The following is a 51,168-nucleotide window of genomic DNA, read 5'->3' as shown; positions in this document are numbered from 1 at the left end:
CTGTCAGAATCTGGTTTTGAGACCTGAACTGTTGATTTGATGCTCATCTGTCGTAAAGTTGAGTTTTATTAAAATCAGAAAACCTCAGTGAGGTTGTTGTTCTGTCTATCAATACATCTGACAGGTATTTTTAATAATATAAAATATAAAATGTCTAAACCTCAGACGCTGAGTTTAGTGTAAGAGAAAATATTCACACGTGAGAAAAAACTCTGTCAATCGACTAATCAATCAATCAGCTAATCATCTCAGATTGTGGTGAACCTGGTGTGTGTGTAGGGGAGTCAACTACAGATTACTGGATCCACAGATGTGGTTCGACTCAGCCTGTGGGGGACTCAGGTTCTGCTGCTGACCCTGTGATGTGTGAGGCAAACAGTCAGACGACCACAGATCAGGGACAACAAACGCTTTTAGTTAGAAAGAAAAATAAAAACAGGTAAAAACTAGTTTGTCTACAGCGACAGTGTATTGGAGTTTCCACTGATCCAACCAGAGTAAAAGCAGAATATTCATCCTCAATATTAGCAACTATGAAGTCACCACACACATCACTACTAAGTCTAGAAACACAACATGGCTTGGCTGACATGGTGGCTTCTGGCAAGACGCACAATATTATAGGCACTAAACTCTGGAACATGCAATATGGAGGCTGGTTACTGTAGTTTGTGCCGGGTCAAGTCCTGTGGAGTGAGTTCGTTCACAGAGGGACGTTTGATTTCCGCAGCTGCGTGAGAGACAGCATGCTAACAGGTTCACTGCTCTGAGCAGACTGGGCGGCAGGTGGAGCGCCACGTACGCAGAGGGGAGGAGCGTCAGGTGGATCCGGACAGCATCACCACGGTAACAAGGTGACCAGACGAGGACTTTAAAGAACGAGGCACATGTATTTGATCCAGGATGAAGACATTCACTTTGTTTTGTCCGGTTCAGGATGAAAAGCAAAATTTTCCAACGTCATTGCTAAAGTGCTAGAGGCGTCTCCACAGAGACACGAGGACACTAAGGTGCTAAAGTTAACATTCAGACAGGAGCTGCAGGTTCAGATCTGAGACAGATTCAGACGAGCAGGACAGGTTGGACTCTGAAAGGTGGAGCTAACAGACAGGTGTTCACAGACAGGAGTATAAAACCTCAGAGTTACAGAAGCTGTGGAGAAGTCAAATACGACTCCCAGGGTGCATTTCACCAACAAAAAGCCAATTACAGAGCTTCATATTAATGTGACGATTACACTGTGAAGGAAACTGACTCATGGATGAACTCAGTAACCATGGTGATGTGTGTGTTTATAACCTTACAGCACAGTTTATTCTTTAATGTAATTTATTTTAATTCTTCAGTTTCATTTTATCTGCAGTGTTTAGATTTTATTTATTTCTTTGTGGGTGTGCTACCTGGTCTTTGCCACCTGGTGGAGCCTTTGAGTCACCTGAGCAGGTTTTGTAGTAGAAGCAGATGAAGAAGAACTAAAGTAAATTTCTCTGGCTGTTTTGTTTTTGTTGTGTTGTGTTGAGTTGAATCATACTCTGGTTCCTAGTTTGTTTCAGTTGATCAGAACAAAGAATCATTCTTGGACCAAGACAACCTTACCAAAACCCTCTTGAGGAAGTGGTCTCAGTTCCAAATTAATTTTGGAGTTGGTGGGAACATTGTCTGACCTCAATCTGTCCCCACTACAAGGTGGACTCTGCAGGTTTAAGCTAAATGTCATCTGTGCTCTACATGATAGGATGAACCAGATCATCAGTTGCTAGCAGCTAACATTAGCAGGAGAATGAATGGAGGTCTGACCTGGATTTGCTTCTTCATATTAAAGCTGATGATATTCTTGCTCCTAACTACATGTCTGTGTGGACATCAGGGCTACCTGGATGTCCTGCACTCCCTGGGAGCGTTGGTTTTTCACATCCTGAGAAATTAACACTACGTTTCCATGAAATGAAGTTTAACACATGACAAGTGGGGGTAGCATCAGAAAGTTTGGAAGAGAAACTCAGAGTTTGTCTGTCTGATAAACCACATACAATGTCACCACGACCGTTTTCTCAACAACACTGTAACATGTAGTTTTGCCATGGTTTTTGTTTATTTCTGTTTACGTTGAGCCAAAGAAGTTCTCAATGAAGATGTTCTGTTTTCAGTGATGATGACCAGGCCCTAATCTGCCCCCTAGTGGAGGGACTTTTTAATCCCGCAGATACACAATCATGTGAACAATGGCTCTGACATACATGTCAGTAAATCACTAGTATAACAGTGCGCTACGGCAGACTAGACCTGCTTCCTGTGTTTACTTTGTCACTCAGACACATCTGACCAATGAGAGATGAAAACATTCTCACCTGAATTTACTGATGCACATTGGTTAAATTTTTTTCCGTGTGAAAAGAAACTGAAGTGAAGTTTATCAACTCATCCACTGGTTCAGACTAAAACAAACAAACTCAGGGATGTGACGCTGCACTGTCAGTCAGTGGTCACTCACTCTGACCTCTGTGGGTGCAGCCAATCACTGTTGACCTCTGTGGGTGCAGCCAATCACTGTCGACTCAGTCAACACTACTGACATGTGTTTCTGAATTTCCACAGCTGTACAATAACAAACTGATCTCATGTTAGACAGAAAGTCTTCACTTGGTGAAATATCAGCTGCAGATGCAGCGTTGTTACTAAAATAATCTACTGTAAGCATGTCTGCATCGTAGCTATAGTGGTATCATTTAGTAACATTACAGCAGAAGACTCTTGTTTTTCTGCTCCATGAGAAAATGAAATAAGGTGTCATGACTCTGTCAGTACCTCTGAAACTGTGACTCCTAACTGTGGCCAAGTTGTTGTACCATGTTACGTTTTGTGACACTAACTAGTATTTTATTCCAATGACACCTGCTCAGTATTTTCCTGCTGAAAGTGAATTTGAAAGTGAGAGCAGTTAAGAAGAAGGACACAGTCCTGCACTCAGGGATCAGGATCAGGTTCTGTCCTCGTTGTCGTAACTTGTCCTGTGCTCATGAATCTATCCTTCATGCTCTCAGATCTGGACTTACAGACTCAAAGTTAGTTTTCGGCTCAATGAATCGTTTTCTGTTGCTGTCTCCAACACATCTGACTCCACATGAAGCTGAACCAGACCTCGTTCAGGGTTTTACTTCTGCCGAACACCAACATGGCCAACAGTAAAACCTCTGAAAGGTCGACCTCTGCGTATGTGCGTCTCTGGTTGAAGGCCTGCAGGGTCTCTGAGCGACATGCAGGCGGTTGATTGTACAAACTGGAGGAGTGCAAACTGTTCCAGACATTCAACACGAAGAAACAATAAACAATGAGTCCATTTCCCACATTAAACTAACATAAAGCTACTGTAAAGTGGGTTTGGTTGATATTCAAAGCGCTTCCTTTGGAAACAAAAAGACTAATAGATTCAATGAAGAAGAGTATGGAAGAATCTCTAAACTGGAAGAACCATTCACTTGAAATACTTGAAAAATAAATGAGGAGTGGTCGAGGTTTTCTCATCAAACAGCTGACTCAAATGTCTCCGTTTCAGTGTCTGACAGGAGGAATCAAGAACTCCTCAAACTGATCAAATATTTCAAACGATAATAACAATGGGTTTCAAAGACTCAGCTCAGAATGAGGTCTGAGTAGGGTCTTAAATTCAATGTACTCGTACTTCAGATTGGCTACCTGTAGGGGGCATTCTGGAAGTGGATGGAAAACGTTACTGACCCCTGTTTATTGTGGGTTTAATGGAAAATGGGGAGGAAAACAAATGTGAGGTTTTTAAGAAACCAGTTTAAGGTGCAAACCGCCGCCCCACATCACCTCTGAGGCTTTCAGTCAAGGACTAGTTTCAGAAAGGGACTGTCAGTCAATAGGAGGACTTTTAGTGAAAGACAATCAGTTAAGAGCAGGACTTTAAATAAGGGACTGTCAGTCAGCAGCAAGGCGATGAGCGAGGGACCGTCAGTCAATAATATCAGAGTTTAAAGCTGTATAACAGAGACAAAACAATAAACTATCAAAATACGAAATAAAAAAAACAGGTTATATTCCGGAAGCAACGTTTCGTTTAGAGTAATGTGTTGTTAAGCGTTGGTTTTTAGTTCCAAACTACTTCCCCCCTCCCCACGGAGACTAGCGGGACACAACAGCTGCCTTTTGATTATATATACACACACACTTTTTTATCGGTTTTTCCTTTTCATTAGTTTTTCCTATAAAAAGACACTATGCGTTCTCCTCTCCAGCTGTCCAGGTTGGTTCTCTGATCCAGAACTTTACAGAGTCTCCAGACAGAATCAGACGACAGTCCTTACCAGCTCTGTGTGACACGATCCTTCTATCTGAAAACAGTGTAAAAACATGAAACCTCCATGAACAGCCCAGTCACACTCCTCTTCCACCTGGTACTGACTCAGTCCGTCAGTCTATTGATCAGTCAGCCTGTTCATCGGTCCGCCCAATCAGCTGACTCTTTCGCTGACGGCAGTCCGTGACTCTACGGTTTCTTCTCGGCTGGGGCATGGGACGGCGGACTGGGGGACGATGTCTCTGAGCTCCCTGCCCTCACCTGCTGCCTCTGGCTCTGCCCGAAGCCTGGCCCTACCATCTGCCCCAGGGACAAGACCAACCCCGGGCCCGGCTACTCCAGGAGGTCCAGTGGGCATGGAGCTGGGAGGTCTTGAGGTGCTGTTTGACCCTCTTTCTCCTCCTAAAACCTCTCTGCTTTCTGATGTCATGGCCGGTTCCCCTCTCCCCTCCACCCTGACGTCTTCCATGCTCACCTCTCGGCTTGGTGGCAGGCTTCCTCGGCCAGCCCGTGGAGTGCTCAGATCTTGGGGCTGTTCACTCTGGTTCTGCTGAGCAGGGACCAGGTTGGTCCTGGTTAGGCTGGGAGATGGCCTGTGGGATGAGTGCTGCACATGGGGCCTGGTTAGCTGAGAGTGGGGCTGGGGGCGCATCTGTGTTTGAATCCGCTGAAAGTGTGGTTGTGCTTGGGACTGGGATTGGGACTGGGCTGGCCTAGGCTGGGAGAGAGACTGTCTGGGTTGCGGTCTGTATTGAGTCTGGAGTTGGTGTTGCGTAGGGTGCCTCGTCTGCAGTTGGGTCTGCGCTTGATGCCTCGGTTGCAGGTGAGGTTGAGGTTGGGCTGGGGTTCTGGACTGGTGTTGAGGCTGAGTTTGGGCTGGGGTCCTGGACTGGTGTTGAGGCTGCATTTGGGCTGCGGTCCTGGACTGGGGTTGAGGCTGCGTTTGGGCTGGAGTTCTGGGCTGGATTTGAGGCTGCAATTGGGCAGGGGTTCTGGACTGGGATTGAGTCTGAAGTTGGGTTGGCGTCCTGGTCTGGGGTTGGGGCTGAGGCTGCAGTGTGTGCCGTGGCTGGGATTGAGATTGTTGTTTGGGCTGGCTCTGGGGTTGAGACGGGTGTCTGGGCAGGGTTTGAGGTTGGACTGCTGTGGGGGACTGGGTTTGTGGATGTGAATGCCTCGTTTGGGGCGGATGAACATGCAGAATGGATGGGGACTGAGGAGGGTGTGACTGAGGTGGAGCATGCTGAGCCTGAAGTGGGGTTCGGTGCTGGGCTGGGGAATGGACAAGCTGTGGCTGGGCTTTTTGGGGGGATGCCTGAACCTGACTGTGAGTTTGGGGCACGAGTTGTTGCGGCCGTGGCTGGGGCAGGACATGCCTGGTCGGAGAGGACTGGGGTGCTGGGTATCGAGGCTGGGCTGGGGGCTGACTGGGAGACTGGGTCTGGGGATGTTGTTGAGGACGGGGTTGGGCCTGGTGGTGTGGTTGAGGGCCAGGATGCCGAGGTTCAGGCAGGGACTGAGGCACAGACTTGGACTGCGGTCTGGAAGGAACTTGCTGGCTGTGCTGCGATTGTTGGGTGGTGATCATAGGCACGGTCTGGGACTCAATTTCAGGCCTCGACTGGCTGGAGGGTGTCGGGTGTCCAGAGGCTGGAGGAGGAGGAGGAGGAAGAGGAGGAGGCTGATCCAATGTGGAGGCAGAGGACTGTTGGTGGCGATGATGATGGTGGTGGTGGTGGTGATGATGGTGGTGTTTGTGAGGTGGCCTGTCCTTCCTTTTGTGGCTTTTTGATGGACTAATGCTACTGCTGCTGCTGCTACTCCTTCCTCCCTCTCCTCCCTTGTCACCTGAATCCTCACCCATTTCCTCTCCTCTGGTTCCTCCATCTCCTGTTGCTATTCCCATTTTCTCCTTGTGCTTCCTCCCTTTATGAGTCTTGTGTCCATGTGATTGGCTTTCATCTGAAGCAGTGGGCTGCTTCTGTGATTGTGACTGGCTCTGCTCAGAGGGGGCGGGCTGAGGCTCTGAGCTTGGAGCCCTCTCCCCTATACTTCCCTCCCCCTCTGTAGTAGCCCTCCTTTCAGTCTCTGTTGTCGTGGCCGCTGGAGTCTGAACACTCTCCCGCTCCTCCACTGTTTCTCTCGTTTTGCGTTTTTTGATTGGCAGAGCTGTTTCCTGGACAACAGGTTTGGTGGAAGACTCCTTGGCTGCTCTCCTTTTGGCCTCAGCAGCTAAGATGGCAGCTGCAGCGTAGCTCCCAGCTGTTGAGCTACCAGAGGTTGATGCCGCGGAGGTGGATGCTGTTGCACCTGATGATGCTGCTGAAGCCGAGGCTGGTTTCCTGCCCCGTTTCTTGGGGGCAGTCTGTGGTGGGGGTGGAAGTTCCTGTTCTGATTTCCTTTTTCTCCCAGGACGGGACTTGGGCACCAGGGCAGGAGATACCACCTGCAGGCAAATTAACACATCACCATCAACATTACTAATGCTATTTAAATGTATAATAAAACACACTGCATAATGAAAGGCCCTAAGGCACTACACCTTCTGCATCCCCATCAAGGCCATGTCAATGCACACTTCCACCTGAGTTTGTTAGGATCCACTCTAGACAGTGCTTTGACATCCTCACCATGAAAATCACAAACATAACTGCACAGCCTTGGCAAAGTCCACAGCACCTTTTACAAGACAAACACAAAGCCATGCGTCCTCTCCAAGTACATTTACATACATTTCCATTCACTCATCTGTCAGGCTCTTTCATCCAGAGTGACTTACTGTGAGGGACATCACTAAAGCTTCAGTGCAGTAGGAGACCTTGGTGTAGGTACTAAGTACTACATCTATTTAATAAGTGAAGGAGATCAGTTAAAGAAGTGCAGTGAAAGTTAATAGTAAGAGCTAGTTGGACATGTTAGGGTGTTAGAAGAGGTGGTGCTCTCTGAAGAGATGAGTCTTCAACAGATTTTGATAGATAGAGAGGCGTCACACAAAGCACATCTGGATTATCCGTCACTCAACGGTATCCCCAGTCAAGGTGAGCAGTTTCTCTCAAGCTTGGGCAAAGTCTCTCTCTCGTTCCTGAGACATGGCTGGAACCTTTCTGAGGCCTACTGAAAGTCCTTCCTCACTGCCTCCCCACTAAGGTTTCTACATTTCTGACCACAGTAACTACGGTCCTCCGTCTACCTTTCTGCTGATTCATGAGTTCCTTGAGCTTAAGGCCACTAAATGTCTTTTCCTGATGCTTTGTCTGGGGTATGCACTAGCTTGTTCTTCTGCTGCCACCACAATAGGCATCAATGAACCTTTAGGCCACAACTCTAAGCAGACACCTGAATGCTTTGTACAAGACTCTCATGAAATCCACACCCACATCCGCCCATGAGAAAGGTGGAAGTTAAAGACCTTGCACGGAGGGTTCTCAGAGAGATGTTCCCAGTTCACCAATACTACGAGTTTGGCTTAACCAGGTATGTCTGGTAGCCGCCCCTGCCATCTGATATACTGACCACCAGGTGGCATCAGTTAGCAACGCTGCTACAATCTCGCTCAACACGGCAAGGTTGCTCTTTCTTGTCTTGGCTAGTTCATAAGGGTTTATGAATGTGTAGCTCACCTGGGACCAATTTGCCTTTACCAAGGCCCTACCATGAGCTGCTGAAGGATTGCTCTGATGGTGATGGGAAACACAAGGCCCTCCACCGCAACAAGGTGGAGGGCTTAGAACATGATATTAGAACATATTTCGATATTATCAAGTATTGAGGTGTATGTGAAAAAATATGCAAAAGCATGTCAAAGGTCAGTCTTCAAAGGTCCGCATCTTTTCACATCAGGTTTAGTTTTTCTGCTTGAAAACAAAGTTCTCCAAAAATCCCCGGATGGAAGAATTGGGAAAAGTATGTTTTGGCTGGTTAGTTTATAGTTGTGATCCTTACACTGAATGACAGACCAGCCATACCTTTGAGGCAGTGGAGGTGGTGCCAGTGGAGGACTCTGCCTTGCTGAAGGGCATCTTGACCAGCAGTTTGCCTGGAGTTTTCTCAACCACGCGCTTCATGGCCACACCCTCTGTAGCTTGCCGCATCTTTCCACTGCCTACACAAACAAAACATAAGATAAACACACAAAAACCTGAGGAAATGTTGTGGTTGAAATGACTGTTGAGTTCAATAAAATGACTAAAGGTTAACTTTTGGGGTCAGGGCCTGAGTACCTTTGGGCCGCCCACGGCCTCGCCCCGACGGTTTCACCACCTTTGGTTTTTTGGGGGGACGTTTCTCGCGGCGGGATGGGCTTCCACGTCCAGTGACAGTGAAATCAAAATCGTTGGGGTCAGTGGTTGTGTCACCAACCTTCTGGAAGTAAGCGATAAGTTCCACCTTGGAACGAAATGCCTTCCCCTCTGAGCTAAATAGTAAGACAAAAAAAAAAAAAAATATTACTAAAACTGTGCGAATACTCCATCTCATCATGAAGAACTGACTCAGCATCATGAGTGGGTGTAGATTACTTGATCAGGTAGACATCAAACTTCCCCGCAGAGCGTCCGGACTTCCTCTGTTTGAGTTTGCGAGTCCAACCTTCAGGCAGTGATGGGTCATCGTACAGCGGCCCGCGGTCCCGGATGATGGAGCGCCGCTGCCTTGGAGAACCTGCAGACTCACTCCCAGCTGCAGATTCTGACCCTGGTGCTGACACCGGCTCTGAGGGGCCCGCCACCGGATCCAACACCTGCAGGTAGAAAGTAACATGAAGCCATCTTTTCATCAAGGATATATTTGTATCATATAGGATTACGTCATATTGTTTGGAAGGTGTTAAAACCCAGTCCCTTCAGGACTCCACCTGCTCTGGCTAACACCTGTCTTTACCTGGGTCTGTGGCTCCACCCCTGTCTTTGGCTGCAGGCCAGTTGTTGCGGGCATGGCTGATGATGTGGTCTCAGCCCGCCGTTCAGCATGGCGACGCTCCCTGCGGGCCTTCTTGGTCTTACTGTGGGACCTGTCTCTCTCTCTAATGGGGGGCTGAGGGTCGACAGGTCCCTCCTCACCCTCTTGACCCTCCTCCCTATAGAAAACAGATGACATCAAGCCTGTTGACATTACATCACTCATGACATCATATGGTTAAAACGGCACAGTATTTTGTTTAATTTGTCAGTCCGGCCTCCTTTCTAATGGGGTGGGGGGGGTTGGGTGGTAGCGTCTGTCTGGCTGTCTCTCTCTCTCTACGTATTGATCTATTCCCAAAAGCAGCTGCTCTATTCTTGTAACAACATTCTGTCTCAAACTTCTCAAACTTACAGCAGATCTCACACAGAGATGATAAATTAGTGTAACCTGCTTGTTTACTTGCTACTGCTGTCTCTTAGTCTCTAAGTTTAGTTTCCACACACGTCTGTGCATCTGTATAATAATGCTGCAATATCATAACTGTTCTCAGAATGGTAGAAACAGAGCCTGGGACAGTTTGATACACACTTCAGCTATAGCTAGTCACTCGTCAAAGATCCAGGATTATCGTAATGCGAAAACCTCCAAGAAAGGCTGCTGTCCTTGTCTTTGTCAACGCGACACGGTCACACCCACGAAAATGACAGAAACTATAGCTACAACTGTAGTCAAGCTAGCTTCAGAGACAGTATCTTGCTGCCACCACAAGAGGGCAGTAAATTACACGATGAATGCAAACAGGCATTAGATCCTTTATGGGACAGAACACTGTTCTGAGATCAGATGTGATAAGAGATGTCACTTCACTTCAGTATTGTTCTAACTGGTGAATATTTTTACCTTTTAGCTTTAGCGATTGAAGCAGAATGAGGCTTTCATTGTGAAGCAACTAAAGGAAGAATTAAAGTTACAGCCGATGGCTGTGTCCCCGAACACACACACACAGGAAGTTCTCAAATCAGCCTCTGAACCTTTAAGAAGACTTTGACTGATGATCCCTGTGGTGGATTTCCTCAGCAGTGTTCAGGTCTGTGGTCTGAGACAGAATCAAACCGAAGGCTGTAAAACCAGATCTATACAGTCATCACATGTCTGAACGGCTCATCCAGGTGCAAACAGGAAGTGATGTTTACAACTCTATCAGCTGATGTCCGACCTCTGTTGATCTTCATGCTTTTACATTTCACTCATCAACAAACATTCATCACTGTATTCAGATCAACAACAGTTTTACAGTGTTTCACTATAATGTTTTTCACTGATGTGTCCACTTTTTAGAGACTTTACTTCAGGGCAGAAACTAGTAATCCATCAATTATTATTAATTCTCCACATTAACTAATGTCTTTAGATAATAAAGGTTTCCAGTGTGATGTGGTCAGATGTCGTTTTGTGTGACCAGCTGAGTTTACCAGCTAATGATTTATTGGTTGATCTGACAGGGACAGAGCATATGATTAAGTCTGTGGAAACACATCAGTTATCCAGAGACTGTTTGTCACAAAGTCACTAAAAACTAATATAAGATATACTTTCAAAAAAGACGCAAGTCACTTCAGATAGGGGCTACAGGCCCCGGGGCCCGCAGGGTCCATTCGGTCACACTATAATTGAACATATCAGATTAAATAGTTATTCTTGTCAGGTTAAATGAGACTCATCACTTCTGCCTTCAAACAAATGGACTCACTCATCTGTGGATAAACACATTTGTTCTGCAACAGGTGTTTGTCAAGCACAAACATCTGCAGGTGCATGTGTTTTGTTTAAGTGCAGGTGGAAAAAACATGTCCAGATTTAAACCAGCTTCATGTGGATGTTTTTTCCGATATGTTTGGTAACTCTTGAATACATGAGCCGCGATTTCACACGGAAATATAATCACTTAATGTTCTGATTTAACGAGCTGCACTTGAAGGTAAAGAGACTGTTTAAATGAATCTAATTATTTAAATTAATTAAGGTTATTTTGTATTTAAAATTTAAAATAAATAAAGGATCATAAAGCTGCTGCCCAGATGGCACATAAGTCCCCATAATGATCATGTTGATGATGCTGGTAGTAGAGCTGAAAAGGTTAGTCAATATATTGAACAAATATTGATAAATTACTTGTGATAATAAGAGGTGGTTACAACTTCAGACCTGAACCTCCTGCTTCTGTTTACACATGGCCTGCAAAAATATGAGGAAAATTTGTGATGTGCGATGACACTGTTCAATATTGCGATGACAATATTACTTGCGATAAATAAGCAAATATTGAAGTGTACATATACAGTTTTGCTGAGTGAAGCTGAATGAAGAACACAGACAAAGGTCACTATCGGTCATCTCCTCCGTCCTCCTCCCTCTACTGCAGGTAACGTGGCTGAGGGGGGGCCAATCTCAACCTGTAGCTATAAGTTTACAAAGGTTGGTGTCAAATGAAGCTGCAGTCTACACACAGAAAGTTTTCTCTTTAGCTTATTCAAAACAGTTCACTATTAGCTTAAAACAAACCGCGGTGGATGGGAGAAGTTGAAAATATAGCTTTTCTTCGTTTAAATCTTGCCGAACTGGTGGTGTCATGAAGGACGCTAATAGCTTTTTTACTCGCAAACTTTATGATGACACTCACAGAGCTACGACCGTAGTTATTGTCAGCTCTGGTACAAAGTTAACTCCTCACTGGTCTCGACCGCTGCCTCTGTGTGTGTGTGTGTGTGTGTGTGTGTGTGTGTGTGTGTGTGTGTGTGGGTTGTGTGGTGTGGTGTGTGGTGTGAAGTGTGAGAGAGAGAGAGAGAGAGAGACGCTGCAGCCCAACACAAAAACGCGGTAGTTTTTTTCAGGCTCAAGCGCTGCGTCCTGAAAACCTGACTGCATGGCGTGTGTAAATAAAATATTTTGTTCTAATTCATGGCATTTCAATCCGTTTTTTGCGATGTGATTATTGCATATGTTCATATTGCGATGACGATGAAAACAAGATTAATCGGTCAGCACTAGTTTACACATGCACACACTGATCCAGAAGAACCTGCAGCAAAGGTGTGTTGCTCTCCAACCTGAACACGATGAGGTCTACAGACCTCACGAGTACAGCACAAGACCCCTCCCCCAGAAATGTTGGACTAGATAACAGAAGTTCAATATACACACCAAAGGTCCTCTTACTAGTTTTCAGAAATTTCACCCACATGTCACACTTTTCCTTCAGTGAATGGAGCTGGCTCATTGAATACAGGTGTGACCGTTACACAGGTGCATCTTTCTGATGGGAATAATAAAATAATAAAATAACAACTGCCTCAATCTCATTTTAATTAAATGTTTTTATACCAGAGAAGAGACCAATGAAACTGATCTGTGACAGACACATTAACACCTCCTCAGGTGAACACCTCCTCAAGTGAACGCTGCCTCAGGTAAAGAAAACACCTCAGTGACCTCAACCCTCACTGTGACCCTGGACTTAAGTGATAGGGTATAAAAACATGTTTCTCTTGGAGGTCTGCTGATGTCAAGATCATAAACCCTTTATGATGAAGTGATTACAGTCTTATTCACTCTATCATTCACTCAGCCATTCACTCTGTCATTACTGATTAACATGGTGTTGATAAACATTTCTTATGAGCTCCTCTCTGCTGTACTGAGATCAGGTCTCCTTATGTAAATTTGGTAGGCAGGGTTGATGGATGGAGCTGACAGGCGGAGCCAGCTGCTGATCCATTACTAAGTGTGTTTACATGCACATTAGTGTTCTGGTTTGAATCAGATTCAGAATTTGAGGTTCACATAGACCATGATGATGGTACTGATCTTGTTCACATGACCTAAACAGTATCCAGGTGTCCATGTGCAGAGGAGTATCCTAAGCATCTCGGTCTCTTATTTCTGCACCGTCCACACGGTCTGGTCTCTGCTGGTTTTAACTTCTCCTGATCTGGACTCAGAGCTGCCAGATTTTATTAGGACAGAAGACATTTGATAAAAAGGTTTTTTTTTTTACGTTTGTTTGTCACTTGGTCCTGGTCTGAAGTGAACTGAGACGCACTGATTCAGAGTCTGAAATCTCACCTCAGGAGACCTGCACACACCAGGTCCTGGTCTGAAATCAGTCTGTTAACCTCACTGTGGTGATGAAACCACCTCCATGTGCATTAATTCATCTTTATTCATGTCATGTTTTTCTCTGCATTTCCAGCTGTATGTAACAATAACTCGCACTGGTCATTGAAGTGAACACAGAGCAGGAAATACTACAGTGAAGTACTACAGTGAAGTACTACAGTGGAATACTGATGTGAAGTACTACTGTGAAATACTACAGTGAAGTACTACAGTGAAGTAAAACAGAGGCATTCCACAGTGAAACAATACAGTGAAGTACAAGTACCTCACGGCTGTACTTCAGATCAGTGACTGACTCAGTTACTTTATTTAATAAAACAAAAAGCTGCAGCTTCAACTAGAGTCACTTTCTACTGTCACCTCCACAGACCTCCACCCTCAGACTCAGTCTCCGAGGCTGTTTGTGTGTGTATGTAAGTGTGCGATGAAGCTGCAGGTGGAGGTGAAGCAAAAGCCACAGGAACAGGAAGTGAGCTACGGAGGAAACTGGGCCACACACACAGAGCGTCTTGTACACACACAGTCACGGGTTCGACTCCCGCCTGAAGCCCCCACCCCACCCCACCCCCACCCCCACACACGCGCGCACATACACAAACGCGCGCGCGCACACACACACTAACACACACACAGCTGCCTGGCTCAGCGGCACTGAGGCAGCTGGTTGCTAATCAGTCATAATAACATATCTCAGCCCGCGGACAGGGGCTGGGGGCGCGGGCCGCTCTGTGTGTGTGTGTGTGTGTATGTGTGTGTGTGTGTATGTGTGTGTGTGGATGTGGGGGGGTTAACCCGGGTTACTGAGCAGCCTGACTCTTGTTTGTTCCCCTCACATGAAAACACTCTGTGTTTGCTAACTAGCTACCAGCCGTTAGCTCCCTGCCTTTCTGACAGCGGCGGGCGGACACACCACCAGTGACCGGGACTGTGATGTTTGTGACGGACACACCACTGCCGACCCCGGCCGGACTTCCCGCGGAGTTGTGTGGAAGTCAAAGCGGCACGGTGGCGCACGTAAAGCGGGCTAAGCTAAAGCTAACCTCCGCTCCGGCTACAGCAGCATAAGTACAGACTTAGCAGTAAGTTGGTGACGTATTCCCGCTAACCCCGCTCCGCCGCGACAGGCCGCGGAGAAAACCAACGCACTTTACTTCAATAAAACACACGACAGAAAAAGCTCGGTGGCGGCGGGAGGCGGCGAAGGCGAAGGCGGCGCTTTAACGGAGGATAAAATGTAAAAAACCCACTTACAGTCTCTCCTCTCCGCTCTCCACGGCGGCCATTTTTATTTAAATAAATAATTTTATATTAAAAAAAAGCCTCCAAACATCTCTGCTCCCTCCTGCTGCACCCCGCCCCCTCCGACTCCATTTCCAACCGCCGTCAGTCACCAAACACCGCGAGATCTGCGCAAACATGATGTCAACGCAGAGCAGGGGCGGTGTAATCCCGCGAGATGTGACGGCCTGAAACGGTCAGACTGAGGCGTTCAGGGTCGGCTCAGAAATAAACATAGCCTGCAGAGAAAATCTTAAGTCCAAATCCCTTAAAATAAATAAATATATAAATGTATAAATAAGACATTAAAAAACTCCTGAGAAAGATTTACAAAGTCTTAATTTTCATTTACAAAGATCCTGAATGTGTTTTCTGTCCTGTAGTTATAAATTTTACTGTCAGACGTTTGTTAGGAAGCTCGTCCACTCACAGTGGACAAAAACATCTTTTCATTGGTTAATCCATCAATCAGTTTTCTTCTGCTTATCATGGAGTGGATCATGAAATAGCTGGCCCCTGGACATAGACAATAAAAGGCCCCCACCCCTCCTACACAGGACTGCCCCAGACTGAAAGTCTATTTGTGGTTGTTAAACTGAATCTCTGTGGCGTTCAAATAATAATTATCAACAGTTACTTCCTCCCAGAGGCTCTGGACCAGGGCCCCCAGACCCCTCAGTAATTCATCAATGGAGATCACGTTTATATATTATTTATTGATTATACTACTTAAAGTTAAGTATTAATTAAATGCAGCAAGAAAAAGTTAGAAGTAGAGAAAAGTAGAATCTGACTCTTTTTTATTCAGCAGCAACATAAATACAACAACATTTACAAAGCCACAGGAGGTGAGTAAAGGAAAACTTAACAAACTATAAATTAAAATTAGAAAATTCACTGCAACAAATGTGTACATAAATGTGTTTTATGTGTAATAATATAATCTTTGAAAAAAACAAACAAAAATGCAGCTCCCTTATGCCTGAGTAAAGTGGGACAGTGAGACATGTAATACAGCATAAAGTAAAATACTGCAGTAACGTGACAAACATGAAAAATAAAGATCATTACATTGATAAAATACATAAAATATTTATAATGTGCATGTGTGTATTAGTGTATGTGTAATATAAATGTAACATAACAAAAATACTATATAAGTACTATATTTTTATTGTTATATATTATAATATAAAATAGATTGAGCATTTAGATTATTATAATATTAATAATCAATGTGATCAGTTGCAGTGCGGCGTTGCAATAGCAGGGGGCAAAAGGCTCCATCAGTATCATCTATGATTTATCAACCTTGTATATAAAGACACATGTATGTGTGGCTGATTAGCTCCACAACTCTAGGGGCTGCACGTGGACTGTGTTTCCCACAATCCTCCACTCATCACATTTACAGATGAGCTGGGCTGACAAAAGTGTAGATCCATTTATATGAGTGTCTCAGTTATTACAGTTCACTCAGCTGTTAACTGCAGCAGCCAGCGATTCTCATGTAGAAATATCAACTCACAGTGATGTTGAATTGTGGGGCGCCCTCTAGTGGCCGCAGTGAATGACAGGGGAATGAGAAAGTCAGGAGGACGCTGTTGTGACCGACAACACCCAGGAGACTGCATCGTTTCCTGTGTGGGTCCAATTGGAAATGTTGTTTAATGTAGCCATGATCTTAACTGCGTGTTTCTTAGTGTAACCATGCCGAAGGTTGTCTAATCTAAGGATGTAGGATACTTATTTTAACACAAATCAAAATATTTTCTTACCTCACCAATGTTTCTGTGCCACTCCCCAACCACGTGTTTATCCTTGTCCTTACTGGGTTATTACTGACACCATGACAACAAAGATCCGCTGGTATGCTCGTGCAAGTCGTATCCGAGGATTGGGGCAAACGAGCTGAAACCTGTGGACACTGCTCACAGCTTACTATATATATAAAAACTTGATTTTGTTTTACTTGTGTTTACACTTAATTTTCTGGTGAAGATACATCACTGTCCATCACAGAGGACATGCCCTTTATTCTGCCATTACCACAGGACTACAGAGCCACAACTGAGTCTGGTCCAACCTGAACCTCAAAACCAGGGTCAGGTTACATAAAACATCTTAAGTTTTCTACTTAAGTATGACACTTAAGGTTAAGGTTAATTTTCTTCATTTATCACCATAAACTCAGTTATGTTGCAGGTTAAGATAGAATCGGGTACTTATAGTTTTTTTCCATACTTTGGTTGCTAAGGTCTTTTGTTCAACAGTTTAATTGACTTTAAGTGATTCCTTAATTATTAGACTAAGATAAAGATAAAAGCTTAACTCAGACTTTAAGGAAAATCTTAACTTAAGGTGTTTTGTGCAACTGGCCCCAGGTCTCAACATGCAAACAGACATCTGAGGGTTTGGCCCAGAGAGAACTGACCAAAACTCAAACTAGGCCTACAGACTTTAAGGAACATACACACACACACACACATACACACACACACACACACACACACACACTGAACTAATGGTTCATTCAGGAATTCCCCCAACAAAGTTTGGCAAAAGGAAGTTGCGTGTGTGTGTGTGTGTGTGTGTTGGGGTGTGATGTCACATCACAGGAAGTAATGTAAAGTCCCCACAGAGGCAGTGACCTGAACTTTAGCTGCTCTAAAGCTGTGCATTGCTTGGTCTATATTACTGAGAAGCACCAGAATAGAGATTACACCAACTAGCTTAACCAGTCTTAACTAGCCTTAACAAACCTTAACCAGCAAGGGGGGTCCGCTCAGATCAGGACCGAGATCAGATCAGGACCAGGATCAGATCACAGCCAAACAACTCTACACAAACAGAGTACAACAACAACACAACAGGCACGGTGCAGTGAAGACATGAAGAATCAACAGAAGAGAGAACAGAGAAACAAACATATGAGGGAACAGATTTATATGAGGGAACCTTTCATACTCTGATCAGCTTCACATGTAATGGTTCACATACTGTCTCTGTCACTTGTCACAACAGAGAACTTTCATCAGCTGATCACAGAGGTTTTGACTAAACTGACTCATTATGACCTAACAACACTGGTGATGTCATGCTCTGCCCTCTTATGATTCATGTGGACTTTGTACTTCCTGTGTTATTTTGTAATCACTTCCCTGTTGTGTATTTGGTTGTTTTACTTCCTGTCCTTGTGTTACTCTGTGGTGAGCCTCGCCCTGATGTGTTGAACCTGTTGCTTGCCACTCTTGTGTGTCAGTGTTCCCCTCTGTGTCTTTACTCCCTGCTCAGTGTCTCTGTTCAGTGTGGATCTGCAACTGGAGCATCTGTATGAACCATAACGGTTGAAAACGTACAAAGTAAAATAACAAAGATTTACTGAGAGTAACTTTTACTCAGGTTTTAACTCAAACATGTCTGAACACCATAGCATCTGTAATACACACAGGAAAAAATTCTCGGGCTTTTACTTTTGAGGACCACATCGGAAGCGGCTCTTATTGCAGTGAGCCGGTCGACAGGCGGAAGCAGTTGAACCCGTGAGGCTGAACCCGGTGTGTGAGACCGGTGCTCGGTCCATGGACTGAATAGGCTTTCAGTAGGGTCTTTATCGGGTTTGTCTCAGACTGGTCTGATGTGACAGACTGCTCCGGGTACCGCTGTGAACGCCCCCTCGCGGCCGCGCGGTGTTAGCTGTTAGCCTGTTAGCTTGAGAATTTAGTCAGAGTTTAGTTTGAAGAAGTTCAGAGATGTCGGGGGGAGACCTGAGGGGACGCTTCCTCTACAACCTGCCGTCATCCGTCCATTGGGAGTTTTGCCGGGTCATGGATGGACTGTCAGACCTGGACTGGACCCGCTTCGGTGAGTCAGAACTAGGACTCAGGCTGCCTGCTAATGGCTAACTAGGAGCTGGAGGGGACAGACAGATCTGTTTACCTGCCTGCCTGTCTGTCTGTCTGTCTGTCTGTCTGTTTGTTTGTTTACCTGTGGCTCAGGAGGTGGCAGGCTCCGCCAGTCCGCGTGTTGAAGTGTCCTGTGGCAAGATACTTTACCCCAAATTGCCTGTGATGGCTGTCCCATCAGTGTATGAGTGTATGTGAATGATAGAAGCGCTACATGTGTAGAAGTATGCGCTGTATGACCGTGTGTGAATGGGTGAATGTTGCTTCCATTGTAAAGCGCTTCAGTTCTCGATAAAACTAGAAAGGCGCTATATATATGTGCAGTCCATTTACCATTCACCTACCTGTCTGTCTGTTTGTCTGTTCCCCTGTCTGTCTGTTAGACCATCTCTCTCTCTCTGTCCGTCTCTCTGCCTCTCTCTCTCTGCCTGTCTCTGTCTGCCTCTCTCTCTCTCTCTGCCTGTCTCTGTCTCTCTGCCTCTCTCTCTCTCTGCCTGTCTCTCTCTCTGTGCCTGTCTCTGTCTCTCTCTGCCTCTCTCTCTCTCTCTGCCTCTCTCTCTCTGCCTGTCTCTCTCTCTGCCTGTCTCTGCCCCCCCCTGCCTGTTTCTCTCTATGCCTGTCTCTGTGTCTCTCTCTCTCTGCCTCTGTCTCTCTCTGCCTGTCTCTCTCGCTCTGTCTGTTTCTCTCTCTTTCTCTCTCTCTCTGTCTGTCTCTCTCTTAACCTCGATGTAAAATGTCATGAGGTCAAGGAAAGATGTGAAGGAGAATTTATAAGGACTTAGGAAAAGACAATCGTGGTGCAGGGAATCCAACTGCACTTACACTAAACTTTTCTTTAAACTAACTTTATTTATAATACTTGGGCAATACTCCTTTCCCTAACCAAAAAACAATGCAAACAGGATTGAATTGATGAAATAATGTGAAAGAAAAATACAAAGAGAGAAAGTTGAGCCATTAAAGTAATAATTAAATAGAAATAAGAAACTGTGCAAGGGATCAGAATAAATTATATTCAGACATAAATGTTGTAGTTTCCTGGCATAGGTGCTTTTGACATTTCTACATAATTGTTAAGTAGAGAAAATTCATTTTTAGTGCATTCCACAGTGGGAGGGGACTTTGTAAAACAACATTTGTGTATTGGCTATAGTATTTTGTTACGATGATGATATTGTTCACTATAAATTCAATATGCTTGTTCTTCATGATGACCCCTAACTGGACAGATGGATTTGGGGTTCAGATGATCAGACAAGGATTTCCAATCCAATCCGAGTTTTGATTTGTGTCATAAACATAAAACAGGTGCTATGTTGTTTCTACATTTACATGTGTCTGCTGAGGTGAAACTTCCATGGTGTATCACTCCTTTCCTTATCATTTAGAGAATTCAACCAGCTCTTATCATTGCTGCTGCTTAGACACTTCTTGGTCATTTCACTCAGCTAGAAACCTTCCTAAGCAAAAAAGAGCGCAGCCCTGGACTGTTCAACTGTTCACAGGTCAGACTCTCATAATTCCAGTAACTCTGATGTGACTTGAAGGCAGCGTCAGGTGATGTGTGATTGTGTTACAGATACAGTCTGAGATAAAGGGAGTCGGAGTGAAATTATTGATCAGCTGGTCAATAACTCTGCCCCCCCCCCCCCTGTAGCCTCGGAGGTCCTCCACGATCAGAACACTGTGCGATTGGCTGAGAGGAGGGAGAGGCGGACCGACTGGGTGATGAACCAGTGGGAGAACAGGAACGGTCGAGTCGGGGAGCTGATTGACCTATTGGAGCGTCTACAGCTGTTCCGCCCCCGTGATGTCATCCTGGGCTGTGAGTTCACCTCTGATGACCTCTGACCTTAGACCTCTGGTGACTTCTGAGTCAGGACTTAATAAAACTCCTCTCTGTTTGCAGGGATGACCAGTATGATGCCTTTCTCCTCTCTCCCTCCTCCTCCTCCTCCACCTGCTCCTATTGCTCATCGTCCTCACGTCTCTCTCCCTCAGTTCGACCCCCCTCCCAAATCCTCCGAGGCCCCGCCCACATTGAGCACCTGTAAACTGACCACAAAAGGTAACACACACACACACAGTTGTTTGTTTTTAGGATCAGCAGTGCAGCAGTTAGGGTGTGTGTCAGTGTGTTTCACTGTCCTACAGTGTCCTACAGTGTCCTACAGTGGTCTCTCTCTCTCAAGAGGAGGTCTGGACTGGATTTAAGAGACCCTCATTAACTAAAGACTGATGTTCACCTGCTACGTGTTACGTTCACTGCACTGACGTCAGGTGTGTGACTTGTTCTTTTATTCAGTAGATACAGGAAGAGGAAAACCTCTACCCAGACCTGCTCCACCCCCCTCCAGTCTGCAGTCTGGCCTCCACCAACCCCCCCAGGTCTCACACACACAAACACATTTGAGCCACGTTTCGAACTTCCAGGTACTTTTCTTCAGGAACTAAAAGGTTGCTGTGGCCCATTGTTGTCTGCGTTTCCACTGCAGCCTAAAGTCCCAGGAAGATTATGCAAAATTATTACTTGGCATTACATTATTCACAGCACTTTGAGGACATAACATGAAACAAAATTCGGGACAAATTGCGTCCCGTATATATTCAATAGCCTACAGGACACAGCATTTTATTTTCAAATATGTGACGATCCCGTATTATACGTTATGGTTGGCAACCCTAGCCACTCCGGTTGTTGTGGTCCTTTATTTTTTTGAAGTCCTGTTTCAGTTTTTATTATCGTCTCCCTGACCCATTTTGCGGTGTGGAAAATGTGTTTGCTCGCTCAGTGCTCACTCGCTCGCTCACTCACTCACTGCGGACTTTTAAACATCGTGGGTGAAATAAAATGCAGCAAGTACTCAACCAATCAGAAATGTTCAGCACTGCAGACCACACCCCCAAAGTTCCTGAACCTTTGGAAGGCACTACCCCTCGACCAGGTACCTTTTTTGGGGTTTGATCAATTACCCTGGAACTAAATTTAGACCCTGGTTCCTGTGGTGGAAACGCGCATAGTTCCTCAAGAGGTTCGTGGTTCCTGGGGAAAGTTCCTGCGATAGAAACACGGCTTTGGTTACTAACCCCTAACCTAAACCTGTCTCACACACACACACAACATGATGCTAATAATAATTATAATGATGATAATGTCATCCCTCAGCCCTCCCAGGTGGCGACAGGCGGGGTGATGTGCTGGTCGTATGAAGAGGTGCATGCTGGGACACACGGGTTCTCCCCCTCCCTGCAGGTGGGAGAGGGGGGGTTTGGAGTCGTGTACAGAGCGACTCTGAAAAACACCGACTGTGCCGTCAAGAGACTAAAACAGGTCAGCCAATCACAACACAGATCGCACGTGACTCACTTTGACAAGGTGCAGTCTGAGGGACGGAGCCTCCAACGCTATCCTGAGATGAATCTGGAGGTTCACAGGGTGATAAATGTCAGGGTGTTACACCTGTATGTAGGGTGTAAGGTTCAGACGCACCAATCTGACCCACATGACCAGAATCCGTGTCAATACTCATTAATGAGCGGCTTCCAGAACAGTGAGGGGTTATGTGGTCTCTTCGTCCTGTCAGACACTGGTTTATGATATCTCTGATTTACTGCTGTCAACAGTTTATTATTATTAAGGTGTTGCTGGTGTGTCCAGGTGTGATCCCTGTAGATATAACAGATTTTAATGTGAGCTCAGGTTCTGTCAGCACAGTCTGTATTTACTTCTGTGATAGAGGGTTACGTCCCCAGTCCCTCAGTTACCTCTGGAGGGACACGCCCACACTCCCTCAGTTAGGGACACACCCCCTCTCCTTCAGTTACCTCTGTGATTGAGGGACACGCCCACACTCCTTCAGTTACCTGTGATTGAGGGACACGCCCACAATCCTCCAGTTACCTCTGGAGGGACACGCCCACACTCCTTCAGTTAGGAACACGCCCACACTCCTTCAGTTAGGGACACGCCCACACTCCTTCAGTTAGGGACACGCCCACACTCCTTCAGTTAGGGACATGCCCACACTCCTTCAGTTAGGGACATGCCACACTCCCTCTGTTACCTCTGATGGAGGGACACGCCCCCACACAGTTATTGCAGCAGGAGGGGCGGAGACAGACAAACTCAGGGTCTGAAACCTGCCAGCGAGCAGGTTAGCTTTACTTGTTGTTGATGTTGTGGTTATTGTTGTTGTTGTTATTGTTGTTGTTGATGTTTTGTGTTGTTGTTGATTTTGTTTTTGTTGTTATTGATGTTGCTGTTGATGTTTTGTTGTTGCTGCTGATGTCTTTTTTTTTCTTTTTTTTTGTGTTGATGTTGCTGATGTCATTGTTGTGTTGTTGATGTTGTTGCTGATGTTGTTATGTTGTTGTAGGACTGTCTGATGGACTGGACTCTGCTGAAGGAGAGTTTCCAGACTGAAGTAGAGAAACTGTCAAAGTAAGTGAATCACTAATGTTTGACCTTTGAACACTGAACTGTAAAAACAGAGGAAGCTGTCACAGCTCATTATCTCAGCTTTAATGATCGGAGCTCGTCTGCTTCTCCTTCAGGTTCAGACACCCCAACATTGTGGACCTGCTGGGCTTCAGTGAGGGAGGGGGGTCAGTGTGTTTGATCTACAGCTACATGGACAACAGATCACTGGAGGACCAGCTGCAAAACGTAACACACACACAACACACACACACAAAATGTAATATACACACAACGAAACACACACACAATGCACACACTACTGATTACTGCTCCTCCAGGCTTGTTTGTTTGTTTGGTTTATTGTTTGTTTGTTTGTTTTTTTGTTTGATTGTTTGCTTCAAAGAAAAAGAGAGAAAATTGTAAACTGTATAAACAACAACAGAGAGAGACAAACACGCAGAAAGACAAAGACATACAACACCACACATTCTGATGTGATGTAATATCTGTTTATATTAATATTTGTCTGTGTGTGTGCGTGTGTGTTGTCAGGAGTGTGTGCTCTTCTCCTGGTCTCGGAGAGTAAATGTTGTTGAAGACGTGTCAAAGGCTCTGCAGTTCCTCCACACACCCCCAGGCAGACACCCACCACTCATCCACGGAGACGTCAAGAGGTGAACGTGACATCACACCGCATCACATAACATCACACCACATCATATGACATCACACTTAATCACATGACATATGACATCACATGACATCACACCACAACACATGACATCACACTTCATGACATCACACTGAGCTATGTGACGCGGATTGGTTCAGAATGTCTATTTTGTAAACAGAGCTGTTGTCTTCACAGGTGTTTTACCTGTGACTCAGAGAGACCAGTGACCTGGCAGCTGCTCTGACTCTAGACTGTAACTGCTGCTATAGTTAACATACCTCTGTAACTCTTCTGATGACACCTGTCTGCAGCAACACCTGAATGCTCTGTGTCTGTGCCCTCAGTTCAAACATCCTGTTGGACCGTCACCTGGTGGCGAAGCTGGCGGACTTTGGTTTGGCTCGGTGTGCGTCTCGCGGCTCATCTGGACGCTCGGCAGCTCAGACCGCATCTGTCGGTAAGACGGAGACAGTAAGAGGAACGCTAGCATACCTGCCTGATGAGTACGTGAGGAACAAAGAGCTGGGCACCGCTGTGGACGTCTACAGCTTTGGAGTGGTGAGACACCGCAGGGGCTGAAGGGAAGTGTAGTTAGTTTACGAAAGACCTGTGATCTATAGATGGGAGTCAGCTGATGGTCAGGTCTGAAAAGAAAACTGAAAAGTGAACTGTACAGAGATAACTGTCAGGCTTATTTATCAGCTGTTTACTCCATCAGCTGTTTTCTCCATATCAACATATCACTGATCCAGGCGCATGGTTCAAAAAGGGTTTTACTAAATCTCTCAATTATTCATTGAAGCGCTTGCACCTTGGTGGATTGCTATTATAACAATGCAGTGTTTCACACAGAGTTAGATTCTGTTTGCAGTCAGTTGATTACATGTTGTGACTGACCAGTGAGCGCAATCCTGCCACAGGCAGCGACAGCTCTGTGTGCACTGAGGGGCAAAGACGGTCTGAGTGAATCACTGCGCTGCGCACAGCTCTACAGAGAAGTAACAGCACAAATCACAACATTAGAAATATTTTATATGATGAGAAGTGTGAATAAATCTTCGGTTCATTATGAAACTGTGGTGGACAAATTTAGGTGATGAATGGGAAAAACTGTGGCGGATTTACCAGGTAGTAAGAAAGAACACTCTGCAGAGCCTTGTGAAAGAGACGTTGTACAACACACAACATGTGACAAAGAAGCTTTGACCTTCTGAGGCTGTATTCTAATGTTGTACCTGACTAATCCCAACAACTAAAAACATTTTCAGCTCACTCTGCTTGAGCGTAACAGCATGAGTGTATGAGTGGCACATATTACTCTCTTGATAACGCTCCTAAAAATAACAGTGAAATTCTGCATCACTGACTTAAGAACAGGTCTTTGCTGGTTAATTGTGCGAACACTTTCTATTGTCTCAAGATAGCAATGCACCAACGATGAGACTGAAACCACTGATGAAGTGTGTGTGTGTGTGTGTGTGTGTGTGTGTGTGTGTGTGTGTGTGTGTGTGTGTGTGTGTGTTTCAGGTGTTGTTGGAGGTGCTGACTGGTCGTCGAGCTCTGGAGAAAGACAGGAAGTCAGGAGAGAGATACCTGGTCAGAACACACATACACACACGTTTATGGTTTACCTGTTACCAGGTGCAGATACAATGTGACTGGTATCATCAGGTCCACCAGGGTCCAATATTGAAATATTCATATTCAAATGTTCCTGTGCAAATGTTTGACTCAAATGTAGTTCTGCTTGTGGTTGTGGTTGTGGTTGTGGTTGTGGTTGTGGTGGTGCAGAAGGACCTGGTGGAGGAGGTTGCGGACAGTCCGACTGGTTCATCTGAAGCATCCTGGAAGAAACAGCTGGACCACCGGCTGATTAAAGGTCAGTGTTTTTGTGTTTTCATCACGTGTGAGGTGTCTCCTGCCTGTTGTCTGCAGCTGCTGCTGTATAACTGCTGTGTCTTCAGGGGGCGCTGCAGAGCCTGCTGGCTGTATGAAGATGGTGGCTCTAGCCTGCAGCTGTTTGGACAAGAAGAGGAAGAAGAGACCGGTCATGACCGAGGTCAGAGACAGTGCTGCTTGGTTTAAAGTGTTTCTGTGTGCAGACCTTCATCTGTCTGTGCTGAGTCTGAGTAGCTGCTCTAGCGCCGCCCATAGGACAGACTTTACATTTGTACCTTCATCATATGAAACTCTGTGTCTGCCCGGGTCCTCAGGCTGCAGCCCACTCTGAGGCTGCAGGCAGAAATCAGTGATTCAGTCAAAGTGAAATCTCATGTTCCATTATTATTTTTGTTAATACTGTCACTTGTAGTCACCATCGTCTCACTCACTCACTCACTCACTCACTCACTCACTCACTCACTCACTCACTCACTTACTTACTCACTCACTCACTCGGACTGTGGTGTTCCTCATGGCTCCTGTTTGGGTCTTCCTCTCTTCCTCACCTGTGTGTTTTATGTTTTCCACTCAGGTGTTTGAAAAACTTCTGGACATCCACAACATGGTGAGGATGACCAGCTCCTCCTCCCCCCTCCATCACCCTCCTCCCCCTCATCTTCATCCCCCTTCCCAGTCCTTCCCTCGACCCCCCAGCTCCCTGGACTCCAGTGTGGGAGCTCTGTCCAACCAGATGTCTAAACTGGGACCACTCGAGTACACCTACCAGTCCTCTTCGTCTTCCTCCTGTGCCCTCACCCTTCCCCACCCCCTCCACTCCTCCTCCTCATTCGCGGGCCCATGTGAAACTGATGAGAGTCGAGGTTTCTCCCAGTACCACCTTCGCTCCCAGTCAAGCTCAAATGGGACCAGCTCTAAGGCTCTGTCCGCATCCACCAGAGATCCCTGTCCAACTGGGCCCACAGAGTCCCAGTTCAGCAAGCCTTCTGTCCCCACTGAGGACCAGTACAACTTTCCTCCTCAGCCCAGCTCCAGTAACAGACCAAGGGCCAGGGCCCTCACAGGACCAGACACCACAGCAGGGGCCACAGCAGGTCTCTACAGTGTCTCAGAATGCCTCTCTCCCGTGGGGTCCCTGCAGTCATCGTCCCTGGGGCCTGCAGGTAGGTTCACAGCTCCACAGACCATCAGGAGTTAGTTAGTTTAAACAAAAGAGTCATAGGCGAACATCAAACATGGCCGTGCTCTGTAGACCAGACCAGGTTCACTCGGGACCTGGATCACTGAATTCTCCTACTGCAACAATCAGTATTTAGTTAATCCAATAAGTGACCAGTATGAAGAGTAAAAGTTAAAAACCAGTGGATGTGATTTCCTGTCTTTGTGCAGTCCACATTAATCCAAGTAAACAGCGTTTCCTGGAGAAGAAGACTCTGTACGAGGAGGGACGGATCAAGACTCCAGAGCTGCTGTCATCACACGACCTCTGTACGTCAAACACTCACGTTTATCTCAGTTTATCTGAAATACATATATTAATATATGTAACTAATCTTGTTTCTCTGTTTTATCATCTCATATTTAGTCTTCATCTCAGTTTATCTTGTCCTGTCATCATCAGTTTTCATCTCATTTCATCCAGATATCAGATGTTTGTTCATCTCGTTTCCTCTCTTCATCTTTGTTTTCCTTCATCACACTCCTCATTTTATGTCTCACTTCATCAGCTCAGCACAGACTCCAGTCATCCACTGACCCCGTGTTGTATCTCACATCTCGTTCTGTCTCATCTCATTTATTCTCATCTCTCATCAGTGTTTCAGTCATTCAGTTGAATTCACCTTTATTTCTACGGATCCACATCCTCAGACATATTGTGAAGGCCCTTCACAGAGTCAGGTTCAGACCTTCAATTATTGTGGAGAGTAAGTCTAGGAACCACAGTGGGTCAGCATTTAGAGAGCTGATAGTAAAGAATTGCAGTAGTCCAGTCTAGACTAGTTTTTCAGCTTCCTTTAGAGATAGGGTGTTTCTGATTTTCACAATAATGGTCAGGTGGAAGAAGGCTGTCCTAGAGACTTGTTTTATGTTTGAAGTAAAGGACATGTCCTGGTCAACAATGACCCCAAGGTTTCTGACTGTACCACCGGAGGTCATGCGAATGTGAAAATGATCAGAACCTTGTGGAAAAGAGTCATTGTTAACATGAACAAACTGGAATCTGTTTAACAAGTCTGACTTTAACCAGTCTGGTTCCTTTAATGCCAATGACATGTTCTAGTCTCTGTAATAAGATCCTGTGATCAATGGTGTCAATGCAGCACTAAGAGGTTATAGAGTTTTATATAGAGATATACAGTATCTCATTTAATCTTATCCATCTCATGTTATGTGAGCTCATTTTATTCATCATGTCATTACTTCTTGTCTCCTCTCATGTCTCCATCTCACTCCACCTCATCTCATGCCTCAAATCTGATTTCTCATCTCATCTTGTCTGGTCTCATCTTGTTGGTTGTATCTCTTCATGGTCATATTTAGTTCTGGCTCAGTGTATGATGTCATCGTGTGTCATTAGACGGAGGGCAGAGCTCTGCGGAGTCCAGAGGACCAGAGGAGAGCGATGAGCTGGATTATCTTCCTGCCAAACACAACTAGCAGAGAGGTCACCTGAGGTCACGTTCCTTCCCAGAATCAACACACAGATGTGAACTCAGAATCACCTGCTGATGTCGACCTGCAAGTGGTGCTGTTTCACAGAGTTCACACATCTGTTGAATCCATTAACTCCTCACCATAGTCATTTATGGGCTCATGTCAGGGTCAAAAAGGTTCTGAGTCTGTAATGGGATGTTACTAAAGATTCCACAGTCTGTGGGAACCTGTGAAATAAATCAGATTTCTTCACGTGGAGAAAAGAGATTATGAACAGGCGAGATCAGTGGTGAGCTTACACACACACACACACACACTGTGAAAGATGAAGAGCTTTGTGAACAGAAGCAGAGTCAAACTGTCCAATCAGAGGGCAGGTGGTTTAGTTTGACAAATGTTCACACACACTGTGGTTTAGGTTATTTCACAAAGGTTCATTTACAGCCCTAGACTGTGGAATCATGAGTGACCACTTCAAAGGCTCAGAGTCTTTTTGACCCTGACGAGAGCCCATAGTGATCCTGCTGTCTCTTCGTCAGTTTAAACAAATCAACCACAGAGAAATCAGAGTGAGCCAACGATGGACAGCTGAGGTTTGCGTGAAGGTATGACATCCTCCACAGGGTTTAAGGGGCCCGTGGTCCTGTGCCTCAGTTTGAAGTGACTGTTATCATATCATTGGAAAGTTAATCAAAAGACAACAGACACAAAATGACTGCAAACCATAAAACCACCCCTCATCCAGTGTAGGAGGGTGGGGGCCTCTTACACGTGTGTGTCCAGGGGCCAAATGTCTCCAAATGTGTCTGTGCTGATCAGACCTTTACTGACATTATCATCATCAGTGACGTTTATTTTTTTAAACTGTTTATTCACATTCACTGATAATAAACTCACACATTTTATAATCTGAAAGTCTTGACTTATAAAATGATGGAAATGTTTTCTCCTGTTTTCTTTGACACAAATGATTTATTTTAATTAAATAGAATTTTTAACACTTTTATATTATATAGACTTTTCAGATTTGACACAAATAAACAGTTGTCATGTGAATCTGACATGTGTGATGTTCTTTTGTTCTTCCTAGGTTCACCCACTGGGGGAGTGCTATCCACCCATTTCAAACCCTTTCTGAATGCTGTTTTCTTTCTGTAAACCAGCAACATCATTACATTCAATTTACTATTCTTGTTATAAGTCTACAAAGAATCTTAGTGTGAAATTCAGTTTAATGAACTACAGCTGATTACAATCAATTTACTGTTGTGGGGTGATTATGTTATTATATATATATATATATATATAAATAATTGTTATTCACAGCTGAGAAGTTCTAACAAAACATGGAAATTAACCGATGAACTTCAGAATAACTGCAGGTTTGTTTGTTTACTTTCCTTTAACAGCTGTGACCGTGATAAAGGTGTTAAATTACACCTGGTGACCACTGCAGGAACCTGGTGTCACCAAGCAGGTGTTTTCAGGTTATTCGGTGTAAACAGTGGGACACTGTCAGCTGTGTTGACTTGTCCGTTAGCCGTTAGCAGTTAGCCGCTCTGTGTTTTCTTTAGTTGCTGTTAGCAGCAAGATGGCGGCTCCCTTCCCGGCACACAGCCCCTCTGCTCTGCGTATTTAACAGCGGCCAGCAACCTCGACGGTTCCCCGTCACACCGGTGCATGGAGCAGCCGTGCAACGAATTCACCTGCCGCCTGATCTGCGTTTGTGTGTGCCAGCCTGAGCAGCTACCGGCGACTTTCTGGCGACTCTGAACAGTGTTCACCGGGTAAAATGGCGGACTGTCCGCTGCAGTCTGCGGGCTAGTTAACAGCACAGCGGTCCATCTCTGAGCCACCATCTGGGCTGAGCTTAAAACCGGTTCTTCAGTTTATGTCTGTTGGAGGCCAGCTTTTCAGTGTCTAATACACGTTACCGACCCCGGGATAGACACTGGTCACAGCCCGCAGAGTTAGCCGAGGCAAGTTAGCCACGGAGCTAGTTAGCGGGATAATGCTAATCCCTCGCAGTTAGCGAGCGGGAGACGATTTTAAACTTTTACTGAAGTCTCAACGAAACTTGGATTTTTCTCTCACTGAAGACCGGGAGGAGCGGACCCTGACAGCAGCGTCATGGCATCCGAACCCGCGGTGCTGCAGCCCCGCTGGAAGCGCGTAGTGGGCTGGACCGGCCCGGTTCCGCGGCCCCGGCACGGACACAGAGCCGTGGCCATCAAGGAGCTGATGGTGGTGTTCGGCGGAGGGAACGAGGGGATAGTGGACGAGCTGCACGTCTACAATACAGGTAGCGGGGTAACCGCGGCCCGTATGTCGGTACTTATCTGTGAAGTGTGGATCTGTGCGGAGATACAGCAGCAATGTGAACAGACGCTAATGCTAACTCTGCTTTGATTTGCATCTGTTAATGCTGCCTGGATGCTAACTGCTAACTTTGCTTGAAAGCTAAAATAACTTGTGTTGTGATTTTATTCTGGGGATGAGACTTTAACTGATGCGGGCTTTTGATTAGCCTGCTAGGCTAGGCTAGGCTAGGCTAACTTATACCGATACTGTGCATGCTAACAAGATTAGCAGGAAGCTAACAGCGGCTCTGGCTGAAACACGGAGAGAAATGGCGCGTTTTTACTGAAAACACTGGTGACGCCACAGACACGCCCCCTGCTGCAGTAGAAAACACTGACACCGCGGGAAGTACCATGAACATAAAACATAAAAATAACGTGAAAACATAATACTAATAGAATATGAAAATAACAAATAATTATAAACATAAACATCAATATAACTTACGAATAATATGAAAATAACTTAATAATAATAATTGATCCAAATCCTGATCCAGAACTCTTGAGTTTAATGAACTCCAGACATTGATCTGATGTCTGTGCTGTAATTAAAAGCTTTGATCAGCTGATAATTTCTCTGATGTGTCTTCACTCACAAACAATCTTTGGCAGCCAGCAGCTTGGAGAGAGCTCACAGTCTGCATCTCAGTCTGTAGTTTAATGAAGTATAACTGTAACATGTCTAACTTGTTACCAGCCACCAACCAGTGGTTCATCCCTGCGGTGCGTGGTGATGTCCCCCCTGGCTGTGCCGCCTACGGCTTCGTGTGTGATGGGACAAGGCTGCTGGTGTTCGGAGGGATGGTGGAGTACGGCAAATACAGCAACGACCTGTATGAGTTGCAGGTGAGTGATGTCACTGTAGGGGGCGGGGCCCCAAGACGTGGACAACATGTCAGATGTTGACTAATTAAAGGTTATCACACATTCCTGGTCCTGAGCAGCAGGTGGAGAGCTGACTGGAGAGCTGCAGAGTGATTTATGTTCATGTAAATGCTGCAACATAAAAATAATCAAATCATTATAAGATAATTAGTCTTTTTTTCCCCCACATCTGTCTTTAAAAGTTGAACTAATGAGCTGAAAGGTTCTGAAGCCTGGGTTAGTTAATAATTTATATTCCAGCTGTCAGGATCTGTGACCACCAAATGTCCGGCTTCTTCAGACCTACCTCTGTTCAGACTTCTAACTGACTGATCTAAGTTTAAGTTTAAGCGTTTGAGCTTCTGGTCCAGAAACGCATTGTTAATAAAATCTTCCCTTCAGGCGAGTCGCTGGGAGTGGAAACGTCTGAAGGCCAAAGCTCCAAAGAATGGACCCCCCCCCTGTCCTCGCCTCGGACACAGCTTCTCTCTGATTGGCAGTCGCTGTTACCTGTTTGGAGGACTGGCCAACGACAGCGAGGACCCCAAGAACAACATCCCCAGGTGGGAAACAGACAGACAGGTGTACTCAGGTATCTGACACAGTCTGACCGTCTGGACTTTGACACCACATGAAGCCTCAAAAAATCCCAGAGCTGAAATCTGTTGGTCCAGTTTTAGAACTGACTGTCTGTCATGTTTCTGACTGACCTTTGACCCCTCTCAGGTACCTGAATGACCTGTACTCTTTGGAGCTGCGTCCAGGCTCCAGTGTGGTCGGCTGGGAGATCCCGATGACGTTGGGTCAGCCGCCGCCGCCCAGAGAGAGTCACACGGCCGTGGCAACGACTGGCCGCACGGCCAACAAACTGATCATCTACGGTGGGATGAGCGGCTGCAGACTGGGAGACCTATGGGTCCTAGACATAGGTGAGGCACGCACGGCACAGGTGAGGCCCACTCAGCACAGGTGAGACACAGGTGAGAGAGCGCTCAGGACAGGTGAGACATACTTGGCACAGGTGAGACACAGGTGAGAGAACGCTTAGCACAGGTGAGACACAGGTGAGGTTACGCTCAGCACAGGTGAGACACAGGTGAGGTTACACTGAGTACAGGTGAGACACAGGTGAGGTTACACTGAGTACAGGTGAGACACAGGTGAGGTTACACTGAGTACAGGTGAGACACAGGTGAGGTTACACTGAGTACAGGTGAGACACAGGTGAGGTTACACTGAGTACAGGTGAGACACAGGTGAGGTTACACTGAGCACAGGTGAGACACAGGTGAGGTTACACTGAGCACAGGTGAGACACAGATGAGAGAACGCTTAGCACAGGTGAGAGAACGCTTAGCACAGGTGAGACACAGGTGAGGTTACGCTCAGCACAGGTGAGACACAGGTGAGGTTACGCTCAGCACAGGTGAGACACAGGTGAGGTTACACTGAGCACAGGTGAGACAAAGGTGAGGTTACGCTCAGCACAGGAGAGACATAGGTGAGGTTACGCTCAGCACAGGTGAGACACAGGTGAGGTTATGCTCAGCACAGGTTAGACATAGGTGAGAGAACGCTCAGCACAGGTGAGGCAGTGACAGTGGTCAGACTTTGAGTGGTCTGGTGGTTTAATGAGTGACAGGATGATAACAGCTCAAGCTTTAACTAACCTGTACTGATTTCTGATTGGTTCCTGTTCTGATGATGTCACAGACTCTCTGACTTGGAGGAAACCAGCCCTCAGTGGAATGGCCCCCCTCCCCCGCAGCCTGCACTCCGCCACCACCATCAACAACAAGTAAGATACATGTACTAATACTCCAAACACGTACTTATACTACAATACTGTTGTTAATGCAAATATTAATCTAACATTTATACTGGACTCTCTCCCTCCACCTGTCTCCCTTTCCACCTGTTTTTCTCTCTGTCAGGATGTATGTGTTTGGAGGTTGGGTTCCTCTGGTGATGGATGATGTTAAAGTGGCGACTCATGAGAAAGAGTGGAAGTGTACCAACACACTGGCCTGCCTCAACCTGGGTACACACACACACACACACACACACACACACACACACACACACACACACACACACACACACACACACACACACACACACACACAGTACTAGTCTCTCTGGTTGCTGGTTGGCTGCAGGCACCTGACCAGCGGACCAGCTGCAGCCACCAAACATCAGGGAAGTTGCTCTGACAGTCTGCATGTGAGGCATTTAAGGAACATCGGTTAAACTGCTGCGACAGAAAATAACCTGGGTCACAGTCCCCCCCTCTAAACAGCATGAGACTATGTTTGCACATCAGTCACACACTGCACCACCACCACAAGTAAATTCTCCACCTGTGGGAAACTCTGTAAGACAGGCCACTTCAACAATGAAGTCAGAGTCACAACAGGAGAGTGAAGATCCACTCTCATGTCTCCCTCTAATATCTAAGAAATTCGTATCCTACAGTTCAGACATGATGAAGACAATTTCTGAGTCCTTCCTCATTAAACATGTTCAAAGAGGATTTTAGGAAAAATGTTGTTTACATTAATATTTCCTTCACAGTCCTTGATCTTTGTTGGCACAGTGTCTACACTGTAGATCTGTGATTTCATGTGAAAACCTTTGGTAGGACGTGTGTGTCACGTCACCCATGTGAACACACTGGTGCATCTGCATAAACAAAGAGGTTACTAGAGGCCAAAAACTCCACAGGGGACATCTGACCACACATGATAAATAAAGTCACACAGACTGTTTACCTATTTGTCTGCCTTTTTATCTACCCGTCTGTTTACCTGCCTCTCTGCTCAGACACCCTGTGTTGGGAGACAGTCGTGATGGAAAATCTGGAAGAGAACGTCCCCAGAGCTCGAGCAGGTCACTGCAGCGTGTCCATCAACTCCAGACTCTACATCTGGAGTGGCAGGGACGGATACAGGAAGGCCTGGAACAACCAGGTGTGCTGCAAGGACCTTTGGTACCTGGAGACAGGTGAGGAGCACTGGTGCTGTGTACAACAATAATAGTACATTTTTATTTCTATAGTTGAGTTTGAGCCCCTGTTGACAAGAGTGAGACAGAGGAGCTGTGGATGTGGTGGAGTTCACTGAACAGGATTAAGGTTTGTCAGTGAATCCAGTCTGCATGTGGCTGGATGAAGGTGTCAGGAGGTCAGAGGTTGAGGTTGTTTGTTTCAAGTGAAAGAAAGAGGTCAGAGGTCACTGTGGCTTCAGATCAGGAAAGAAGGGGAGTCTGAGGTGGAAGTGGAGGAGGAGTCAGCAGAGAGCAGCAGGTGGTTGGTAACCTTGAGGAGCACTCAGTCCTGTGTTGTGGGCAGAAACCAGAATGAAATGTTTTGAGGTTGAGGTTTGAGCTCTGGCTTGCTGAGGACTGGCTCCTGCCTGTCTCACCTGTCTGTCTGATGTGATGTTGCCTGTGTGTCTGACCCTGTCTCACCTGTCTGTCCTCAGAGCGTCCCTGTGCTCCCTCTCGGGTGCAGCTGGTCCGGGCCAACACGTCGTCTCTGGAGGTGAGCTGGGGGCCATCACAGACCGCAGACACTTACCTACTGCAGGTGCAGAAGTACGACATCCCTGCTACACCTGCAACTACCTCACCTGCCTCCAGCCCAGCCCCCAACCCTGTCCCCACTGCCACACCTGGAGCCAGTTCCCCCAAAAGCCCCATCGCCATGGCACCTGCGACCCAGGCCATCCCATTGTCTGGCATCACGCTGCTCCCCTCCCCCACTGCCTCCATACCTGGAAGCCCATTGGCTGCTGCCAAAGCACCAGGTGTGTTCACACACCTGCACACATACATCTACAAATGATAGAACAGGTAGATGTGAAGATTTCTCACCTGTTGTGTTTCTGCAGCTGTCCTGAAGGTGGCAGCAGCTGCAGGTGCAGTGGGAGGAGCCTCTGTCGTCACAGTGAGACAGGCCGCGCCCAAATCCCCGGTTGCTGTGACGACACTTCCTGCAGGTGTTCGTATGGTGGTACCTGCTCAGCCCGGACAGGGGACGGTAGGTAGATTTCTGTCTCCGTTACCTTAACTGTTCCACTTACTTTTACTGGAGCTTTCAACCACAAACAGTTTGTGGAGTTGTAAATTAGATGGATCAGTTTTCTTGATGGCAAAGCCCTGTCTACCTCAGTACAATCACCTGTTGTCATTCAGTTCAGTTTTATTTCTACAGCTCCAAGTAACAACATACCAGTTGTCATGGAGATGGTTCAACTGTGACTGTGTGTCCTGTGTCAAATTTCAGTCACATGACAACAGGTGGTTGTATTTATCTGAAGGCCATGAGATACGACTAAAAGCTCTGGTATATGACTTCTAGCACTGAACCTCTGTCCTGCTGTCCGTATGCTTTCAGCCAATAGGCAGCGGTTCTCAGATGAGTGGTATGGCGGCGTTGGCGGCAGCGGCTGCAGCAACTCAGAAGATCCCTCCGTCCTCGCCGACTGTGCTGAACGTCGCTGCAGGAGCCACGATTGTAAAGACGGTGGCTATCAGTCCAGGATCCAACAGTCTGCCAGTCAAAGTGGCTGCTCCTGTTACCATGGTAACTACAGACTACAGCCATCCGTGCGAGGTTACACAGTTTGTCATGTTGTGTTGGTAACATAAGAACTGCAGGTGTCACAGGAAATTTTGGAAATTAAATGATCAGGTTTAATACAGGAAAGTTATCATCATAAAACAACAACAAACACCAGAAACAACTGAAACACCTGTCCACATGAACCTCAGCCATGGGGCCTCAAACTATAAACATGCTTGGCCTGGTTTGAGGTGCCGTTTGAGGCCTCCAGCAGCAAGTGTAGCTCAGGTAGGTCTGAGGTGTAGAAATCCAACCAGCTCTCAGAGGGCTGAGTGAGAGAGGGAGATGAGGGCTTTTATAGGGGCAGAGCCTCAGAGAAGCTGTGAGGCAGGTGACTTCAGGCAGATCTAGAATCTGTCAGTTTAGATAAACATAGATACTGAGACCTGCAGCAGAAACCGCAGAACTTGCCGAGACCATCACACACACACAACAGAAGGAAGACTCACCTGTTTTCTGTCTCAGGTGAGCAACCCGGCCACTCGGATGTTAAAGACAGCTGCTGCTCAGGTGGGCGGGGCCTCAGTAGTCTCCACTCCAGGGACCCCCACCCGACCAATCATCACAGTCCATAAGTCGGGCACAGTGACAGTGTCCCAACAGGCCCAGGTGGTCACCACGGTAGTGGGCGGAGTCACAAAGACCATCACTCTCGTTAACAGTCCACTTAGTGTGGGAGGAGGCGGGGCTCTGGTGAGTGTTACCTGCTGGGCGTGACCCCACACCTGTATGTTCATTTTGACAGATCTGATGACAGCATCCTGCCTCTGTTTCAGATTGGTAACCTCAGTAACCTGGGGAAGGTGGTGTCCATGGTCCAAACCAAACCAGTTCAGAGTGGAGCGGTTACTGGTCAGGCTGGGAGCAGCCCTGTCACCCAGATCATCCAGGTACCATGGTTTCAATCCAGAGTTCTACTGGTTTCTACTCATTTCTAATGGTTTCTACCCAGAGTTCTCCTGGAGCAGTTCAGATATTAACCTTTTGTGTCTCTGTTCCAGACAAAGGGCGGCCTCCCAGCAGGAACCATCCTGAAACTGGTGACGTCAGCAGATGGTAAACAGACTACCATCCTCAGCGCCACACAGGCCGGATCCACACCAACCAAACCCACCATCCTGGGCGTCTCCCCGACATCCTCCAAACCCGGAACCACCATCTTCAAAACCATCCCAGTGTCTGCGTTGCAGGGGGGAGCAGGTACATGAACAACACACACCTGAATACCTGAGCTTTTATTTCTAGTGTGATGGTTGACTGAGTGAAGCCCCTCCCTCTGCAGGTGGTAGCAGTCCAATCACCATCCTGACCACCAAAATGGTAACTCCAGGAACTGTGGGAAAGATCATCACCACTGTCCCCAAAATCACTGCAGGCGGCCAGCAGGGGGTCACACAGGTAACACACACACACACACACACACACACACATCCTGTCAGCAGTGAGCCAAGAGTGATCACTCAGCAGCTTCAAGTCCAGCTTCAAGAATCATGGAAGCATAAAACCTAGTTTCTGTGATCGGTGAAGGGGGTTAGAAAAACTAAATTTTCCAAATTACAGATTTCTTGTGTGTGTGTGTGTGTTCAGGTGGTGTTGAAAGGAGCTCCAGGTACACCTGGTACTATCCTCAGGACCGTCCCAATGAGCGGAGTCCGACTGGTGTCACCAGGAGCTGTCGGCTCCAAATCCACCGTCATGGTCGTCAAGGCAACCACAGGTAAACATGGGTCAGGTGCTGGGTGCCCCCACAAGACCACACTGCAGGAGGTCCTGCAATGAATCACCTGTAGAAATGTCTGTCTCTGAGTAGACAGACTCAGACTCAACAGGTGAGTCTCTGACAGGTGAGTCTGTATTTTTGTCTCTGCAGGTGTGTCCAGTCTGGGAACAGTAACAGGAAGTGTCTCCACCACGATGGCCGGTGGAGCTGTTGCTGCTGCCAACGCCTCACTAGCAACACCTATCACCACCCTGGCATCCATTGCTTCACTGGCCAGCCAGGTTACCACGGCAACTGCTACTTTAGCAGGACCAAAACAGGTAAAATACAACCTGTCGGACTGTAGCACTGTAATAGTACTGTAGTTATACTGTGGTACTGTAGTAATACTCTATGGGGTTCTGTTGAAATACTGTAGTAGTACAGTAATACTGTTTCCCCTCTGCAGGTGACTCTGATCACGACTCCCAGCGGTGCTGAAGCTCAGCCTCTGGTCCAGGATCTACTGGTCCAGGATCTGCCCGTCTCCATCATGGCTTCTCCTACTTCAGAAGAACCTGGAAGTACTACAAGTACTGCTACTACTACCACTGTAGAGGGGTCAGCTGGAGGTACTTCAACTACTACAGGTACAGGAACCAGTACTACGAGTACTGCTCAGACCAGTCAGATACAGATATCAGCACTAACACTGCAGTACAACCTCACTCAGCAGGAAATAATCAGCTGTGTTGATGATGTCACTGATGATACTGCAGTGACGCTGGTCTGCTCCAACCCGCCTTGTGAGACCCACGAGACAGGGACGACCAACACCGCCACCATTGCCACAGCAGCAATCGGCAGTGACGACAGAGTCTGCTCCAACCCACCTTGTGAGACCCACGAGACAGGGACGACCAACACCGCCACCGTTGCCTCCACCAACATGAGCCAAGAGCTGCAGGTGAAGTTACTCAGGTGTTTTAATTAATGATGTGAGTTACCTGACTCAGGTGATCTGGTCAGACAGGTAACAAACAGCTCAACAGCTCTGGGTTGAACTGGGTCAGGACTCTGTACATGCTGCAGGGCTGAGACCTGGTCTGGACCAGAACTAACACTGAACCAACTCAGATCGGCTCAAACTGCAGAGACTATGTGATCAGAAGTCACCTGTTACTGATGATCAGCTGTCCTTACCTGTAGATCATCAGAGGAAGCTCCTGAACATTCCTCATCACACCTGTACACCTACACTACCTGTACGACTCCCCTGACCTGCAGGTCCTCCCCTCTCCCCCACAGGTGAGCTCTATCCAGCCTCCAGCTCAGCAGTCTGCTCCTCCCCTTCCTGTCAGTCTGAATGGAGGAAACACCTGCTCAAATCCACCATGTGAGACTCATGAGACAGGAACCACCAACACCGCTACCACAGCAGGAGCTGGAAGACTCAGACAGGCGAGACCACAGGCGGATCGACAGGTGAGCACAAGTTAAAGGTATACCAGGTTTAAAACTGTCCATTTCTGGTTTCAGGTGGGTTCAAATCCACCATGTGAGACTCATGAGACAGGAACCACCAACGCCGCTACCACAGCAGGAGCTGGAAGACTCAGACAGGCGAGACCACAGGCGGATCGACAGGTGAGCACAAGTTAAAGGTATACCAGGTTTAAAACTGTCCATTTCTGGTTTCAGGTGGGTTCAAATCCACCATGTGAGACTCATGAGACAGGAACCACCAACGCCGCTACCACAGCAGGAACTGGAGGACTCAGACAGGTGAGACCACAGGTGGATCGACAGGTGAGCATGGGTTAAAGGTAAACCAGGTTTAAAACTCAATTTCTGGTTTCAGGTGTGTTCAAATCCACCATGTGAGACACATGAGACAGGAACCACCAACACCGCTACCACAGCAGGAGCTGGAGGACTCAGACAGGTGAGACAACAGGTGGATCGACAGGTGAGCACAAGTTAAAGGTATACCAGGTTTAAAACTCTCCATTTCTGGTTTCAGGTGTGTTCAAATCCACCATGTGAGACACATGAGACAGGAACCACCAACACTGCTACCACAGCCACAGGTAACCTGCTGACACACCTACACACCTGGACTATACCTGTTAGACCAGGTCCTGGAAAACCTGGCATTATTTCAGCTAGTCCTGGAGATGACCTGGAAGCATAAGGGTCACAGAGGGAGGTCTGTCAAGAACAGATAGTGTACTGATCCAGACAAGTGTAAACACTGCAGATACAACAGAAAGAGATGATGACAGGATCTGTGAACCAGGTTCAGTCTGGATCAGGATCAGTCTGTCAATCAGGTTCAGTCTGTGGATCAGGTTCAGTCTGTGAATCAGGTTCAGTCTGGATCAGGATCAGTCTATGAATCAGGTTCAGTCTGTGGATCAGGTTCAGTCTGTGGATCAGGTTCAGTCTGTGAATCAGGTTCAGTCTGTGGATCAGGATCAGTCTGTGAATCAGGTTCAGTCTGTGGATCAGGTTCAGTCTGGTCGCTCAGTTCAGAGCTTGAAGGTTATGAAACATGATGAAATGTGAGTTAATCTGGGTCCAGGATCAGCTGGATCCAGTTCTGTGACTGAAGATCAGGTACTCAGCAGACTGCAGGTACAGGTGCATCAGGTAAACTCAGCAGGAAGTGACCTCACTTCCTGGTCTCTGTGTCTCCAGCTCAGCAGGGTGGAGACGGTCTGCAGGTAGACTCCACAAACCCAGTCTCCTCCTCTGACTCCGCCTCCTCCACCACAACCAGTCAGAGCAGAGCTGTTACCACGGTTACACAGGCAACGCCCACACCTGGACCATCCATACCTGTAAGTCTCACACACAAACACACACACACACACCAACACACAAACACAGAGGGGATGATACTGACAGTGTGTGTGTGTGTGTGTGTGTGTGTGTGTAGGAGATATCCTCATTGGTCGGAGATGACAGGGCGGAGTCTTCTGAGACAGTGGCTGTCGCCATGGTGACAGCAGCTGCAGAGGTGGTGGAGAAGCCTTTGCATACTGACAGCCATTCTGAGGCTGTGATGTCATCAGTATCGTCAGTGTTGCAGGTTCATGTGGAGGACAGCGAGGCAGCAGCACAGGTACACACACACACACACACACACACACACACACACACACACACACACAGGTACATACAGAGGTACATAGAGTAATATTAACCATCCCCACTCCAAACTCAGATAGGGACATCGGACAGTGGTCTTCCTCAGGAGCTGATGTCATCAGAAGGGGACCTAGGTGAGGTGGTATCCGGGACGACAACCCTCATGACGACAGGACTGACCCCAGATCAGCTGACTGTGACGGAGGAAGCAGCTCAGCAGGCGACAATACAGGCTGTACTGCAGGCAGCGGGACACATTGGTAACACACACACACACACACACACACACACACTCAGATACCCTCTTTGTAGATTTAATTGTAAAGTGATAAAAATTTAGATTTTTCTGATAAGTCTATAATCAATGATGATAATGACAAATTTAAAAGTATCTCCTTTACAAAAGTCTTCAGACATTAATCCAGGTCTTTGTTGGACCCCTTTCAGCAGCAGTTCCAGCTTCAGTCTTCTTAGTCTCTGCAGGTTCTGAACCTGGATCTGGTCAGTTTATCTCAGTACTCCTGTCAGATCTTCTCAAACTCAGACGAGTTTAGTGTTATCAAGTGGGATCTGGTGTCAGTAGACATGGTGTTTGGAGTTCTGTCCAGGGTTAGGAGTTGGTCTCAGAGAGTCTTGTTCCTCAGAGCTTGTGGGGGGAGCACTGGTCCCTTATCCGCTCGCAGAGCTGTTAGAAACTGGACTCTGTGGTCACTGTGTCTTTACATGTTTGTCTCTGTCTGCAGGTGAAGCAGAGGTGGATCAGTCCATCCCCATCGTTCTGACACAGCAGGAACTGGCAGCTCTGGTCCAACAGCAGCTGCAGGACATCCACAACCAACCAGAACCTGCAGAACCAGAATCACAGCACAGCAATGTGCCCACAGGTAGAGAGAATAAAGAGACAAGGACAGTCAGTAATCTGGTCCTGACCAAGGTCCTTTCAGACTGAGTTTGCTCAGACTTGTTCCAGATGTGTTCAGAAAAGTTTTCTAACCCTGTTTTCCAGAGGGCCTGGCTCCAGCAGACAGCCTCAATGACCCTGCAGCAGAGAGTAACGGGCACGAGCTCACATCATCAGCAGTAACGAGCGCCGTTGCCCGATTGGCCAGCACGTTCAGCCCCGCCCCTGCTCTGACAGTTGGTCCAACTAAAATCCAAGCTGCTGCCACAGTGACAGAGGTGACCAATGGCATCGCAGCAACCACAGGGGTGAGAAGCAGCTGCTGGAGGGTCGGAGGAGGCAGCAAACACACAGAAGACATGCTAACAACATGCTAAAAGGGTTTGGGGCTAGAGATGTAATACATCAAGGAGAGTCCTCGCAACTAATGTAACACAAGTGTGTGTCTCTATGTATACTGGATCAGGGGGTCCAGATGAAGTCTTCGGTGAGGGACAATCGGTGGTGTGATGTCGGCATTGTCAAGGTTACCAACATGGTGGTCTCTCACTACTACGTCCCGTACGACGACAACATGGCCGACGTAAGAGCTTCACACTTCATAACATGGATCAGTTCGGGTGGTCTCAGACTGGTTGTTTGGTCTGTCCTATATAACCAGTGTATAAAGGAGGCTTTTATTTTGTTATTTGTTGAACACAGTATTGATTAGATATTGGCAAGATGACTCAGGCGTGTTGATCAGGTTATTGATAACATGCAGGACGACTCAGGTGTGATGCCGGACTACAGTCAAATGAGGAGGGTGGAGCTGCAGCCGGGGACGGCCTACAAGTTCCGTGTTGCAGGGATCAACATCTGCGGCCGTGGAGCGTTCTCCGAGGTGTCGGCGTTTAAGACGTGTCTGCCTGGTTTCCCTGGAGCACCCTGCGCCATCAAGATCAGTAAGGTGAGACACCTGTTTGTAAAGTCCACAGAGACCTGTGTGTGTGTGTGTGCCCATGTGTGTGCATCTACAGATCCATCCAGAGCAAATCACTGTGACCTCATCACTCTGCAGATTCATCCGTATACACTGGTCTGTGTGAGGCCGAGAGGAGGCAAACTGAGAACAGCGAGCGAGTGATGGATGGTTGAATGAATGGATGAACAGATGGATAAATTTTAGGTAGACCTCCTGCTCCGACTGCTGGCAGTCAGAACCTGTTTCCTAACATCAGTTGATGTTGCACTATGAAACCTGACAGCTGCAGTCTGATCCACAGAGAGGATCATAGGAAATGAGGTTCAGTCACTGAGGCCTCTGAAAAAGATTCAGCTGTTAAAGGTCCTTATCTTTCATTGTGGGTTTGCAGAACCTGGACGGAGCTCAGCTCACCTGGGAGCCTCCTGCTGTCACATCGGGGAAGATCATGGAGTACTCCGTATATCTGGCCATCCAGTCCAGCCAGGCCACCTCCGGTTCAGGTTCTGTTCCTGCCCAGCTGGCCTTCATGAGGGTCTACTGTGGTCCCAACCCGTCCTGCCTGGTCCAGGCCTCCAGCCTCGCTAACGCCCACATCGACTACACCACCAAACCCGCCATCATCTTCCGCATCGCTGCTCGCAACCAGAAGGGATACGGGCCGGCAACGCAGGTCCGGTGGTTACAAGGTGAGATCACTACGACCAGTGGACCTGCAGGTCAATGCAGGTCCAGAGCCTCAGAACCTGAAGCAGCAGAGGTAGAATCAGAACTTAAGACCTTTAACTAAAGAACAGAGAAGAAGAGGGTTCAGTCCTGTTGATCAGCTGTTTGTGTTTTTCTCCTGTAGAAACCAGTAAAGATGCCAAACCAGCAGTGAAGAGACCAGGACCTTCTCCTGACTTGTAAGAACCATCATACAAACTAACACTGTTTGTACACTACAGATCAGAGGTTTACTACCTCCTTTATCAGCTGTTAAAAGTCTGAGACTCGATGTGGTTCAGGGCTGGAGACTGGTCTGGTCTTGATCATGTTCTGGTCTTCTTATGTTGTAGCTCATTATGTTGCTGCAGGATGAAGCCCTGACCAATCAGTCTGTCTTTTTCCCTCCTCTCTGACATGAGTGTACATCCTTTCTGCAGTACAACACTGTACTGCAGGAAGGAGGACTTCCTTCCTGCAGTACAGTGTTGTACAGGGTTTGTCATCATCAGGAAAGATAAAGGTCAGCAGTGTCTTCATCAGGTTTTCTGTCACATCTACAGGACAGTTCAATTCCTGGTCACCTGAACTATTCAGTTAACCTCTGACTTTTGACCCTGGGAGTTGTAAACCTTGTGACTGGTGGTGTAGAGACCTCAGTGTGTTCAGATTCAGTATCTGAGAGAACTGGTGCCTCATATACAACAACATCAGGTGTACTGTGTAGGTAAACTCTATAGATATATTGTACAGTACATCTGCACAGGTGTGAATGTTGCTGCCCAGTGAATCAGAGAAAACAAATGACAGGCAAATGAAAGGCAGAGACAGACACTTATGTTTCTGGTTTTAGTTCTGATGTGGTTTTAACAGGAAGCTGGTCTGGAGGAGGTTTTCATCTCTGACCTATAGTGAACTGTCCCTTTTTTTTTTTTTTTTTTTTTTAAACTGTGTTTCAGTAAACCTGTAGGACCAAAGAAGTTCAGAACCCACCAATAGGAGGAGCCCACTGCTGCTGAGGACGGTGATTGGCTACCGTTGTCTCGAGCTCCACCCAGCAGGTGGTTACCATCATGAGGAGGAGACTGGGCTCTGACAGCTTCCTGTCTCACAGGAAACAAACAAAATAAAAGACTTGTAGGATATTTGTACATTATCGACCAATCAGGACTCAGTTCTTCTACAGTTTTTTTTTTTTTATTGTTTGTTTTTTGTTTTGTTTTGTTTTTTTTCATGGAGAAAGCGAGGGGTGGAGACAACAGCTTTTCACCTTCAGATGGAAACAATAAAGTTTGAGTTTATATGAATTGTAGTTCTGTCTGTCAGACGTCAATTTAAACATCAAATGTCACACACCCATCAGGGGGCGGAGTTTAAACCTACTCTCTAAATTATTTTCTTCCTGTAATTTTTCTTTTTTATAAACATCTGTAAGAACAGTTTCTTCTTCTGTTGCTGAAGCGTTCAGCTGCCATCAGAGCGTCTCATTGGTCGGTGGATTTCCAGCTGTTTGTCAATATTCTCTGGAACAATAAAGATTTTTAGAGCATTTTTTTACCGGCCGTGTGGAGTCCACTTCCTGTTAGAGTCCAGACTCCGGTTTACTTCACAGGAGACAGCGCAGCCTGGAACCAGGAGACCAGGGGCCAGATGCATAAAACTCTGTGAAGATTCATGACTGAAAATGTGTGTACGCACAAAAGCTCTGAGAAGTTATTTTATTTTTTGTTAAATTAAATGGCTTATTCACTTCACTGTAAAGTGGATCACTCTGGAAAACTGTGTGAACACATGGTCAAAAGAATGTGTCAGGTGACACATTCTGTTTATAAATACTAATTTATGTGCAGGAAATGGCGTTCACATGTTTTTTGTTTGTGTCATTTATGCATCTGGCCCCGGGTCCTGAAACCAGAGGACCAGGTCTCGCACGGGAGCAGAAGTACCAGCCCAGAAGTGTTTTTAAATGTGGGGGGTGGTCAGAATCATGGGAGAGGTGGCATGTGTGTTTTTTATATAATATTCACTGAGGTGATCACAGGTGAACAGTGATCAGACCTAAGTCCTAGTTAGTTATTGATTATATTGATGTTTCAGTTACTGAATATGTGGCTTCATGAAGTTTTTCTTCAGACCTTTAAAGGACAAACAAGACATTCAGACCTGTTTATATCAGACACGCACGCACATACAGTGAGGAAAACAGCAGAAGCTTTAAATATCACTGGTGTTTTCAGTGTTGTTTACGCGCGTCTGGCTGGCTGGCTGGACTGGAACCAGCAGCGGGATTATTTATTCTCTCAGTTCTGTGCAGAGGAATAAAATATTGAGCCCTGTGCTAGAAATCAGTTTTCTCTGATTCAGGTTTAAAGACCTGGATTCAGTCTCACCTGGACTCACCTGCAGCTGCAGAGTCCTCATTGGTACCAAGAAGAGAGAGCAGCGCCACTGGTTCACTGGTCTCTGTGACTTATCGTCTCGTCTGCTTTGTTGTTTTTCTTCTATAAAGAAACTGATTTATTAATTATTGATCTGTTATTGGGATCTGAATCCGTCTCTAAACCTGAAACATTTCACCCTCTGGATTGGACCTCGCTGGACTGGATGGAGGACTGGGACCAGGATCTGCTGAGATTATCGATCTGTTCGATCACGGATCGAATCACAATTTAAATCCGTCTCCATGCTGAGTCTGTGTGCGCGCACAGACGAGAGCGTGGACGCGCGCGTGCCCGCCGCGTGGTGTTGTGAGCGCGCCGCGTGGTGCTGATGGAGCTTCATTCAGAGTCTGAACACGGGCGGGAGGCTGTCGACGAGGAGGAGGAGGAGGAGGATGAAGAGTGATGAATGATCCATCATCTGATCAGATCATCGATCCGCGATGATCGATCAGCGTCTGCAGCCGCACTGATAAGCTCGTTCCCTCCCGGAGCCGCTGCAAGAGGCGACAATCACCGTCAACAATCAGTCAATCAATCAGTCAGGTCATCGAACACACCTGGTGTGAGAGAGAGCGCGAGCCGCAGCGGGAGACAATCAGCTGACAGAGCAGCGGGTCTGCGGGTCTGACTCCAGGGGTGCTGGATTCTGGATTCTGGATTCTGGATTCTGGGTTGTGGATGATGTGACGGAGGAATCGCAGGTTCGATCCCCGCCGTAGAAGAAAAGTCAGCGGACAGAGGCCCACAGGTGATCAGGAGCCGCAGGTGATCCAGGTAGGAGATCTTTACCCGCCAACACCAGCAAACAGGTCACACTGCTCCCTCCAACATGGAGGAACCCGCAGGCCAGACTCCATTTAAAAGTTGGTCGTCTTAAGGTTACTGGGCTCGTGGGCAGCAGCACACAAAGAAGAGAAGGGAAGTGAGCAGATCCTGAAACTGTGATCAGCTGCTCTGTGATTCGGCCCCGGATCAAAACACTGATCGGTTATATAACTGAGAATAATGAGAGGTCCATTCAGACTGTGTGTCGTTTCTCTGGTGCCTCCGCTGCTCTGAAAGCGGCAAGAATCAGGTCAGATTTTAATGCGGTTTGGTTTATTTTATTCCTGTTGAGCGTGATCCAACAGTTTCAGAAAATTTTGTTTTTGACGTGACGGAAGTTTAAAGAGACGAAGGGAAACACGGAGGTTTGTTCATCAGTTCTGTTGTTATTTTGGCAGTGTCTCCACCCAGCGCCACGTGCCTGCAGTGTGTGTGTGTGTGTGTGTGTGTGTGTGTGTGTGTGTGTGAGTGTGTGTGTGTGTGAGTGTGTGTGTGAGAGAGAGAGAGAAGAGCTGTTTGCCATATGAGTTTCATGGAATCTAAATGTTTTGCTTTGTCTCACTTCCACACATTAACTGTTTAAATTGATCATCACTCTGATCACAGCTGATCACAGATGGTCACCATATGATGTTCTTCAGTCTGTTCAGTGTCACTTTGTGGTTTGACAATAAAGATACAGAGAAGTTTGTATCCAGGAAACCACTGAGGCAGAAGTTTGTCAATTAATTTAATGTCAAATTGATGAAGTGAAGTTCCACACAAACAGCTGCAGCTCATGTCATTTTCATTATCAATCAATTTGTTATTTTGTCAATAGTTAAATAGTTAAAAATACTTGTGACAGGTGAGTGTCCAGGTGTCTGATTGTTTGAAAATAATTCAAACAACTGATCGATTATCAAACTGCTAATCAGTGATCAATAGTTTCAGCTCTGTTCTCTGCAGCTTCTTTTCTTCCTCATTCTTCTACATGTTTTTAGCAACCAGAATATACTTTATATAATATAATGATATTATATTTATCATATTATATAATATAATATACTTTAATTCAGCTTTATCATCTTCAACATCTGCTGAGGAAGACCACATGATTTGACTGAAAGGGAGAGAAAAGTCGTAGGAACAGAATCATGATCCGGATTCATGATCTACAGTGTAAATATAAACTGGATCAGTTTCTGTCAGTCTGTCAGGAGGGAGAGGAATCAACCAATCAGAGAGCAGGCAGATGTCACATGACTGTTGATTTGCAATGAATATTTCAGCTTCTGCAGGTTTTTGTCTCCGAGTCTCTGCTTCACTTAGTGACTGTTTCCTGCTGCGAGTATAAAAAATAAGGATGAAGATGAAGATCATCAGTGTTTCTGATCAAAGTGACGCAGGTAAACTCCACCTGACTCACATGAACAGTGACAGAGAAAGGAGGAGCTCAGAAAGACACAGCCTCAGAATCAATAATCAATAAAAATGTAAAATAAATGCAGTCAGATCCACAGAAGAGACAGAGACATGTGATCTCTCAGTCTGACTTTATTCTGAAAATTTTACATTTGTTGCCTGGTGATCACATCCTCTCACCGCTGTCCTGAGCGTAAATATGTGGATTATATTCTGTCACAATCATCTCTGAGTAAAACTACATCAATATTTTCAGTGTCCTCAGAGTTAAAGTGTTGTTGTTGTTGTTGTTATTATTATTATTATTATTATCATTATTATTATTATTGTTGTTGTTGTTGTTATTATTATTATTACAATTGTTATTAATATTATGATGCTGTTTAATTGACTTCAGGCTCCAGTTTATGAAGCTGCATTAGAAACTATAGATTTCACTCAGAGATGCAGGTGAGGTACAAAGTCAGAGAAAATACTGCAGTAAATGTAGGAGAGAGGCTCAGTGTGGTGCGTTCAGGAGTGGCTTCGTGACTAGAAGTGGTTGTTCATCAGTTAAGGCTCGGTGTGGTGCGTTCAGGAGTGGCTCCTTGACTGGAAGTGTTGGTTCATCAGCGGAGGTTAAGTGTGGTGCGTTCAGGAGCAGCCCCGTGACTGGAAGTGTCGGTTCAACAGCTGAGGCACAGTGTGGTGCATTCAGGCTGAGTGTTTTCTAATCTGAGGATTTTCTCACAATAAGCTGTCGCTCAGATGTATGATCAGTCTGAGTCTGACCCCTCCTCACCCTACTCATTTTCTTCTACTGCTTCTACTCTGTTTATTTCAGTGAAAGTTCAGAATCTCACTCTTCAGAGTAAAAGCACAGCTTCATCAACAGAGTGAAAGTTTCAAAGTAAAAGTCTTCATGTTATGATATAACTGCTTTATTGCTCATCTATAATTAATGTGGCAGCTGGTTTTAATTATTTTATTCATTATTGTTGGTTTCATTGAGCGCTTCTCAAGCTTTGGTCCGTGGACCAGGAGCAGGAAACAGATTATTCTGTTAATTTCTTCAGTTACTGACATCAATCAAATTAAATGTAAACATCCCAACAACTCTGCTGAAATCTACTACGACTCCCAGGATGCATCTCACTAACAAACTGCCAATCAGAGAGCTTCACAGTCTTTCTTCACAGTCATCTTAGCCCTCGACCAGCAGAAACCAGCAGGACCCAGCAGAGACCAGCAGGGACCAGCAGGATCCTGCAGAGACCAGCAGAGACCAGCAGGATCCTGCAGAGACCAGCAGGGACCAGCAGGATCCTGCAGAGACCAGCAGAGACCAGCAGGACCCTGCAGAGACCAGCAGGGACCAGCAGGATCCTGCAGAGACCAGCAGAGACCAGCAGGACCCTGCAGAGACCAGCAGGACCCTGCAGAGACCAGCAGGACCCTGTGGAGACCAGCAGAGACCAGCAGGACCCTGCAGAGACCAGCAGGGACCAGCAGGGACGAGCAGAACTGAATAGGACCTGTCAGGCTGGATTCCATCCTCCTGAAAAACCAGATGTTTGGTCTGTGGGGTGGCTTTAAACACCTCAGTACCCATGAGGCTCAGCAGCTGTTACTATGGGGACGTCTTGGTCCAGAGCTGTGACATCACAGGTAGATGATGATCAGATGATGAGCAGCTGATCTGATCCTGATCTGATCCAGATCTGATCCAGATGTGTGAATTTCTCTGACTTCTCCATCAGCTGCACAGCAACAGGCTCTGCAGCTCTCTGATTGGATGGTTCCTGCAGCAGTGCTCTCTGGGAATTGAAGTGAATTTCTAAAGTCATTCAGGACTCAGTCTGTGACTCCGCCCACTCACCTGCTGTATCTGTGATGTCATTGTGATGTCACCTGAATGCCACGCTTTGTTTCAGTGTGTGAGAGAGTCTACTGTAACACACACACACACACACACACACACACACAGCGCCCTGGGGGTTGAAAGGTTATTGGCTGCCTGGCTGAAGCTCTCAGCCAATCAGATGCGAGTATTCACAGTTGGGATTTTCTACATTGTTGCCATGCGGAGAATCTGCTGCCTGACCTACATTCATCCTCAACACACACACTGACACAACTGATACACACACACATACACACACACTGACACAACTGATACACACAAACACACTGATACACGCGCACACACATACACTGAGACATTCAGGTGCAATTGTGTGTAGCAGTGTCTGTTTGGCTCGAAGGCACAGAGGCAGTAGCTTCATCAATAGTTGATGTTTTTTTCCCTCTGAAGATTCACTAAGAGAGTGTGTGTGTGTGTGTGTGTGTGTGTGTGTGTGTGTGTGTGTGTGTGTGTGTCCAGCTAAAATCTCTGACTCATGAACTGCTGTTTGAACAATGTCCTGCAGCTGGAGACGGTCTTCACAAAGACACTGTGTAATAACACCATGAGAGTGAATGGTGGGAACAGTGATCAGGTGTATCACCTGTTTGGCAGCTGGGCGGTCTCTGTCTGTCCCAGCAGCACACCCCTGGTCTCGTCTGGGTTCTGGTCTAGACCATTTAATGGTTGAGATGAGGAGACAGTTGAAGCTCAGAGACGAGCAGTCTGAGTATAAACCAGTAACTAAACAGTGTCAGCTGTGAGGAGGAGGTGGTGTCAGTTTTATTTGTAAAGAAACCGATGATGTCATAAAGGATTATGCGGCTCAGTCGAACTGTGACCTGCGGGGGGGGCGGTGGCTGCACCGGCTCCTCGAGCTGGGGGGGGGGGCAGCGCAGCCACTGCTAATGCTAAGCACCACACCTGAACACATCTCACCAGTTTAAATAAACAGCTGGAGGAGATCAGCGTGTCAGGACACATTATAACATGTGGTGTGATTCTGTTTGAAGGGTACAGGGGTCAGGGAGTGTATCAACAAGGGTCCTCACAAGTGAAGACTGGCCTGTGTGTGTGTAGACAAGTTAAAAGATGAAAATCTAAATTTATCAGATCCCCC

The 51,168-nt window shown here is 46.5% G+C and overlaps 3 protein-coding genes across 4 annotated transcripts; 2 read left to right on the top strand and 1 right to left on the bottom strand.

The window, feature by feature from the left end:
- Positions 1 to 394: 394 nt before the first annotated feature.
- On the bottom strand, positions 395 to 14,666 carry mecp2 (methyl-CpG binding protein 2). The gene is made up of 6 exons (XM_022763894.1): positions 14,645 to 14,666; positions 9,197 to 9,392; positions 8,836 to 9,056; positions 8,539 to 8,732; positions 8,284 to 8,420; positions 395 to 6,764 (listed from the first exon to the last, which is right to left on the bottom strand). The coding sequence occupies exons 2-6, from the start codon at positions 9,248 to 9,250 to the stop codon at positions 4,473 to 4,475; spliced, it is 2,898 nt and encodes a 965-aa protein (XP_022619615.1). The 5' UTR covers positions 9,251 to 9,392; positions 14,645 to 14,666; the 3' UTR covers positions 395 to 4,472.
- Positions 14,667 to 18,141: 3,475 nt separating this feature from the next.
- Positions 18,142 to 29,213, top strand: irak1 (interleukin 1 receptor associated kinase 1). Of its 2 annotated transcripts, none has more exons than XM_022763891.1 (15): positions 18,142 to 18,535; positions 20,234 to 20,401; positions 20,486 to 20,644; positions 20,882 to 20,964; positions 21,743 to 21,907; positions 22,953 to 23,017; positions 23,131 to 23,242; positions 23,549 to 23,670; positions 24,014 to 24,227; positions 25,197 to 25,265; positions 25,464 to 25,548; positions 25,634 to 25,728; positions 26,143 to 26,731; positions 26,958 to 27,056; positions 28,147 to 29,213. In XM_022763891.1, exons 1-15 carry the CDS (start codon positions 18,424 to 18,426, stop codon positions 28,224 to 28,226), a joined length of 2,217 nt encoding a protein of 738 aa, XP_022619612.1. In that variant the 5' UTR covers positions 18,142 to 18,423; the 3' UTR covers positions 28,227 to 29,213. The 2 variants fall into 2 exon arrangements, with proteins under 2 accessions (XP_022619612.1, XP_022619611.1); XM_022763890.1 differs by having other exon boundaries at positions 25,461 to 25,548.
- Positions 29,214 to 29,849: 636 nt separating this feature from the next.
- LOC111235425 (host cell factor 1-like) lies at positions 29,850 to 45,024 on the top strand. The gene is made up of 32 exons (XM_022763889.1): positions 29,850 to 30,525; positions 31,284 to 31,432; positions 31,853 to 32,013; positions 32,177 to 32,379; positions 33,164 to 33,248; positions 33,385 to 33,491; positions 34,274 to 34,453; positions 34,933 to 35,256; positions 35,341 to 35,489; positions 35,847 to 36,035; positions 36,540 to 36,767; positions 36,851 to 36,964; positions 37,076 to 37,274; positions 37,357 to 37,472; positions 37,662 to 37,791; positions 37,945 to 38,114; positions 38,243 to 38,423; positions 38,553 to 38,740; positions 39,082 to 39,234; positions 39,475 to 39,558; positions 39,635 to 39,718; positions 39,797 to 39,863; positions 40,474 to 40,616; positions 40,715 to 40,900; positions 41,003 to 41,186; positions 41,670 to 41,810; positions 41,933 to 42,135; positions 42,294 to 42,410; positions 42,591 to 42,776; positions 43,183 to 43,480; positions 43,642 to 43,696; positions 44,456 to 45,024. Exons 1-32 carry the CDS (start codon positions 30,354 to 30,356, stop codon positions 44,493 to 44,495), a joined length of 4,986 nt encoding a protein of 1,661 aa, XP_022619610.1. The 5' UTR covers positions 29,850 to 30,353; the 3' UTR covers positions 44,496 to 45,024.
- The last annotated feature ends 6,144 nt before the right edge of the window (positions 45,025 to 51,168 follow it).

This window comes from Seriola dumerili, unplaced genomic scaffold (assembly GCF_002260705.1).
Source record: "Seriola dumerili isolate Sdu_G_001 unplaced genomic scaffold, Sdu_1.0 BDQW01000493.1, whole genome shotgun sequence".
NCBI lineage: Eukaryota > Metazoa > Chordata > Actinopteri > Carangiformes > Carangidae > Seriola > Seriola dumerili.
This window is presented reverse-complemented; position numbering and strand designations above follow the sequence as displayed.

Coding starts and splice junctions, on each gene's coding strand:
- mecp2 (XM_022763894.1), bottom strand. CDS start 9,250: ATGCCCGCAACAACTGGCCTGCAGCCAAAGACAGGGGTGGAGCCACAG. Junction 8,733..8,835: donor TTTGATGTCTACCTGATCAA/GTAATCTACACC, acceptor CTTACTATTTAG/CTCAGAGGGGAAGGCATTTC. Junction 6,765..8,283: donor CCACCTCCACTGCCTCAAAG/GTATGGCTGGTC, acceptor ATTTGCCTGCAG/GTGGTATCTCCTGCCCTGGT.
- LOC111235425 (XM_022763889.1), top strand. CDS start 30,354: ATGGCATCCGAACCCGCGGTGCTGCAGCCCCGCTGGAAGCGCGTAGTG. Junction 34,454..34,932: donor CCTTTGGTACCTGGAGACAG/GTGAGGAGCACT, acceptor GTCTGTCCTCAG/AGCGTCCCTGTGCTCCCTCT. Junction 37,792..37,944: donor GGTCGTCAAGGCAACCACAG/GTAAACATGGGT, acceptor TTGTCTCTGCAG/GTGTGTCCAGTCTGGGAACA.
- irak1 (XM_022763890.1), top strand. CDS start 18,424: ATGTCGGGGGGAGACCTGAGGGGACGCTTCCTCTACAACCTGCCGTCA. Junction 25,266..25,460: donor AGTCAGGAGAGAGATACCTG/GTCAGAACACAC, acceptor GTGGTGGTGCAG/AAGGACCTGGTGGAGGAGGT. Junction 25,729..26,142: donor AGAGACCGGTCATGACCGAG/GTCAGAGACAGT, acceptor TTTTCCACTCAG/GTGTTTGAAAAACTTCTGGA.